Source organism: Medicago sativa, chromosome 5 (assembly GCF_051527215.1).
Source record: "Medicago sativa cultivar Bolivia chromosome 5, Bolivia_mono, whole genome shotgun sequence".
Classification (NCBI taxonomy): domain Eukaryota; kingdom Viridiplantae; phylum Streptophyta; class Magnoliopsida; order Fabales; family Fabaceae; genus Medicago; species Medicago sativa.
This window is the reverse complement of record NC_140753.1, coordinates 74,851,691-74,902,915: the sequence shown is the minus strand read 5'-3', so window position 1 is coordinate 74,902,915 and position 51,225 is coordinate 74,851,691. Positions and strand designations below refer to the sequence as shown.

General features: G+C 35.7%; 2 protein-coding genes, 1 long non-coding RNA gene and 1 pseudogene across 3 annotated transcripts; 3 read left to right on the top strand and 1 right to left on the bottom strand.

Moving 5' to 3' along the window:
* Window positions 1-24,834: 24,834 nt before the first annotated feature.
* Window positions 24,835-30,131, top strand: LOC146924995 (DNA mismatch repair protein MSH5-like). The gene is made up of 8 exons (XM_085709973.1): window positions 24,835-25,222; window positions 27,626-27,657; window positions 27,985-28,079; window positions 28,318-28,398; window positions 28,472-28,544; window positions 29,115-29,178; window positions 29,429-29,583; window positions 29,705-30,131. The coding sequence occupies exons 1-8, from the start codon at window positions 25,181-25,183 to the stop codon at window positions 29,808-29,810; spliced, it is 648 nt and encodes a 215-aa protein (XP_085566099.1). The 5' UTR covers window positions 24,835-25,180; the 3' UTR covers window positions 29,811-30,131.
* Window positions 30,132-30,333: 202 nt separating this feature from the next.
* On the top strand, window positions 30,334-32,109 carry LOC146924994 (uncharacterized). The gene is made up of 5 exons (XR_015010335.1): window positions 30,334-30,427; window positions 30,816-30,872; window positions 31,585-31,686; window positions 31,805-31,849; window positions 32,081-32,109. It is a non-coding gene; the product is annotated as an uncharacterized LOC146924994 (long non-coding RNA).
* A 10,560-nt stretch (window positions 32,110-42,669) lies between these two features.
* LOC146924993 (DNA mismatch repair protein MSH5-like) lies at window positions 42,670-45,933 on the top strand. Its single transcript, XM_085711908.1, has 9 exons — window positions 42,670-42,718; window positions 42,957-43,007; window positions 43,086-43,167; window positions 44,118-44,191; window positions 44,273-44,372; window positions 45,375-45,471; window positions 45,542-45,631; window positions 45,718-45,782; window positions 45,875-45,933. Exons 4-9 carry the CDS (start codon window positions 44,126-44,128, stop codon window positions 45,931-45,933), a joined length of 477 nt encoding a protein of 158 aa, XP_085568034.1. The 5' UTR covers window positions 42,670-42,718; window positions 42,957-43,007; window positions 43,086-43,167; window positions 44,118-44,125.
* A 2,448-nt stretch (window positions 45,934-48,381) lies between these two features.
* On the bottom strand, window positions 48,382-50,284 carry LOC146924992 (uncharacterized; annotated as a pseudogene).
* Window positions 50,285-51,225: the final 941 nt, after the last annotated feature.

Here is a 51,225-nt window from a genome sequence, read left to right as displayed (position 1 = left end):
TCTGGAAAATTTATAACTTGTGGTTGAATTGTAAAGTGTTGGTGATTATTGTACTTTCATCACTATTAATTAACAAAGCCTAGAATTTTTTACTCAATTATATTTCTTTGGCTTGACGAGTTGAGCAGAATTTGGTAGTTAATTATTTTGAACGCACACTCTCCGTGCAAGTTAGTAAAAATCTATGAAACCCAAACACAAATACGAGACAAGAGATTGACCCGTCGATACCAATAATCATTTCAAAAAATGACATAATTGAATATAATCACATATGTGGGGTTGGACACCCTTCTATCAGAAGTATTAGTACTACATGTGCTGAATGTAATCACTTGTTAATTAGTAATTTCAAAAAATACATCGTCGAGAATGGGATTTGAAACAACATTGACTAAATAAAAAGGACATGTACTAAATAGAAACACCGCGTATCGGTCTAACAAGCAAGCACATGCCTTTCATTATTATTACCTTAATTTGTAAACTTAGCCAATTGCTCAGTATTTCTAAATATAACCACAAGGAAAGTGCAATGTAATTTCCTAATCCTCACATTACTAGATTATCTACCTAGGTGTGAGCAACATTAAATTAATCGTGTTCAGTGTTCACCAATATTTAGATTACATTATATATGTAGTAAACAACGAGTTCACGCACTCACTCACCAGCACTAGAAAATCAACAAATTATAAGCGAGAGAGTCCAACAATGTCTTCCCTCTGCCGATTCTTCGTCGGTCTTTTTGCCCTGATTGGCGCCTTCTTTGTCATCTTATTTCTGTGTGCATTAATCATCAGTCGTACTATACAATTCCCAACTTTCCGAGTCGAATCGGCATCACTTAACCAACTAAATGTAAATGGCAGGAAACTAGAGACAGAGAAAATGAGCGCTGCATGGAACATCACAGTCTCAGTGTCCATCCCAAAGCAGTATCTAAGTGTCTCATACCAAGGAACACTCGATGCTGATATATTTTACAGAGAAGAAAATGGCGACATCACTCTCAAAACATCAACTATGGAACCTTTCAACGGCGGCAAGATTGAGATGAAGGTGAAAGTAGACTCTTATAAGCCACTTCACGTGGCGAACAGCATTTATCGTAGCCACCGGGAACATGGAAGGGTTGAATTCGGTCTCAAATTGTTCACTTCCATCCGGTTCAAGAAAGATATATTTGAAACCGACTTGATACCTGTGAAGGTTGTTTGCTACCCACTTAGCTTTGTTATTTCGCAAAATGTCTACAATATTACAACCTCAGCTGGGATTCTTATGCAAGGTGTTACATGTACAAGATCATGAATTGTGTGCAGTTTGCTTAATATATATGAATTATTTACTTATTATATAGTATATTTCAAGATTTTAGTATGTATCATGTATGTGAGAGTTCTTGTAACTCTGGAATCTGATGTAATTCCAATATTAATTGTGTATTATATTACAGTGGTCGGCCTTGTTTAAGTTTGTTTCTTTTATATGAAGGGATTAATATGAAAAAGTTTAGAATATATTACCTCTTTTCACATGAACTAAAAGTGTAAACAATTGTCTTGTGAACTTGTGTAAGTATGAATACAGCCAATTAAATTAATCCAATGACATATGCACATGCAGTTTGCCAGTTTCAATTCCTTAATTTGTAACCTGAACGAACTGCTTGTGCAGTAGCTAATATGACCAAAAGAGAATGACTATCATGACATATTGAATAAGTGTTGCAACATTTCAGTAGCAAAAAACACGCCAAAGTGTTAAAACTAAAATACACATATTAGAAGATTGAATGTGGTCTTGGGGTGAAGGTCTCTCCGAGCAAAGTGGCGGTTACGATTAATCGGTTATTATTCGGGGAGGACTCATGAATCATGATGGTCATGTGTTGATTGCTAAGTATGGTTCGAATATTTTGATCAATCCGAATTTATCAATCTAGTGGTGGAAAGGTTTATGTTGAGTGAGTATGACGACACAAGGATTGGACGGTTGATTTTGTTGTCGTGCTTTGGCGGAAAAAAATAAGCGAGGGTTGAGGCACCCGGTTTTGCTACAATAGGTGGATAGGGGATCAACCACTTCGGTTTTTTATAGATTACATTTGATTACTTTGCAAGTGTTCTATCTCGGATTTGGGGGAGTCGGAGAATGATGTGTGGGCTTGGAAGTTCTACTGGTGAAGGCGTTTGTTTGTTTGTTAGGCAAGCATAACAACTTGCAGACTTGTTGGATGCAATTCATCTGCCTTGCTTGGTGCATTCAACAGATGAGTCGTAGTGTGCTTTAACAATTGAATGCAATGACGGAGCCAGAAAAAAAATGTTCGGGTGGGCCACTAAAAGAAACTAATTTTATATACACAAAATTTATGTGTTAATAAACAATAAGCAGAAAGTTGAACATAAAAAAAAAATTAAATTACATACCTTAGAAATTCAAAATAATCATCTAGGCATTTCGAGTGACTTGAAAGTGTGATAGTACAACATAATGGAATGGAGAAAAGAGTTGGCTGCACTCTTGATGCAAGTTAGAAAAAATCTATGAAACCCAAACACAACCACTAGACGAGACATTGACACATTGATACTAATAGTAATTTCAAAAAATGACATAATTGAAGGGTTTGTTTCAGCTTTTAAAAAAAAAAGATTTTGGATTAAAAAAATCTAGAGATTTTAAAAAAAAATCTAAGTTACTTTTGTTTGTTTCGTATCATAAAAATCATATTTTTAGTATTTGAATCTCTTACACTTTTTTTTTTATTTTAGGGAGAAACTCTTACACTCGAATTCTTTATTTTTAGAAAAATATAAATTTTAAAAAAGCCACAGATAATAGCTTTTCATTTTGAGGCTAAAAATAATTTTTTTAACAAAATAGATTTTTTTGACAAATCAAAATAGATTTTTAAAAATTTAAAACAAACACTATAAAAATAAAAAGTAAATTTTTGGGGAAAAAAAATCTCAAACAAACAGGCCCATAATCACCACTGTGATTTCTGATTTACAAAATGCATATATTATTTATAATATTTCTAATATAATTTATGTTATTGCCTTTAATTTTGTTATTGTAGAAAAATATAAAAATGGTAATAGATTTTGAAATAGGTTGTTTCTCCTTGTATGAGAAGATGGCAACCGAAAATGGCAATAAAAATGGTCCCTTCAGCATTCGTTGAGAGAAGGCAATCAGTGTGCGGACTTTCTGGCCAAACTTGAAGCTTCGAATGATGACGAGTTGTCTATCCACTCTTCACCTCCAGAGGACCTGCTGCCTCTGCTTAGGACGGATGAACTAAGAATTATTTTCCTGAGGCGCTAGCCTCGTTTCTTCTTGTCTGTTTTTGGTTTTCTGTTTTTTCTATCTTTAGCCATGTAACCAAAAAAAATAGTCATTTAAAAAATGGTTCATGTATTCCTTAATCCTGGCATTTTGCTCTGCCAAAATTTAATCACTTAAAAATTGGTCACTCGGCCCAGTTAATGACTGCCACGTCACAGTAATTACAAACGTGAAATTACAAAAATACCCCTGTAATTAGATACGTGGCAGTGATTAAGTGGAGAGAGGGATGAAATTTTAAGTGATTAAATTTTGACAGGGCAAAATGTCAGGATTAAGGAATACAGGGACTAATTTTTAAATGATTAAATAAGATATTAACAAACGCGGATAAAGAAAAACCCAAGCCCACTTGAGCGATTATATAAACGGTGGAATCACCATTTACTTCGTTAGTTTCTCTCTCATTTTTACTCCGTGCTTAGCTATACTCAACTCAGTATGTGCTTGCTTCGTTAATTTCTTCTAACAAACTAATTAATTATGAAATGTTAATTAAGCTTAACGTGTTTATTTTGTAGAGAAAAAATGGAAGCTATCAACATCACCGATGAAGGATTTTCTGTTGTAATTTTTGGGTTTTATTTTATTTCAAAAGTTAATGTAATTAACTATTATTATTTAAGCACATTTACTTGTTTACTGAGCCAAAGGCAGTTATATTTTCTTTCCAACGTGCACAATTGAATAGCTATTATTAAGGCTTTATTTTTGCATGACAAAGAATTCTTTTTACTAGCTTGAAAAAAAAAAAAAAATCTTTTTACGGAAACAAATAGGGGTGAAGCCTTTGATCAGTAGCAAGAAAAACACTCCTCTCCCAAAACGATAAACAAAATTGGTTTTCTCTCCTCTCAAAAATATTGACTTTCTTGGGTTACATCTCCTGCTATCTTTGAGATAGATTCAAGCTGTTCTGTCACCTCTGATGTGATTCATATCAGGGAAGAACATGTTGTATCCTGGGAGGATATGCGCTTATGAGGCGGATAAATCCTTAAGGACAGTGGCTTTGTCACGCCTCATGTTATATAACGGTTTAGTGTTTGGCAGATTATCACTTTCATGGTTTCGTGTTTGTTCACTTCACCGTTACCGACGTCAAGTCACCGCAATCACCGCAATTTCAAGAAAGATAAGTTTACTTGTTATCCCTCTTGTTTATTCTCTTTAATATTTAATTGATGCTTTTATTTATATGATAGATTATTATTTGTAGAAATAATTTATTCCTAATTTTTACAACAATCTTAAGGATTTATCTTATGTTGTTTATTGTAATTTAAATCAGTTTGCAAAAGATGAAGAAAATGATCAGAGTGGCCAATGATCTTGAATTTGGACTCTGAGGCTCGTCGTCGTAGTGGGTGAAATTGAAGAGAATTTAACCTTGCTCGTGATGAATGTCTGTCTTCATTGATAAAGCATGATGTGGTGGAATTTTCGTAAGTTGTAAACTCTTATTCCCTTAAAATCATTGAGAAAGGGTCAGGTACACTTACTAACCTTATACCCTACAAAACATGATTTTTGTGTGTTAAATTTTTCTAAGAGTACCTTGGTCATTGGGTGTATCGCCACTAAATTTGTTAGTTATTTATTTTGATGAATTATATTTATTTGATACATATGTCAATCCTGTTTGCCAAAAATTTGTAAATATGCTCTTAGTGTACTAGTGGAACAATAGAAATGTGATTTGCTTTAAAAACTATGTGAACCTCATTGTTGTTGATACACTGATGCAGGATAGTTGTGTATTTTTTGTGGAGTTATTATTTTGTGTATGTGATTTTAATTATAAGTTAATTTCTTTAGAGCTTCAAATTCAATTGTCTATCTCTTAATGAACATGTTTTCTGTGTCTATTTAAAATTTATATTGTGCTATTGAAATGTGATATTAACATGATGTCATGAATCAGTTGGAAAGGCTTGATTAGTTCATATGATATTCATATACCACTTATTAACATGTGTATGTATGGAAGTGTATGTATGGAACTTAACTTGAAAATATGTCAACTCCTTATGATTCAAAAGTGTATTTTGATTGAACTATTTGAAACAAGGTTGAGCGATTCAAGTCCTTTTTATGCCATCTCATTATAACATTGTAAAACTTTGCATTTAGGTTGAAGTTGAACTTTCTGATAATGTTGCATCCTTTTTGTTATATCTTTAGTTTTCTTGGTTATATGTTGCTAAATGGCTAACACTTATTTAAAGGACCTGACATCTAAATTGATGTGAAAGACATAATAGAATCAAGTATGATCCATATATCAGATAGAAATGAATTGGAATGAGATATTTTATTGATAAATTTATGAAAAATATGTATGGTAGAATCATGGAATATTCAAGAGATACCATAAAATATTATATGGTATATTATGGATTATCCATTGTATTAAAATAATAATACAATGATGTTTAAGAAAATATATATATTTATTGGATTTATTTTTCCATTATGGAATTGTTGTCACTTGAAAATTATTCAAGTAGACCTGTATAATATAAATCCACAAAAAGTTATATTTTCCCAATGTGGGGGTTTGTCGCTTAGTATTTATCTAAGTAGACATGCAATATATTATGGAAATTACTTTGATAATATATGAGATATTGTTTACAAAATGGATAAACCTTTGTATCAAAATAATACAAAGATGTCAAATAGATATGAATCCAATGAGAATATATCTATAAGTAGATTTATCTTATTGATGAACATGTTGTCGTTTAATAGAGAACGACTTATATTAATTTATTGTGTAATCCGAGTTTATTTTTATAGACTTGATGAAATAAGAGGTAATTGACTTAGAGACGACTTAGTCAATATTTGTGAATTAAGCGGATCCGTATATAAAACCCCTTGGGAAGAAATTTAGGGAAATGAGACTTTGCCACTCGAATACGACAAGTAATGGGAACCCAACCTTTGTGATTGGAGATCCCATGAAGAAGGCTCAATGGGTAAAAACAAGTTACTTGTTAGTTCTGTTAGCACTAAAATAACGTTGTCTCATTCCTATAGTGTATGATAATGGATGAGATGTGCTAAATAATATAAAATTGATGGGTAAGCTTTAAAAGCTTTTAATGATTACCATAAGCCCTTATGGGTGGTGTATGATTGTAGTATACACTAGATGGAATCACCTATATGAGTGTCAAGTGGGGCCGCTTGCATGAGACCGTGGCGGGTCTCTAGAGCACTCATGAATACCAGGCACGCGCACGGCCTATTAGCGCACAACCGCGTAACAGCAAGAATTGTGGGGGTGTAATGTGATTGTGAGACCTCTTGCATACAACAAGTGTCTTGGGTTCCATAGCTTGCTAAACCAATTCACTGTGTGTTAAGTCTCATTAGTCTAGGACGGGTTCCATAGCTTGCTACACCGTTCCGATGCATTACATCTACGATGTTTACCCAGGAAAACTCTTTTTAACCTTTTTGTTTAACTTTTGAAATATGTGGGGGATTGTTGTAATTTTTGGGTTTTATTTTATTTCAAAAGTTAATGTAATTAACTATTATTATTTAAGCACATTTACTTGTTTACTGAGCCAAAGGCAGTTATATTTTCTTTCCAACGTGCACAATTGAATAGCTATTATTAAGGCTTTATTTTTGCATGACAAAGAATTCTTTTTACTAGCTTGAAAAAAAAAAAAAATCTTTTTACGGAAACAAATAGGGGTGAAGCCTTTGATCAGTAGCAAGAAAAACACTCCTCTCCCAAAACGATAAACAAAATTGGTTTTCTCTCCTCTCAAAAATATTGACTTTCTTGGGTTACATCTCCTGCTATCTTTGAGATAGATTCAAGCTGTTCTGTCACCTCTGATGTGATTCATATCAGGGAAGAACATGTTGTATCCTGGGAGGATATGCGCTTATGAGGCGGATAAATCCTTAAGGACAGTGGCTTTGTCACGCCTCATGTTATATAACGGTTTAGTGTTTGGCAGATTATCACTTTCATGGTTTCGTGTTTGTTCACTTCACCGTTACCGACGTCAAGTCACCGCAATCACCGCAATTTCAAGAAAGATAAGTTTACTTGTTATCCCTCTTGTTTATTCTCTTTAATATTTAATTGATGCTTTTATTTATATGATAGATTATTATTTGTAGAAATAATTTATTCCTAATTTTTACAACAATTTTTAATACAATGGATATATAGTTTCAATTAGGAATAAATTATTTCTACAAATAATAATCTATCATATAAATAAAAACATCAATTGAATATTAAAGAGAATAAACAAGAGGGATAACAATTAAACTTATCTTTCTTGAAATTGCGGTGATTTGACGTCGGCGAAATCGAAGTAAGCAAACACGAAACAATGAAAAGAGATAACCTGCCAAACAGTAATCCATTATATAACATGAGGCGTGACAAAGTCACTGTCCTTAAGGATTTTATCCGCCTCATAAGCGCATATCCTCCCAGGATACAACATGTTCTTCCCTGATATGAATCATATCAGAGGCGACAGAACAGCTTGAATTTGATAAACACAGGAAATGTTACCCAGGAACTCAATGGTGTTAGACTCATGGAAAAGAGGATGTTTGGACTTTGTGCATGAGTTTTCATATAAATGAAAATTGGTGCTAATTGATATTGAAAGTAAAAGAACGTGACCTCACTATAGGAAAATTGGCAATTAGAGATAGTTAGAAAAAATACAGATCAAAGCAACTAACATATATATTCTCTCTTCTTCACACAGTTGCCCACACACGTATGTATATCCCAAATACACACAAAAATTAATTCCTATTTATGTGGAAAAATTGAAACTGAAATATGGGAATATAGAGTCAAGCTAAAACGGTTTAAAGCCATAAAAATAGGAATCAATAAAAACGTTTAGGCAGCATAAGTAACCGTTTTTGTTTTAGAGAAAAATAAGGTATGACCAAGCTGTATTAATGCCACGTTCAAGAGATATAACGGAAAGACAATTACAAAGATTTTTGAATTAAAACATGGGCATAAGACCAAGTCAAAATAATAAATAATAATAATGTGATAATAATTTTCTATTAACTATATATTATAAAACTTTGGAAATATACAAAAATTACAACAATCCCCCACATATTTCAAAAGTTAAACTAAACGGTTAAAAAGAGTTTTCCTGGATAAACATCGTAGATGTAATGCATCGGAACGGTGTAGCAAGCTATGGAACCCGTCCTAGACTAATGAGACTTAACACACAGTGAATTGGTTTAGCAAGCTATGGAACCCAAAACACTTTTTATATGCTAGAGGTCTCACAATCACATTACACCCCCACAATTCTTGCTGTTACGCGGTTGTGCGCGAATAGGCCGTGCGCGTGCCTGGTATTCATGAGTGCTCTAGAGACCCGCCACGGTCTCATGCAAGCGGCCCCACTTGACACTCATATAGGTGATTCCATCTAGCGTATGCTACAACCATACACCACCCATAAGGGCTTATGGTAATCATTAAAAGCTTTAAAGCTTATCCATCAATTTTATATTATTTAGCACATCTCATCCATTATCATACACTATAGGAAAGAGACAACATTATTTTAGTGCTAACAGAACTAACAAGTAACTTGTTTTTACCCATTGAACCTTCTTCATGGGATCTCCAATCACAAAGGTTGGGTTCCCATTACTTGTCGTATTCGAGTGGCAAAGTCTCATTTCCCTAAATTTCTTCCCAAGGGGTTTTATATACGGATCCGCTAAATTCACAAATATTGACTAAGACGTCTCTAAGTCAATTAACCTCATATTTCATCAAGTTTATAAAAATAAACTTGGATTACATAATAAATTAATATAAGTCGTTCTCTATTAAACGACAACATGTTCATCAATAAGATAAATCTACTTATAAATTTATTCTCATTGGATTCTTATCTATTTGACATCTTTGTATTATTTTAATACAAAGGTTTATCCATTATGTAAACATATCTCATATATTATCAAACTAATTTCCATAATATATTTCATCAGGTCTACTTAGATAGATACTAAGCGACAACATCTTCACAAAGGGGAAAATTAAATTCACGGGTGAATTTATCAAACAGGTCTACTTGAACAATTTTCAAGTGACAAACACCCCCACATTGAGAAAAATAAGTGGATTTCTATTCAGGTCTACTTGAATGATTTTCAAGTGACAATGGTTCCACAATGAAAAATAAATCTCATAAATATATATTTTTCTCATAACAAAAATTTCATTAAACATCATTGTACTATTTTAATACAATGGATAACCCATGATATATCACTTGAATAACAACAATATATATAAGCAATGCACAATATGAATCAAATAAATTGTTAACCACCGAATTCAGGCTAAAGTTTAAATAAATAAAAATTCAAATAATAATCTAACGATGGCTATTTCCCTGTAAATCATGTTCATCAAACTTCTAATATCACTCACAAAATTTTCAGTTTTAACTAATGATCCAAATGACCGCGACATATCACACTACCAATTATTTCTCATTCAAGAATATATGCAGTTCCAAAAGAATATTAGTAGCAAAAGACTTGACCACATAATTTGGTCTAAAGCAAATCTAGAAAACTATCCACAAAATACATTTCATAGATTTCTCAATCATATATATATATCATATATATCATAAATTTTTCAAATTATAATCCTCATGCATACACACACAAAAATCATCAAAAAAGAATTCTCCCACGGTACATATCATATACACATGAGAACCAAATTAAATTAATATTTGACTAAATTAAAGTTTATCAAAAGATGACTCGGTAATTAATCCACAACAACAAAATATTTATATCTTCTAATTTCACCAAAGTTTTATCATTCCAGGAATAACACAAATTTTAATTTTCAGCTCACAAATCACTACATTTAGTATCAGTCTCTAAACGGAAGGTTTTTTTTCTTTTCTTTTTTCACACATTCACAAAAAAATTAAACTGCTTCTAGGTTATGCAATATAAATACCATATACTTGTTTATGAAAAGTATCACAATTTCACATTTTGATTTTCTTATCATTCTCAGGATGTATATGTAAGCCAATAACCATAACCAATAACCAATGCAGTATATATAACAATCAAATAGCTCATAAAAGATTGTGACATAAAGTAAAAAAAAACATTAAGCATGATTTCAAACTCATTAGCTTTATTAGTGTCCAGCTTAAATATGCAGGTAGATCATGAATTATGTATAGTGACATATAAAATATATGGCACGCCACTATACACACACAAACTTTCATCAATACTAAACATAGTTTAAATGACTTACTTGGCTTATTTAGTAGAACCAGAGGTACCACTCAGTGAGTTTAAAGCAATTAATTTTTACGTCTTTACTTTGCTATTGCTAGGCTTATGCAGCCTTTGTACCCTTTTGCCTCGTAGCCTCCAAGATGCACCAAGGACCGCGTGACACCAATAAATTTCTTAACCTTTCACCAAAACTGAATTACATTGATAGATATCGTAATTAGGCACCAAAAATCATGGAATAAAATCCTTAAGATTGTTGTAAAAATTAGGAATAAATTATTTCTACAAATAATAATCTATCATATAAATAAAAACATCAATTAAATATTAAAGAGAATAAACAAGAGGGATAACAATTAAACTTATCTTTCTTGAAATTGCGGTGATTTGACGTCGGCGAAATCGAAGTAAGCAAACACGAAACAATGAAAAGAGATAACCTGCCAAACAGTAATCCATTATATAACATGAGGCGTGACAAAGTCACTGTCCTTAAGGATTTTATCCGCCTCATAAGCGCATATCCTCCCAGGATACAACATGTGCTTCCCTGATATGAATCATATCAGAGGCGACAGAACAGCTTGAATTTGATAAACACAGGAAATGTTACCCAGGAACTCAATGGTGTTAGACTCATGGAAAAGAGGATGTTTGGACTTTGTGCATGAGTTTTCATATAAATGAAAATTGGTGCTAATTGATATTGAAAGTAAAAGAACGTGACCTCACTATAGGAAAATTGGCAATTAGAGATAGTTAGAAAAATTAGAGATCAAAGCAACTAACATATATATTCTCTCTTCTTCACACAGTTGCCCACACACGTATGTATATCCCAAATACACACAAAAATTAATTCCTATTTATGTGGAAAAATTGAAACTGAAATATGGGAATATAGAGTCAAGCTAAAACGGTTTAAAGCCATAAAAATAGGAATCAATAAAAACGTTTAGGCAGCATAAGTAACCGTTTTTGTTTTAGAGAAAAATAAGGTATGACCAAGCTGTATTAATGCCACGTTCAAGAGATATAACGGAAAGACAATTACAAAGATTTTTGAATTAAAACATGGGCATAAGACCAAGTCAAAATAATAAATAATAATAATGTGATAATAATTTTCTATTAACTATATATTATAAAACTTTTGATGAATCCAATGAGAATATATCTATAAGTAGATTTATCTTATTGATGAACATGTTGTCGTTTAATAGAGAACGACTTATATTAATTTATTGTGTAATCCGAGTTTATTTTTATAGACTTGATGAAATAAGAGGTAATTGACTTAGAGACGTCTTAGTCAATATTTGTGAATTAAGCGGATCCGTATATAAAACCCCTTGGGAAGAAATTTAGGGAAATGAGACTTTGCCACTCGAATACGACAAGTAATGGGAACCCAACCTTTGTGATTGGAGATCCCATGAAGAAGGTTCAATGGGTAAAAACAAGTTACTTGTTAGTTCTGTTAGCACTAAAATAACGTTGTCTCATTCCTATAGTGTATGATAATGGATGAGATGTGCTAAATAATATAAAATTGATGGGTAAGCTTTAAAAGCTTTTAATGATTACCATAAGCCCTTATGGGTGGTGTATGATTGTAGTATACACTAGATGGAATCACCTATATGAGTGTCAAGTGGGGCCGCTTGCATGAGACTGTGGCGGGTCTCTAGAGCACTCATGAATACCAGGCACGCGCACGGCCTATTAGCGCACAACCGCGTAACAGCAAGAATTGTGGGGGTGTAATGTGATTGTGAGACCTCTTGCATACAACAAGTGTCTTGGGTTCCATAGCTTGCTAAACCAATTCACTGTGTGTTAAGTCTCATTAGTCTAGGACGGGTTCCATAGCTTGCTACACCGTTCCGATGCATTACATCTACGATGTTTACCCAGGAAAACTCTTTTTAACCTTTTTGTTTAACTTTTGAAATATGTGGGGGATTGTTGTAATTTTTGGGTTTTATTTTATTTCAAAAGTTAATGTAATTAACTATTATTATTTAAGCACATTTACTTGTTTACTGAGCCAAATGCAGTTATATTTTCTTTCCAACGTGCACAATTGAATAGCTATTATTAAGGCTTTATTTTTGCATGACAAAGAATTCTTTTTACTAGCTTGAAAAAAAAAAAAAAAATCTTTTTACGGAAACAAATAGGGGTGAAGCCTTTGATCAGTAGCAAGAAAAACACTCCTCTCCCAAAACGATAAACAAAATTGGTTTTCTCTCCTCTCAAAAATATTGACTTTCTTGGGTTACATCTCCTGCTATCTTTGAGATAGATTCAAGCTGTTCTGTCACCTCTGATGTGATTCATATCAGGGAAGAACATGTTGTATCCTGGGAGGATATGCGCTTATGAGGCGGATAAATCCTTAAGGACAGTGGCTTTGTCACGCCTCATGTTATATAACGGTTTAGTGTTTGGCAGATTATCACTTTCATGGTTTCGTGTTTGTTCACTTCACCGTTACCGACGTCAAGTCACCGCAATCACCGCAATTTCAAGAAAGATAAGTTTACTTGTTATCCCTCTTGTTTATTCTCTTTAATATTTAATTGATGCTTTTATTTATATGATAGATTATTATTTGTAGAAATAATTTATTCCTAATTTTTACAACATTTTCTACTTCTTCTCCATTCTCTCCTTTCTCATTCTTCAAATCTGTTCTAATCAATCAAGCATTGATGGTTGTGTTCATGTAAGTTTCATTTACTATTTTTTCTTACGAGTAGTTAAAGAACGAAAATCATTCTCAGATCTGTTTTTGTTTTTGTAGGAATATGAATTCAACGAAGGCCATTGCAATTTCTGTTATTTTAAGCATGCTTGTTGGAAAAGAACTTCTTGAAATTGACTATGGAGCTATGTTGTTCAAAATCTTCTTCGTTTTACTCTACAAGGAGTTCAAGGGAGTTTTCTTCACGTCTTTCAAGAAATTGCTCAATCATTTGTTCTCCTTCTACTTTAGACTCTGATTTTTCGTTGTGAGTTGCTAGGATTTTGGTGCTTTTCCTCGACGGGATTCATGTTAATCAAATACTAAGATGATACATTGATTTACCAAAAAAGTGATTTCACTGTTTGTGCCAAAAAAATACATCATAATCAGGCCCATAATCACCACTGTGATTTCTGATTTACACAAAATGCATATATTATTTATAATATTTCTAATATAATTTATGTTAGGGTTAATTATGTTTCTAGTCCCTATAAAATAGCGACCTTGTAAGTTTAGTCCCTACTTAATTTTAATAGCATTTTTAGTCCCTAATTTTGTTTTTCTGCACTGAGTATTAGTCCCTACTCAATTCAAATTTGTTTAATTTATGCTTAAACTCTTAAATTTTTGAACAATTTTTTGCAAACATGTTTAGAACATTACTAAAAGTTCGTCCGCAAAAAATTATCGCAAAATTTGATTTCTACATCCAGATTTTATTACTTTTTATCTTTAACTTTTGTCGTTTTAAAAAATTCATATTTAATTCATTTCATGTCAGAAAATTCTAAATTTTAGTAAACGAACCTTTCATAGTGTTCTAATCTTGTCTCAAAAAAATCGTTCAAAAATTTAAGAGTTTAAGGATAATTAATCAAACTTTGTTTTAGCAGGGACTAAAATTATAAGTAATTTTTTTTTATAGGGACTAAAAATGCTATTAAAATTAAGTAGGGACTAAACTTACAAGATCGCTATTTTATAGGGACTAGAAACATAATTAACCCTAATATTGCCTTTAATTTTGTTATTATAGAAAAATATAAAAATGGTAATAGATTTTGAAATAGGTTATTTCTCCTTGTATGAGAAGGTGGCAACTGAAAATGGCAATAAAAATGGCGCGTGGTTGGAATGTGGAACCACGCGCTCTCTGTCTATTACTAGCTTCTTCTTCTGCGAGTTCACTTACTCACTCATAGTCACCCACCAGTTCTAGCAAAACAAAGAATTATAAGCGAGAGTCCAATCCAACAATGTGTCACCTTTGCAAAAGCTTCGCCGCTATAATAGCTCTGATTGTCATCATCTTTGTTCTGCTTGCACTTGCACACGCCACCAATCGTGGTAAACAGTTCCCGAGTTTCCGAGTCGAGTCAGCATCACTCAACCAACTAACCATAAATGGCAGTAGGATATTAGAGACCGAGAAAATGAGTGCCTCATTGAACATAACACTCTCAGTCTCCGACCCATACCAGTATCTAAGTATCTCATACCAAGAAACACTCAATGCAGATGTATTTTACAGAGATGAATATGGTGACGTCACTCTCAATACATCAACTATTCAACCTTTCAACGGCAGCATGACTGAGCTGAAGCTGAAAGTAGACTCGTATGAGCCACTTCACTTGGTCGAGAGCATTGTTCGGAGCCGCCGTGAACATGGAAGGGTTGAATTCGGGCTCAAAGTGTTCACTTCCATCCGGCGGTTCAAGAAGCATATCTTTGTTTCCAATCGGAAACATTTGAAGTATGTTTGCTACCCACTAAGCTTTGGAATTTCGAAAAATGTCTACAATTCAACCCCAGTTGCTCTACTTCAAGGTGTAACATGCACCAGAACTTAATTATTTATATGTATATTTTCAAGACTTAGTACCTGGCTTTGTGATCTTTAATTGTAGGAGTTCTTGTAACTCTAGGACGCAGACAGCTATGTGATTTAATTCCAATGTTAATTGTGTATTAGATCATTGTGGCTGCCCATGTTTAAGTTTGTTCCTCCAATATTAATTAAGTTTGTTTAAGTTCTTGTAACTCTGGGAAAAACTATGATATAATTTCACAAAAGTTTGCAGTACAGCATTTACCTTTTTTTCACATGAACCAAAAGTGTAAAATTCCTTAATTTGTAACCTGAGCGCAGCATGTGATGTAAATACTAGTAGTAGCTAGGCTAACGTGTTTTGCAATTACTATCATCATTAATTGGAGATGTCCATGACATTGAATAAGTGTTAACATTTCAGTAAAAAAACACGACAAAGTTACGTTGAAAAGTTAAAATACACAAATTTGAAGATTGAATGTGGTCTTTGGGGTGAAGGTGGCAGTGACGGTTATGATCCGAGGAGGATTGGCAATGGTCAAAATGTTGAGTGCTATGTATGGTTCGGATATTTTATATTTTGATCAATCCGAATCTATCAATCTTGTGGTGGAAATGTTTGTGTGGAGTGAGTTCGACGGGACAAGGATTGGGCGATTGGTTCGTTGGTGCTTTGGTAGAAAAAGTTAGCCGATGGTGGAGACACCCCGGTTTGGTCTTTCCTAGATTAGTGTCGATTATTTGCCGAGTGTGCTATCTTGAATACGGGGGCGTGGGTGAATAATGTTTGGCTTGGAAGTTCCGTTGGAGCGTTTGTTTGTTTGTTTGTTTGTTTGTTTGGAAGGGAGAACAACTAGCAAACTTGGGTGCAATTCAACCGTCTTGCTTGGTGCATCCAAGGGATACTTGAAAAAACTTATTTTTATGGTGAGGTCTAGAGTGGGCCACCTTTTTAATTGATCAACAATGGATCAATCCTTAAAAATTATTGGAAATTTTAACAACTAACGATACTCTTTAAAAAAAAAAAAATAGATCACGATCATCTTCGTCTTCATGAATAAGGTGGAGATTTGATTGATGATTTGATGTCAATTCAATATGATAATATTTTTTTATTATATTTATCGAATCGATATCTATTAAGTCACTATTTTAATCATATATTTTTTTCGTTTCTAATGTCTATTTCTAAGAAATAATGTTTGTTAGTGTTTTAAGCATTTTTGATATGGCATTAACCAGTTCGGTCTTTCTTAGATTACTTTCAATTACTTTGCAAGGAGTGTGCTATCTCGGATATGGGGAGTGTTCCATTGGAGAAGACATTTGTATGTTTGTTTTGGAGGAAGGACAACTTGCAAACTTGTTAGGTGCAACTCAACCGCCTTGATTGGTTAACAGATGAGTGGTTGTGTACTTTAACAATGGGATGTAACTACACGGATCTCTTGATGTATCTTTTCTTATGCAAAAAAAGAACCCAACCTCTTTTCTTATGCAAGGAATTTTGAATTGTGCATAAATTAAAAAATGATGATCAATAATGGGTATGAAGAAATTTGATGAAGTCTCTCCTTTCTCCTTTTGGTAGAGTAATGATAGTCTTAGACTTAGTTTTCTTCTATATTTTCCTTAATGCTTCTATGTACTAAGAATATCAAATTTAATTGAATTCACATCTATCAATTCTACATTTCATTTCATAGATAACTTGCAATTATATCCAATTATTACACTATTAATTTTGCAAACCCTTACATAAATATGCTTGTATTCGGCTATATTTACTGAATCAGTATATCTATTAAATCACTATTTTCAATCATATAAAAATGACTATTAACGTCTAAGAGACATCGTCGTTGGTGTTTTAAGCATTTTTGAAGTTTGTCCATGGCACACATGTTCCATATTAGAATTTATCTTTTTTTATTATTGTTATATTTTGAGGCATTTGTTCAAGTAAATTACATGTTGTCAAAAAATAAGTAAATTATAGAAAAATATTAATTACATAAGTAGATGTAAGGGAAAAAAAACTAATTTCGTTAAGTAGGTTAAATAATAATTTTAATGTGAAAATTATGTTTAGAGTCAAAAACTACAAATCACATCAAACTTGAATCAAATATCAATTCAAAATACAAAATCAATTTTTAATTGACATCACAAACAAATGTTAAAATCAATTTTTTGTGTTTAGAGTCACTTTTGATTCTCCTTGTCCTAAAACCATACGAAATAAGCATATGTCTAGAAATACGGTGATCACTCATAGACGCACATCAATCAAATTTAACGCTCCATGTTGTAGCTTCTACCTTGACGTGCATTTGGACGTGCCATCAGGGGCGGAGCCACTTAAGGCTGAGGGTGTGCACCTGCACACCCTGGAATTTCCAAATTTACCCCTACTATCATGCTTTACTTCCATTTGCACACCCTGAATTTTGATTGTTGCACCAATCCAACGGCTTTCTCATTTTAAGGCTGACGCATAACAAGTTTTAGTAGTTGCAGTACTTGCCTTTTACATATTAAAACTGACATTTGCTAGCTATATATGTGTTTAGTACTCCTATGTATTTTTTCTGGTTATTTATCATTTTGTTTGGTTGCTTTTTATTTTCAACTAAATGTTGCATAAGTGAAGAGGCCAAGTCTCCATCCCAAGACCTGAGCTTCTACTAAAATAAGTATTGCCACTACACCAAACTAAAACTTGCTTAGATACCTCGCAAACAATTAATATAACATAGAGTATGCTTAAACTTTTTGTGAGGCATGAGTTATCCTTTGAAAAATTGTGAGTATCCTCTCAACACTAATGAAAATTAGCAGCATATAAATCACAAATATGTAAAGTAATTTTAATTCACTTTACATGTATATTTTAAATTTGGAAATCCAAACATTATGTTTTTATCATACAAATTATATAATTATTAATGGAGTTGAAATTTTTTGCACCCCTTGAGTCAGGGTCCTGGTTACGCCACTGCGTGCCATCATGGCAATTTCAAACACAAACTAAATATAATGGTGGGTATTGACATGATGCTTCATTTCGAGTAATTGGCTTATCCATGGAAGTCATACTAGAATGAAACAACTGAATGTTCGAGTGTATGTAAAAATTGTCTTGCTTATCATACAGTGTAGTAAGAGATTTTATAAAAAGACGATTATAAACATCATGACAACAATATAGGACTTCCATAAAAAGAACTGGTCTAAACTCCAAAACTTTTGCACAATTTAGAGAATTTTCCTGAATGGATCCAATGTTCAAAACAATAAAATGCCATAACAAATTATAATTAAACCATCATTGAAGATCATAATAATGTTTTCAATGTTCAATGAAGATCATAATGTTCTGAAAAATAGATAACTTGTTGGTTGAATTGTAAAGTTCCATGACTAGTGTAGTAAGAAATAGTAGAAAATTATATGGTCTTGGTAACAAGTGTTCTAAAGACATTCTTCAATTAAAAAATTATTTATTGAAAATGTCTAATATTTTAATTTTTTGATGCATTAAATGTACAAATTTCTATAATAAAAATATACTTTTCTTAAGAGAACCAAATTGTTGCCACAAATCATAATCTGGCTGTTAATTAGTTTGATGTGCCTACCAAGGAAGTGCTCTCCTATGTTTGATCACATAATTGATGACCAAGTAAGCACGTGCCCTTCATTATTATTGCCTTCTTCATTTGTAAACTGAGCCAATAGCTCAGTGTTTCTAAATATAACCACAAGGAAAGTGCGATGTAATTTCCTTCATCCGTCATATTACTACACCTAACTAGCTGAACAACATTAATTGAATTCTTTCCCTTCACAAAAAAAAAAATAATTGAATTCTTGATATGCCTTTTTTTCATCATATATATGCTCATACTCAATTGACTGTCCTGGTTTTGAATGGCTCCTAATATGCATATAGTTTTTCATTTTATGAAAGAATAAAAAAAATGTTCATCCATTGATTTAAAAATGTACTGGTTGAATGAAATATTGACATGTCTTTTTTATACCCAAAAATATTGATAGGTCTTAGAGAATACATTTTGTGTTCAATGGATTGAAAAATTCATTGAGATCATTTAGAGTCATTGTTTTCAATATATTAGTATAATGTATCCTAATATTTTAAGGAAAATACTAACTTGTGTGTTTATGACATCATGAGTAGCTATTTAATATATTTCTTTGCCTTGTTCAGAATTTGCTAGTAAGTGCTTAATTAAATACCTAATATTATTTTTTTTCAAAATGCTCAAACTAGCGAGCACATGTCCATCACTATCAGATGTCTTCATTTGTAAACTCATGCATTTTACTCACATTTCTAAATATAAGCAAAAGCAAAACGAGACTTAATTTCCAAGCTCTTACATTTCTACCCTTTGTGTAGCTAAACACCTTGATCATTTATGCTCTCTCTCTCTCTATATATAATAGTAGCAAAATAGAAACCAAACAACAACATCATGAACTCCTCCAATCCAACTATGCCTTCACGAGAATCACGACGTGAATGCTCCTTCACTGATCTTGCAATCTTCCTTTTCATCACCCTTTGTTTCATCTATTTCATGGTTTGGATGTTAGTCGCCACCCTAGCAGAATACCCAAATGTCCGTGTGGACTCAGGCTCACTCAGCTCCTTCAAAGTAAGCAACACCACAAAACTCTCAGCCGAATGGAACATAAAACTCACTGTTTCAAACCCTAACCACCATCTGAGAATTTCCTACCATCACGATGCATTTCATGGCAAGATATTTTACAGGGATCAGCAAGGACGTCCTGACAACGATATCACTCTCGAAACGTCAACTTTGCAATCATTTTTCAACGGCAACAACAACATGGTCCAGATTAAATTGAAGGTAGACACGTATGTGGGATCCTACGTGGCGGAGAAAATTGATCTGAGCCGTCGCAATCATGGAATGGTTGAATTTGGACTCGTTGTTTCGACTTCGATGAGATTCAAAAGTTATTTCTTCGTCTTTTCGGGCTCCGAGTCTTCAAATGTTTGCTATCCGCTCAGGTTTGAAATTTCTCAAAATGTCTACAATGCAACCCCTGGTATTCTATTGCAAGGTGTAACCTGCTACTAGGATTAAGTATAATTGAGATGGAGTATCCCACTTAGTTATAGGAATGTGTTTGCATTTAGCTAGGGATCTCAATTTATAAACTATTAATTAATATTTACATTTAAATATTTCAAAGTCTTGGGAAGTTAGGATGTGGGATTTCTTGTTAGTTGTAACTCTGGGACAATTATCTGCAGGTGTTGTTCCAGTATCAAGTGTGTGTGTGTGCTTATCATAAATTCATGTAATGCTCTATTATTGACCAACTTTATTTTTATATTGTCATCAAATCATAATTTTGCAAATTTTATAACATGTTATGATAATAAAAGTGTGAAGAAACATTTGATTTGATTTTATATTCCTTTCTAAAAATCAAACCAAAATCACTCTAGTGGTTAGTGGTATTTACATTTTTGTTTGGATAAAGTTGTGACTTCTCTTCTATTTTTTTTATAACATATAGTTATGAGTTTTCTTTCTCGATCTCAAGTTAGTATGTGAAAACCTGAGTAAAACATTAGTTTGAGATTGTAAGACTGTATTCACTTAATTTACGATTTTTTTGGACAAAATTAGGTATCATGTTGGTCAATAAAAAACAGAGTAAAAAGTTAATTATGTTAATAAAGTCAGGGTGTTAAATTTTGATATGCACATATATATATAGAGAGAGAGCAATAAATTGTTAAATTGAAGTAGAAGACAACTCAATTTTACTCTAGAACATATAAATACGTTAGTTGACATTTTTTTTTTAATAAAGTGGGTGACATTTTTAGGGACTATAATGATATTTAGTTTACAATACTATAGATATAGAAGAGGCTTTCTGTTCTCCTCCCTTCCGGCCTGGCTCCTCCGGTTCCTCCTTGTTTCTCCTTTGTCCTTGCAGGTGTTCCGGTGGAGTGGCTCTTCTGTTTTTGGCGGCTTTTATTTTTGGTGTTTTTGGGGTTTTTTTTTGTGTTTTTCTGGTGTGCCATTGGTCTGCCCCTGCTCTTGTTCTGGGGCTTTTGGGGTTTTCCTGGGGGTCGGCGCTCTTAGAGGGCCCTTGAGCTCCCTTTGGTGTATTTGTACAGTTTCTCTTTTCTGTTTATCTATTTATATAATTATCTTTGCCATTCAAAAAAAAAAAAAAAAGATATAGAAGAGGCTTGTTAAAAAAAAAATACTATAGAAGAGTTTAAAATTAAGTAAATAATATTAGAGATACATTTATCGTAGATTTATAAAGAAAAACAAGCTTAGCAATTTATACTATAGAAAACTATATTGATGCAATATTAAATTTTGGATACGTGAGTGTTTGGTTTGATGTTTAAGGTTGAAAACTTGCGCCCATATATGACTTTACTTGATTTCAAATAAGCTACAATCTCGAGCTTCCACATTAACTTAGGTTTTCATTGTAATTTTGTCTATTATGATGTCATACCAAACATTCAAATAGTCTAAGTAGTTACACGTATACACTTTAAGTTTTGAGAAGTGAAAATCATGTTACAACTATCAATTGAGTTATACTTGCGAGATAGCACATATCTTAAAAGTTACCACTGTTAGCCTGATTTTGTGATTGGATCTTTTTTTGTATAAACTATGATTGGGCTTTATGAGACAAGTCCATTCCCCTTAGGCTACTTTTTTTGCTAAATTCTTGCTATTTTTTTTCTAAATTCTCGTGTAGAGAATGAGAGAAAATTGCACAAACTTGATTAACTTGTTTTATTATTTTTGTTAATTCGTTAAATTTTTCTTAACGAACCTATATTGTTTTTCCTAATTTCTTGTAACACTATATTTCTTGTTTATAGGTCTGTCAAAAAATGCTACTCTAGTTGTAGGGAATTTGTTAGATTATGAATGCCCTAAAAATAAGAATGTCATTAAAGGTCTTAATCTTTCAAGTCATTCTCTTATTCGAGTTGAACCTAATTTAGTTGAAGAATGTGAAGAAAGGTATGCTAGTTTTGTCTCTTCTCAGAGTCTTCTTATCACCATGTTACTTTCTAATTCAAATTTCTATATGCATGAATCACTTGCTTTCTCTGTTTTAAATTTCTTATGTGCAATGTCTATTGTCTATGGGTAAAATTATCATTGACACTAATAACCTCAGCATTTTCTCACAAGCAACCCATATTACGATTCTCATGTTGTTATGTTGTTAGTAAATATTGTCATAATCGGGCCCCTATATATATATATATATATATATATATATATATATATATATATATATATATATATATATATATATATATATATATATATATATATATATATATATATATATATATATATATGCCATCGTGTCTCGCCAAATGATGCAATGCGACGTGAGCTTGTTAAACTTAATGTTACCAATAAATTTTCTTGGTTCAAGCTACTAGGTGTGTATCCATCTTTTCTTTAGAAAGGTGCCATTCTATTTGATAATGCTAATATATGGAACACTCATCAAAGAATTTTGTTGTTTTGTTAACTTATGATTGCTTCAATATATCTCACAATGTATCTATCTCCTATTCCAAACTCAAGTTAAACTATTTCTCTTGTTGCCATAAATCACCATGACTAGCTATTAATTTGCATTGATGAGAAATGGCTATCTTTGAACACATGATGACCAAACCTAGCTGGCAAGTACATATCCATCATTTTCAATTAGGCCTTCATTTGTAAACCTGGACATATTGCTATGCATATCTAAATATAAACCAAAAGAAAATGCGAGGAAATTTCTCTAACATCACACTAGTACACTATCTACCTACCTAGCTAAACACCATTTAATTTATCATGTCACACTAATATCAGTTATTAAATGTTGTAGCAAAATAGAAACAAACATTCATTCAAGCTTAATTATCAGCACTAACTAGAGCACCACTTCCTCCAATCCAACAATGAATTCCTTCTACTTCTTGGCTGCTCTGGCCGCCCTAGGGTTCATCTATTTCGTGGCTGCACTCATCGTTGGTGAGAATGCACATTACCCAAATTTTCAAGTCGGCTCGGCCTCAATCAATTCGCTAACCATAAACAACGCCACAAAACTCACTGCCGAATTGAACATCACACTCTCTGTGTCAAACCCCAACCACTTTCTGCGAATATCATACCACCACGACGAATTCCATGTCAAGGTGTTTTACACTGACCAGGAACACGTCATTCTTGACAACACATCAACTCTGCGGCAATCTAATTTCAACGGCAGCAGTGTCATTGAGATGAAACTGAAGGTAGACACGTATTCAGGTTCCTATGTGGCGGATGGCATTGATCAGAGCTGCCGTAAACATGGAATGGTCGAATTCGGTCTCACAATGCTGACTTCGATTATGTTCAAAAATAAATTATTCTTCCTTTATAGCTGGGAGACCGTGAAGGTTGTTTGCAACCCTATCAGGTTTGCGATTTCGCCAAACGTATACAACACAACCCCTGGAATAGTATCGCAACCTTTAACATGTACCTGCGGCCCTCCACAAATTAGTAGTACTATTAATTAGTTATAGGAATGTGTGTGCAGTTGGCTTGTGTTCTTACTCTATGAATTATAATATATTTCAAGACTTAGTATGTTCTTTGACAATGTGATCTTCTTTATGTTTATAATATTTTATTTTATGTTTCAGCTTCTTTTTTTTTTTTTTTGAAGGATATGTTTCAGCTTCTTATCGACAAAATTAGTGTTATTTAAATAAAAAGTTCATATCCCTAAAATTGGTTGGGAATGATTGATCTTTGTTGGCAATGTTAATGTAGTATTTGTTTAAACATTTAAAAAGTGAGAGAGCAACCAAGTCACTGCCTTCCTCACAAATATAATTTTGCATTCTGAAAAAATAGCATATAATAGTCCTTAATTCATCATGTTTCTAAAAATAAAACGGGAATTTTCTTTCTTCATGTGTTTTTAAAAATCCCATAGTTTTATTTTTTAAACAAAATTATCCTTTCCTGAACAAAATCTGTTGTGTAGTTTCTACCTAAGTAGTAAAAGTATAAACTCAGAAGTGTAGATCCGGCCAGATATATACGATACACTGTTAATTAATTGTAAATTATTTGTTTTACATAAAATTAATTGTAAATTAATAGCTCCCATTTCAATGAGATTTTAATTGTGAGTTGTTAAGTGTCACTACAATTGCCTCATAAAGAAAAGTTTGCCACTTCAAGTGTGTGAATGTGATGCTAATAAGTACTACTAGTAATAACATGGTTTTGCACTTTATTAGATGCCATTATTTTGAATATTTTTTGAGAAGTTGTGTAGAACTTTGTGTGTTCAAAAGAAAACAAAGTTAATTTCCGAAAAAAGAAAATAGACAAAGCTATGGTATCTCATGGAAAATTATGCCTCTGTTTGGTTTTGCGTCTACTATTTTCACCTTAACCCGAATTTAGGACAGTAGAAGCTCCGTTTTGTAGATTCTTGTAAACCTCGACAAAATTAACACCTGACGTTGGTCGAGCCTCCAAACGCCAAACCAAAACAGACTTTTTTTTTGGTCGAGCCTCTAACCCGATAGTTTGATTGTGTTGGGCCTATATGACACAAGCCCATGATTTTTGAAGCTTCAAACGACGTCGTATCAGATTCAGATTCAGATTTTCCATCGCTTTCCAGTATAAGTTTCCCTCATTTCGATTTTCCCCCGCTCAAATCTCGTTACTTTCTTTCTCTTTCTCGCATTTTCGTTTTTCACTTTCACTTCAAATTTTCTCGCTCCTTCGTTTTCTTGCTGCGCTCAGAAACAAGATCGATCGCTGAAAATGGAGGATATGGATGATGAGATGATCGATGAGGTTCCTCAGGTTCGTTCATCTCTCGCGCTACTTTTTCTTCTAAATTTTCTTACTGCCTAGAAAATGAGAGAAAATTCCACAAACTGATTAACTCGTTTTACTTTTTTCTTAACAATCACATTACGGAACAACACGCACTGTGTTTTAGATCAATGAGGTTGAAATTTGAATCGGTGCAAATGATCCCTGATATTAACGAGATTATTGTGTTTTTATGCAGAATCAGGAAAAATTAACCGTTAATTTGTAGATAATAACGCTCTATAACCGTTTAAATTGATGAAATGAAGTTGAAACTGGAATTGACGGTGTTTGAACATACTATTTGTGATTATTCTATATTCGCTATGTTCATATCTCCAAATAACTAACACTTCGCTATTTGATGATGATGATTTTTATTATAATGATATATCTAACCATATTAGTGACTACTTTAGCTAGATTTATCATAATAATGTATTTCAAGCAGTAATAAGTTTCGACTTCTGATGTAAGGTGTGTTCAGTGTTTAACATGTGTAAGTGTGCGACACCGACACATGTGTGTGTTCAGTGTTTAACATTTGTAAGTGTGCGACACCGACACATGTGATTATGTTCAATTAATTTGTTTATTTAAAAAATTTACCAGTGTCCATGTCAATGTCGTGTTTGGTGTATGTTTCAGTGCTTCATAGATAATAAGTCACAGTAGTTAGTCGTTTATGTTGGAGTTGTGGCCTCTTGTGCTTCCGAATTAACAGTAACTACTAACTAGAATTTATAAATTAAGGAAGAATTCGTTTCAATTTCGTGACGTGATTTCTTTAGTGCAAAAAATTTCATAACATGTTTTATATAAGCAGTAAGCTGACAAGTATATATTCCCAAGGTCTTTGTTAAGTACAAAAATGTAATTTAAGTTTGGGGTTTGCTACAATAGACCCACTTTATTTCATGAAGGTCTATTTTAGCAAGGTGCACCTTTTCACTTGGACATAAATGGCCATGCTTTTGTTTTTTGAGAGATAGAAAAGGAAGGGACAAAGATGTAATTCAGCTTTAGTCTTTAATGTTTTTTTTTTGTTTTTTGACTGAAATCATTTATGGTTTTTATCTCCTTTTTTATGTTCTTCTCTCTCTCTTACGGTCTCTCTCTCTCTCTCTCTCTCTCTCAGAGTTGTAGATTACCTTCTTCTATTCTTCTTCCAAGTTTTGTGAATTGCCATCGCCACCTTCAAAACAAGTTTCCCTAATCACAAAGTTCATGGCAGAAACAAAATTCATTGAAACCGAATTGAATCCATGATAAAAAATAAAAATTTCAATACTTTTAACTAACATTGATCCAATTTTTTGAATCAAACTCTCAAGTAAAAAAATAAGGGAAACAATAAGTAAAGAATAAAAAAACAAGAATTTTTGTTCTTATTTCAATCTGAGTTACAGGATCCCATATGGGTTTAAGGTTGTTTGAAGAGATATAATCAATGGTGGGTTTCAACCGGAATTCATTTTCATCATCGGAAGTTCAACGTTGTTGTTGTTTTTTCGTTGCGGCACTAAAAGGAGATTAAGGAACTTATAGGTGTAAAGGCACTACTGATAGGTACCATTTTGATTGCTAAGTTTGAGTGTGGGCCTATGATTTGTCTTCCTGCTGTCCACTCCTAATCCCCCCAGAACATAATAGGAGCATATAGACAATGTCATACAAGCTCAATAGCTCATACCAAATCCAAATACAGAGAATGGCGAGAGAAGAAGAATAGCAAAAGAATGGCGAGAGAAGAAGAATAGCAAAAGAGAAGGAAGAAAGAGAAAGATGGACTGTGTAGATCTCGTAAAACTAAAATGAAAATCTAACATTTAATTGGAAATTACATTTGTATCCTTTAGTATTAATTTTCTCAAAAAACAAAAACATGGACATTTATGTCCAAGGGAAAAGGTGCACCTTGCTAAAATAGACCTTCATGAAATGAGGTGGGTCTATTGTAGCAAACCCCTTTAAGTTTTATATAAGAAGTTATCTGTATATGTTTAATTTTTGAAGTTAGCATATGAAAAACCGAAACTTCTGATGGAAGGCATGTTAAGTGTCCAACATCGGCACGACATCGACACACATGCTTATGTAAATTGAGTTTTATATAAGAATATTTTTTTATGTTTCATTTTTTAAGTTACCATATGAAAATATAAAAATTATTTGCTTGTTTGATCCGCAAATTTTATGATGACAATGTTGTGTTGAATATTTTATTAACCTAGTGGGAAAAGGCTTTAAATTATTTTGTTTGTTAAAATATTTATTTGATTAATATCTTAACCATAAATCTTTATGTATAATTTCTTAGGGATTATGCATAAATGACTCATCAATTTTTCAGTCCTTAGTTTTTACTGGATTTTTTATTTATTTATGTAGGTTTACATGGCCTGCATACAAAATGGTCATAGGTAAGCTTCTTTTAATAGCTCAAATATCTGTTACCACTTGCCAGGAATTGCCAACTAATCTAGAATAACATGGTTTGATAAAAAAACCAAATGATAGTTTCTGTGCATTGGAAGTGAATTTGTGTGAAAAATGATGTTGCAGGAATGTAGTTCAAATTGAGTGACCAACTGTTTCAGAAACATTGATAATTAAAAATAATATATAAATATAAATTGTAATATGTCGAGCGATGGTTAGACAACTATAAATGTGAGTCACGCAAACATCTCTGCCCGAGTTTAAATCGTGTATTCTTTGTTTGATGAGTCATTAAATCTTCTTTACAGAATAGGAGTTTCTTATTATGATTCCAGCCTTCGTCAACTTAATGTGCTTGAAGCTTGGGATGATGGGGACAATGGTTTTTCGGTTATTGATCTCGGTATGCTTTTTTCCCCTCATTGCTGTTGGATTTGCGTTCAGTTTTAGTTGCTATGTTCCTCTGTGTTTCCATACTCCATCATATTTGAAGCTTAAAGCTAAGAGAATTTACGTGTTGTCGTTTCACACTTATTTCATTATTGTGCTTCATGTGCCCCTAATGATCTGTAATTAATGCTTTTCTTATCGGTTATGGTTTGTAATGTACGAATGTCTTTTGGCTTCAATGACTAGTACAGTGAAATATCAAGCAAACCCTCTGGTCATATACACAAGCACTAAATCAGAAGAATCATTTTTGGCTGCTCTGCAACAAAGTGGTAATGTGCACTTCATCTGGTTGAGTGACAAAAATATTGCCCTCGGATCATTTTATCAATTGTAGTTATGCAGATGAAGTAGCTGAGGCTCCTACAGTGAAGCTTGTGAAAAGTTCAATATTCAGCTATGAGCAAGCATGGCACAGGTATTGAAGCAGCTAAGATCTTAGAGAGAATTTTTTATTCAAGTGTTTGCAGTGTATTTGTTAATGATATGTTTAATTCTTGGATCTTGATAGACATTTTTTTGTATAGATCTTTCAGTTCTTTGTTTAAATTTTGTATTGTTATGTGGCATGGTGATGTATATAACATTTAAAATATGAATGTTGAAACTTATCATGCGCAAATGCTCACCCACATGCAAAAGCAACTATGATTATGAGCTTATATTCCATCTTGAATTATTATTTTTTGCTCGTCTTTTAAGCATTGTCTCCCTCTCTCTTTTGACCTAGAAAAGTTATGTTTTCCGATTTTCAGCTTCACTAAGGATAAAGCAAAAGTCTTTACAAAATCTGACTTCTTTTGTACTTGTTCTAATTAACATGCCTAATTTTTTATTGTGATTTGGAATGAGCCTATTCTATGAGAACTTATTTGGTGGATTGTCAATCCAATCATTCAAATAAAAAGAGAAACAAAAATGGAGTGCTGAAATTTCAGCAATCATTTGCTTCTTCATCTTTCACCTCTTCCCCCTCCTGCTTTTACAGATTAATTTACCTTCGGGTGGCGGGAATGGACGATGGATTAGACGTCAAGGAAAGGATTTACTTTGTGAGTTTGAAATTACTACTACTGTAATTTATCATCTTTGTCTCAATATATCTTGATAGTCGATCTTCAAAGCGTCTTAAGATTGTTACTTATAAATGCACATGCTTATATTAATAATGGAAACATATATTCTTTTACTATCTGTTACTTGTATTAAGTCTGGTATGTGAATCATTGTTCCGGTCCTTCCATATATCAATGCAATACTCGTAACAGAATTGCATGTATTTCTGCCCTGTTACAATTGCAGTTGAGTTCCATGATGGACATGGGAAGTGAAGTACAAGTTCGTGCTAGTGGTGGCCTTCTTGCAATATTAGAGAATGAAAGGATTGTAGATACTCTTGAGCAAAAAGAATCTGGAAATACATCAATTACAATAGATTCTTTAGCAGAAATTTCACTGTATCCTTACAATCATTTTACTCATCCTTAAATGCTATCCATATTTTATTCTCCAACTCTGCTATTTGAAAGGAGATAATGTTGAGTTCAACCCGTGTCTTTCTTTAAAGTGGAGATACAGAAATAACTTTATCAAACTTGACGCAGCAGCTCATGAAGCATTACAAATATTCCAGATAGACAAGCACCCAAGCCACATGGGAATTGGTAGAGCAAAAGAAGGGTAGTTGCGGACTAAATCTTATATATATTATACTTTAAAAATGAGTTAACTATCTGAGATAATTTTTCTTAATTGCAGGTTTTCTGTATTTGGAATGCTGAATAAGGTTTGTTGGAGTTGTTTAATTCAATTTAGCGAGTGCCAGTTTCACGCAACACACAAATAATTGTTTATCCTGAATGCAGTGTGTCACTCCAATGGGTAGACGTCTTTTAAGGTGATAAGTAACGACTATTAAACTTGTGAGACTGAATTCGTACACATCTTAAACATCAAAACTTGCAGTAATGTTTTTGTCTTATTCCCATTTCAGACGGTGGTTCTTGAGGCCCATACTTGATCTTGAAGTTCTAAACTACCTTTTGAATTCTGTATCCTTTTATAGTTTATCACATATGGCCTTTTTTGCTTTACAAATCTGCTGAATCAAAAGTTTCAGGTTGGAATAAAGTGAGAAAACACAAGTTTATTGTACATTTGTAGGTAACCTAGCTATTTAGTAAAAAAGAACTAATTTTCTTTGATGAGAAATAGATATCTTTCTTTCAAAGCTCAGAAGAACTTGTTGCTTCTTTACGTGAAACCCTGAAATCTTTGAAGGATATTCCCCACTTGCTGAAGGTATGACAATCTCTCCCCTCCCCCCCAATTTCTCAAATATGCTGTTGTCCCTCTAGTAAGCTCTCTTTTATAGATCCTGATTTTTTATGACCAACTGATTATTGAAAAACAGTACGAGTATGCTCCTGATTTTTATGGTAATTATTGGATTTTTTTAAGAAAAAAAAAACAAATATATTGAGCATTATCAATATCATGTTGAAACTGATGTTTTAAGTTTTAACTATTACATGCTGCATTGATATGTGAAGATAGGCTGGTCCGTTTTAGTATAATTAAGAATATGATGTTTCTCTGTTCAGCATAAGTTTATTTATCTGTATATATTTTTTAAACATATTTCTCTGTATACTTATACCTCCAAATATTTAATTTTCAATTGATCAAGAAATTTGACTCTCCAAGCTCCATATGCACTAGCACTGATTGGGCAGCACTTCTGAAGGTAATTTTCTCTTTAATGACTTCATTTGATTTGCAATCATTGTTTTTTTTTCCTTGTGTTGTTTGAATCCATGCTTGCTTCTACATGTAAAAGGTTTATTGAGTTAATATTTATGTGACCCCAATTCACTTAATAAAAAGGCATAAACTTGTAAGCACCTTTGTTTGTATCTTGTCGCTGGTTGCCTGGAACCAAAAAGTTGTAATCCCCCCCCCCCCCCCCCCTCCTCCTTGTCTTGTGGTTAATGATCAGTCAATTATTAAATGAATAATATTTTAAACTATTTGGCTGGCTTCAATTTTTACTTCATGTGATTTATAAACAAACATATAAATATGTCAATTATTTAAATTAAATGTCAATTTTTATAAAGAAAAAATGGATGGAATATATTTTTCATGGTTTTCCTGGATTATTCATAATTTTTGTCATGATTTGAGTATATTCGGCATTGGTATGCAGTAACATTGCATTAAAAGGAAACCAAATATATTAGGTTAGCTTTCCATATTGGGCACTGCTTTAGTTAATGAGTCCATTTTGACACGCTAGTTTCGTATATTTTAGAGGATGCCTTTACTCTTAGGATGAACAATATATATATATATATCCTGTGCAGTTCAAACTGCTAAGAGTCACTGAATTTTGCAGTGAATATCACATTTTGGTTGCTACAGCACAGTTTTTATATTCTTTTCTTTGATCGTCTTAGAGTATCAGTGCACTGCTGCATGTAAACAAGATATTTGAAGTTGGAATTTCCGAAGGTCTTCAAGAAGAATTGAAGTACTTGAACTTGGATATTGTTGAGATGGTACACATATCCATTCTCTTCAAGTGCACTTGTATTTCTTTTTTATATTTTTTGAGGGAAGTGCACTTGTATAGTTTCTAGCTTAAATGATTGTTTTTAATGTTCAACAATACTGCAGGCAAGTTCATGCATAACAACGGAGCTTGCATATGTCTATGAGCTGGTACATTTTATTTTCTTATCTCCTATTAGTTAGCAGAACGAGATGCAAAAACTAAATTGTGTATGATGATGCTTTGGTTTGGTGATTAAATGCATCTGATTAAAAAGAAAAACATCTTAAATGTCGACACAATCTAGAGTAGAAACTTATTTGATTTTTTGTGTGAGTATGAGTGACATTTGTTAGTTTTCCTTCAATTGGCTTCCTGTTATAACTGACTATCTTTTACAGATAATTGGGGTTATTGATGTAAACAGAACTTGTTGTGAATTCGGACAAAATCACACCAATGAATAACAAAGATGTGTGGAGCAAAGGAAGTGGTAATCAATAGATAAAGTGTCTCCAAGCAACAACAACAAAAACAGATCTAAATCTAAGTGTAGAGCAACACCACAAGCATAATCAAAGCAATAAAGATAAGCAATGAAAGAAAGGAACAAACACACCAAGATGGTAACCCAGTTCGGTCCAATATGACCTACTCTGGGGGAGAGAGCAGCCCTCCAATCCACTAAGATGAAAGTGATACAAATGGGTTACAAGAAATTAGCTTAAAAGCTCACAAAAGAACAAGACCTAATTTCTACCCATTTTCATGTCACCCACACTCACAATGAATCCTAAGAGAAAACACAAAAGGAAGCTTTTGATCCTTCCAATGGTGAAATCTCACTACCCAAGGTGTTTACAATGTTTCCCAACCCAAGAGATCCTCACTACAAAGACACTCAACCCTAAAGTTACCTCCTTTGTAATCCAAGTTTCTCTCTCTTCAAGCTCTCCTTCAAAATCTGCAAAGAAACACTTATATAGCAGTCTTCAGCTGTCAAAATCGTGTCACGTTTGTCCAAATCGTGACACGTTTGATACGTACGACCCAAGGTACGACCAACCTTATCCTGAAAACGTGCCCAGCAAGCCGAAAATCGTGTCACGTTTTCCCAAAATCGTGCCACGATTATACACCAGCAAAACATGCTTTCGGCATAGCCAAAATCGTGACACGTTGATGAAATCGTGTCACGATTTCTCTGTTTCTCACAACCACAAATTTGAAGCCAAAACAACATTCTCCACCTTGACTTCTAATTTGGTGATGATGTCAGTTTAACCATCAACCACCATGCTGCTCTCTCCAAAAGGGAATTACTCTTCAACAAACTTGATCAAGTCCAAGCAATGCTTGAACCTTGATCTAGGCAATGACTTGGTAAACACATCCGCCGGATTCTCTTCCGATGCCACTTTTTCCACCACAATCTCTTTTGATTCAATCATGTCTCTAACAAAGTGCAAGCGAATGTCAATGTGCTTTGTCCTCTCATGATACACTTGATGATTCGCCAAGTGAATGGCGCTTTGGCTATCACAATGTATCTTCACACATTCTTGAGTAATTCCTAACTCACCAATCATCCCTTTCAACCATATGGCCTCTTTCACCCCTTCAACAAGGGCAATGTACTCCGCTTGAGTGGTAGATAATGCCACCACGGATTGTTGATTTGCCTTCCAACTAATAGCCGTGCCATAAAGAGTAAACACAAAACCCGATAGAGATTTTCTTGTGTCCACATTGCCCGCATAGTCCGCATCAACATACCCCTCCAAAGCATCTTCATCTTGAGCTGCTCTTGTGTATTTCAAACCGCACTTCAAAGACCCGTTTAAATACCTCAACACCCACTTCAAAGCTTGCCAATGCACAATACCCGGATTTGCCATAAACCGACTCACAATGCTAACCGCATAAGCTAAGTCCGGCCTACTACAAACCATTCCATACATGATGCTTCCAACCCCACTTGCATAGGGAGTACTTTCCATCGCTTGCTTCTCATCCTCGGATTGAGGACATTGTTTTATGGACAACTTTGTGTGGTGACCCAAGGGAGTGCTCACGGTTTTAGAGTTTGTCATTCTAAAACGCTCCACCACCTTCTTCAAATAACTAAGTTGAGATAAGAAAAGTTCACCTTTGTCACGATTCCTCAAGATATCAATTCCAAGAACTCTCTTTGCCGGACCAAGATCTTTCATCTCAAATTCACCATTTAACTTTTCTTTGAGCTTCACAATCTCATCCTTGCTAGAGCTTGCCATCAAGATATCATCCACATATAGAAGAAGGTAGAGAATGACTTTCTCACCCCTCTTCAACATGTACACACAAGAATCATACCCGCTTCTCACAAAGCCGGTCTTCAAAAGAAATTCATCAAACCGACGATACCATTGCCTTGGGCTTTGCTTCAACCCATACAAAGATTTCTTCAAAAGACATACCTTAGACTTGTCCTCCACAAAACCTTCCGGTTGCTCCATGTAGATTGTCTCTTCAAGGTCACCATGTAAGAAAGCGGTCTTTACATCCATTTGTTCCAACTCAAGATTGAATTGATTCACAATAGCCATAAGTATCCTTATGGAACAATGTTTCACCACCGGTGAGAAGATCTCATTGTAGTCGATCCCCTCCACTTGAGTAAAACCCTTGGCCACAAGTCTTGCTTTGTACCTAGGACCTTCAACTCCCGGAATACCTTCCTTTTTCTTGAAGATCCACTTGCATCCAACTACCCTTTGGTGTTTAGGTAGCTTCACAAGTTTCCAAGTTTGGTTCTTTTCCAATGAATCCATCTCTTCATTCACCGCCTTCAACCAATACTTGCTTTCTTTGCTCTCAAATGCCTCCTTGAAGTTTCTAGGCTCCGAGTCTTGCACATCTTCAGCCGCATTTAGAGCAAAACACACCAAGTCCGCATAACCATATCTTCTAGGTGCCGTAATGGTCCTCCTTTCTCTATCTCTAGCCAAAAGATAATCGGGATCCACTACCGGTTGAGTTCCACTTGTATCCGATGTTGAAGCTTCATCTTCCACATCATCTTTCTCTTCATTTGGAAGCTCCACCTCAAACTGAGTTTCCTCCACCATTGTTTCCGGTTCTAAAGTCTCTAGGTCTTTACACTTCATCCCCATACGGGTCTCATCAAAGGTAACATCCCTACTAATCAAGACTTTTGATCCTCCACTAGAGTCCAATTTCCACAACTTGTAACCCTTCACACCTTCCGGATAACCAATGAAGACACATTTCAAAGCTCTAGGCTCAAGCTTGTCTTGCTTGATATGCGCATATGCCAAAGCTCCGAAAACCTTCAAAGAGGAGTAATCTGCCGGTTTCCCACTCCATACTTCCATAGGTGTCTTGAAGTCTATTCCCGTTGATGGACATCTATTGATCAAATAAGCAGCAGTTGTCACTGCTTCACCCCAGAAACTCTTAGGTAACCCAGCTCCTAGAAGCATACACCTCACCCGCTCCAAAAGGGTCCTATTCATCCGTTCAGCAAGACCATTTTGTTGCGGTGTTCTCGGTACGGTTCTATGCCTCTTGATTCCTTTTAACCTGCAAAACTCATTAAATTGCTCTGAAACAAACTCCAGGCCATTGTCAGTTCTCAAACCTTTTAGTTTAGTTCCCATTTGATTTTCTATGAGAGTGTGCCATTCCTTAAACTTCTCAAAGGTGTCACTTTTGTTTTTCAAAACAAAGACCCACACTCTCCTAGAATAATCATCAATGATGGAAAGAAAATAGGAACCCCCTCCATGAGTAAGAGTCTTGGAAGGACCCCAAAGGTCCGAATGCACATACTCAAAAGGTCTACTAGAATGATGCATACCACTACCAAACTTCACTCTATGTTGCTTGCCTAGTATGCAATGCTCACAAAATTCTAGCTTGTCCAATTTATCTTTTCCTAGCAAACCTTGTTTAGCTAGTTCAACTAAACCTCTTTCACTAACATGCCCCAATCTCAAATGCCACAATTCAGAATTATTATGAGGTACAACACTAGCTACCGATGCATTACCAATTACTATGGAACCATCTAAAATGTATAAACCATTCATTTTAGACCCTTTAACCGTAATCAATGCACCATGCGAAATTTTACAAACCCCATGCTCAATTCTAGTGCTATAACCTAGACTATCAAACATGCTAAGGGAAATTAAATTTCGCTTAAGTTCGGGAACAAACCTCACATCCTTTAAAAGGAATTCACGGCCATCAAACATCTTTAGACGAACGGTGCCCATGCCTTGGACTTTGCACGCTTTGTTATTTCCGAGTCGAACAACTCCTCCTTCTTTTAGAGCCAAAGTCTCAAAATATTCCTTCCTAGGACACATGTGATAAGAGCATCCCGAGTCCAAAACCCAACTCTTCTCCGGTTCCCAACTTGTGACCACTAGTGCACCCGCACTCTCATAACCATCTTCATCGGACGCCACCGCAACTTGAACGGAAGAACTACCATTGCCCCCTTTATCCGGGCAATCCTTCTTGTAGTGACCTTGCTTATGACAAAGAAAGCATTTATACTTTGATTTGTCAAAGCCCTTGGACTTAGACTTGGACCTCGACTTCCCCTTGCCTTTTCCTCTTTGCTCACTTCTCCCTCTTGTAACATTCAAGCCTTCACCACCATCATCAATCTTCAAGTCCTTGAACTTGGTCAATTCCTTGGTTCTCAAAGCCGATTGGACCTCCTCCAAAGTAGTGGTGCCCTCCTTACCATAAAGGATGGTATCCTTGAAATGCTCAAAAGACTTTGGTAATGAACAAAGTAACAACAAAGCCTTATCCTCATCTTCCATATTAACTTCAATGTTGGCCAAATCATCAAGAATTTTGTTAAATTCCGCCAATTGCTCCGAGATTGTTTTAGACTCCACCATCCTAAATGAATAGAGTTGTTGTTTCAAGAGTTGCCTATGAGCCAACGATTTCGTCATGTATAATGACTCCAACTTAGCCCACATCGACGCCGCGGTAGTCTCCCTCGCGACATCCCTTAAAACCTTATCTCCGAGACATAAAACAATGGCACTCTTTGCCTTGTCTATCATCTCACGCTTCTCCGCTTGTGTCAAATGTGCCGGCATCGCCGCTTCACCCTTCAATGCTTCTACACACTTTTGTTGTGTCAAAACCGCTTGCATCTTAACCTTCCACAACCCGAAATCATTACTTCCGGTGAACTTCTCGATGTCCCACTTTGAACCCATGATACCAACTTTACCAATTCACGCCTATGCCCCACGGTGGGCGCCAATTGTTGTGAATTCGGACAAAATCACACCAATGAATAACAAAGATGTGTGGAGCAAAGGAAGTGGTAATCAATAGATAAAGTGTCTCCAAGCAACAACAACAAAAACAGATCTAAATCTAAGTGTAGAGCAACACCACAAGCATAATCAAAGCAATAAAGATAAGCAATGAAAGAAAGGAACAAACACACCAAGATGGTAACCCAGTTCGGTCCAATATGACCTACTCTGGGGGAGAGAGCAGCCCTCCAATCCACTAAGATGAAAGTGATACAAATGGGTTACAAGAAATTAGCTTAAAAGCTCACAAAAGAACAAGACCTAATTTCTACCCATTTTCATGTCACCCACACTCACAATGAATCCTAAGAGAAAACACAAAAGGAAGCTTTTGATCCTTCCAATGGTGAAATCTCACTACCCAAGGTGTTTACAATGTTTCCCAACCCAAGAGATCCTCACTACAAAGACACTCAACCCTAAAGTTACCTCCTTTGTAATCCAAGTTTCTCTCTCTTCAAGCTCTCCTTCAAAATCTGCAAAGAAACACTTATATAGCAGTCTTCAGCTGTCAAAATCGTGTCACGTTTGTCCAAATCGTGACACGTTTGATACGTACGACCCAAGGTACGACCAACCTTATCCTGAAAACGTGCCCAGCAAGCCGAAAATCGTGTCACGTTTTCCCAAAATCGTGCCACGATTATACACCAGCAAAACATGCTTTCGGCATAGCCAAAATCGTGACACGTTGATGAAATCGTGTCACGATTTCTCTGTTTCTCACAACCACAAATTTGAAGCCAAAACAACATTCTCCACCTTGACTTCTAATTTGGTGATGATGTCAGTTTAACCATCAACCACCATGCTGCTCTCTCCAAAAGGGAATTACTCTTCAACAAACTTGATCAAGTCCAAGCAATGCTTGAACCTTGATCTAGGCAATGACTTGGTAAACACATCCGCCGGATTCTCTTCCGATGCCACTTTTTCCACCACAATCTCTTTTGATTCAATCATGTCTCTAACAAAGTGCAAGCGAATGTCAATGTGCTTTGTCCTCTCATGATACACTTGATGATTCGCCAAGTGAATGGCGCTTTGGCTATCACAATGTATCTTCACACATTCTTGAGTAATTCCTAACTCACCAATCATCCCTTTCAACCATATGGCCTCTTTCACCCCTTCAACAAGGGCAATGTACTCCGCTTGAGTGGTAGATAATGCCACCACGGATTGTTGATTTGCCTTCCAACTAATAGCCGTGCCATAAAGAGTAAACACAAAACCCGATAGAGATTTTCTTGTGTCCACATTGCCCGCATAGTCCGCATCAACATACCCCTCCAAAGCATCTTCATCTTGAGCTGCTCTTGTGTATTTCAAACCGCACTTCAAAGACCCGTTTAAATACCTCAACACCCACTTCAAAGCTTGCCAATGCACAATACCCGGATTTGCCATAAACCGACTCACAATGCTAACCGCATAAGCTAAGTCCGGCCTACTACAAACCATTCCATACATGATGCTTCCAACCCCACTTGCATAGGGAGTACTTTCCATCGCTTGCTTCTCATCCTCGGATTGAGGACATTGTTTTATGGACAACTTTGTGTGGTGACCCAAGGGAGTGCTCACGGTTTTAGAGTTTGTCATTCTAAAACGCTCCACCACCTTCTTCAAATAACTAAGTTGAGATAAGAAAAGTTCACCTTTGTCACGATTCCTCAAGATATCAATTCCAAGAACTCTCTTTGCCGGACCAAGATCTTTCATCTCAAATTCACCATTTAACTTTTCTTTGAGCTTCACAATCTCATCCTTGCTAGAGCTTGCCATCAAGATATCATCCACATATAGAAGAAGGTAGAGAATGACTTTCTCACCCCTCTTCAACATGTACACACAAGAATCATACCCGCTTCTCACAAAGCCGGTCTTCAAAAGAAATTCATCAAACCGACGATACCATTGCCTTGGGCTTTGCTTCAACCCATACAAAGATTTCTTCAAAAGACATACCTTAGACTTGTCCTCCACAAAACCTTCCGGTTGCTCCATGTAGATTGTCTCTTCAAGGTCACCATGTAAGAAAGCGGTCTTTACATCCATTTGTTCCAACTCAAGATTGAATTGATTCACAATAGCCATAAGTATCCTTATGGAACAATGTTTCACCACCGGTGAGAAGATCTCATTGTAGTCGATCCCCTCCACTTGAGTAAAACCCTTGGCCACAAGTCTTGCTTTGTACCTAGGACCTTCAACTCCCGGAATACCTTCCTTTTTCTTGAAGATCCACTTGCATCCAACTACCCTTTGGTGTTTAGGTAGCTTCACAAGTTTCCAAGTTTGGTTCTTTTCCAATGAATCCATCTCTTCATTCACCGCCTTCAACCAATACTTGCTTTCTTTGCTCTCAAATGCCTCCTTGAAGTTTCTAGGCTCCGAGTCTTGCACATCTTCAGCCGCATTTAGAGCAAAACACACCAAGTCCGCATAACCATATCTTCTAGGTGCCGTAATGGTCCTCCTTTCTCTATCTCTAGCCAAAAGATAATCGGGATCCACTACCGGTTGAGTTCCACTTGTATCCGATGTTGAAGCTTCATCTTCCACATCATCTTTCTCTTCATTTGGAAGCTCCACCTCAAACTGAGTTTCCTCCACCATTGTTTCCGGTTCTAAAGTCTCTAGGTCTTTACACTTCATCCCCATACGGGTCTCATCAAAGGTAACATCCCTACTAATCAAGACTTTTGATCCTCCACTAGAGTCCAATTTCCACAACTTGTAACCCTTCACACCTTCCGGATAACCAATGAAGACACATTTCAAAGCTCTAGGCTCAAGCTTGTCTTGCTTGATATGCGCATATGCCAAAGCTCCGAAAACCTTCAAAGAGGAGTAATCTGCCGGTTTCCCACTCCATACTTCCATAGGTGTCTTGAAGTCTATTCCCGTTGATGGACATCTATTGATCAAATAAGCAGCAGTTGTCACTGCTTCACCCCAGAAACTCTTAGGTAACCCAGCTCCTAGAAGCATACACCTCACCCGCTCCAAAAGGGTCCTATTCATCCGTTCAGCAAGACCATTTTGTTGCGGTGTTCTCGGTACGGTTCTATGCCTCTTGATTCCTTTTAACCTGCAAAACTCATTAAATTGCTCTGAAACAAACTCCAGGCCATTGTCAGTTCTCAAACCTTTTAGTTTAGTTCCCATTTGATTTTCTATGAGAGTGTGCCATTCCTTAAACTTCTCAAAGGTGTCACTTTTGTTTTTCAAAACAAAGACCCACACTCTCCTAGAATAATCATCAATGATGGAAAGAAAATAGGAACCCCCTCCATGAGTAAGAGTCTTGGAAGGACCCCAAAGGTCCGAATGCACATACTCAAAAGGTCTACTAGAATGATGCATACCACTACCAAACTTCACTCTATGTTGCTTGCCTAGTATGCAATGCTCACAAAATTCTAGCTTGTCCAATTTATCTTTTCCTAGCAAACCTTGTTTAGCTAGTTCAACTAAACCTCTTTCACTAACATGCCCCAATCTCAAATGCCACAATTCAGAATTATTATGAGGTACAACACTAGCTACCGATGCATTACCAATTACTATGGAACCATCTAAAATGTATAAACCATTCATTTTAGACCCTTTAACCGTAATCAATGCACCATGCGAAATTTTACAAACCCCATGCTCAATTCTAGTGCTATAACCTAGACTATCAAACATGCTAAGGGAAATTAAATTTCGCTTAAGTTCGGGAACAAACCTCACATCCTTTAAAAGGAATTCACGGCCATCAAACATCTTTAGACGAACGGTGCCCATGCCTTGGACTTTGCACGCTTTGTTATTTCCGAGTCGAACAACTCCTCCTTCTTTTAGAGCCAAAGTCTCAAAATATTCCTTCCTAGGACACATGTGATAAGAGCATCCCGAGTCCAAAACCCAACTCTTCTCCGGTTCCCAACTTGTGACCACTAGTGCACCCGCACTCTCATAACCATCTTCATCGGACGCCACCGCAACTTGAACGGAAGAACTACCATTGCCCCCTTTATCCGGGCAATCCTTCTTGTAGTGACCTTGCTTATGACAAAGAAAGCATTTATACTTTGATTTGTCAAAGCCCTTGGACTTAGACTTGGACCTCGACTTCCCCTTGCCTTTTCCTCTTTGCTCACTTCTCCCTCTTGTAACATTCAAGCCTTCACCACCATCATCAATCTTCAAGTCCTTGAACTTGGTCAATTCCTTGGTTCTCAAAGCCGATTGGACCTCCTCCAAAGTAGTGGTGCCCTCCTTACCATAAAGGATGGTATCCTTGAAATGCTCAAAAGACTTTGGTAATGAACAAAGTAACAACAAAGCCTTATCCTCATCTTCCATATTAACTTCAATGTTGGCCAAATCATCAAGAATTTTGTTAAATTCCGCCAATTGCTCCGAGATTGTTTTAGACTCCACCATCCTAAATGAATAGAGTTGTTGTTTCAAGAGTTGCCTATGAGCCAACGATTTCGTCATGTATAATGACTCCAACTTAGCCCACATCGACGCCGCGGTAGTCTCCCTCGCGACATCCCTTAAAACCTTATCTCCGAGACATAAAACAATGGCACTCTTTGCCTTGTCTATCATCTCACGCTTCTCCGCTTGTGTCAAATGTGCCGGCATCGCCGCTTCACCCTTCAATGCTTCTACACACTTTTGTTGTGTCAAAACCGCTTGCATCTTAACCTTCCACAACCCGAAATCATTACTTCCGGTGAACTTCTCGATGTCCCACTTTGAACCCATGATACCAACTTTACCAATTCACGCCTATGCCCCACGGTGGGCGCCAATTGTTGTGAATTCGGACAAAATCACACCAATGAATAACAAAGATGTGTGGAGCAAAGGAAGTGGTAATCAATAGATAAAGTGTCTCCAAGCAACAACAACAAAAACAGATCTAAATCTAAGTGTAGAGCAACACCACAAGCATAATCAAAGCAATAAAGATAAGCAATGAAAGAAAGGAACAAACACACCAAGATGGTAACCCAGTTCGGTCCAATATGACCTACTCTGGGGGAGAGAGCAGCCCTCCAATCCACTAAGATGAAAGTGATACAAATGGGTTACAAGAAATTAGCTTAAAAGCTCACAAAAGAACAAGACCTAATTTCTACCCATTTTCATGTCACCCACACTCACAATGAATCCTAAGAGAAAACACAAAAGGAAGCTTTTGATCCTTCCAATGGTGAAATCTCACTACCCAAGGTGTTTACAATGTTTCCCAACCCAAGAGATCCTCACTACAAAGACACTCAACCCTAAAGTTACCTCCTTTGTAATCCAAGTTTCTCTCTCTTCAAGCTCTCCTTCAAAATCTGCAAAGAAACACTTATATAGCAGTCTTCAGCTGTCAAAATCGTGTCACGTTTGTCCAAATCGTGACACGTTTGATACGTACGACCCAAGGTACGACCAACCTTATCCTGAAAACGTGCCCAGCAAGCCGAAAATCGTGTCACGTTTTCCCAAAATCGTGCCACGATTATACACCAGCAAAACATGCTTTCGGCATAGCCAAAATCGTGACACGTTGATGAAATCGTGTCACGATTTCTCTGTTTCTCACAACCACAAATTTGAAGCCAAAACAACAGAACTAAAGAGAAGGGATATCCGACAGTGGTGAAAGAAGGTTTCTGTGATGAGGTTAAACCCTGGCTCCTCATTCTTTTCTTCCCCTTAGCATATGCATTTTTCAAATTGGAAAATCATGTATTATTCAAATTGTCCGTCAAGTATTTGTGTAGTTGTTCAATAGATGAATTAGTCCGTAGCTGTTTAAGTTTAATCTACTGCATAAGTTTTCTTCCTTCGCAAGGTAAAATTTGGTTTTACTGTGGCTGATATTTTACTTTTGGACTTTTGATAAATTGGTTATTCTAAGTTGGATGAGCTAAGGCAAATATATGAGGAATTGCCAGAATTCCTGGAAGAGGTAGCTTTGATGAAAACTCAATTCTAATTCAGTAAAACAAATATGCTGTGTGTATTCATCGTGATACATTTTTTGCAGGTTTCATCGTTGGAACTTTCACAACTCCCTGATCTATGCAAGAACAAGCTTGTTCCCTGTATTGTTTATATACAGCAAATAGGTAATTCTGACTCTGAATAATATTTGTATCCAGAAAACTTGTAACTAGTTGATAATAACCCAATATTATTATTATTAATATTATTATGGAATGCACTATTTCTTTGGTGATTGCTATCTTAACATGTTTTCCTTGCAATAATATTTGTTGGACTGATGTGCCAACTGCCCAAGCTTGTTTAAGTTGAAGCTAAATAAGAGTTGGAGTCTGACGCCCTTGGCCCAAATCACTATGTGCCATCAGGCTTTAACATTCGAGTTTTGTGTTCAAATCCCTCCACAGCCTTCCATGGTTTAGGAGAACAGTTAACTCAATTGAGTGTCTGGATTCTTAGTTCACCAATCACAGTATCTTGATAAAAATAAAACAAGTCTTTTTGTTGTTATATAAGCTTGTAAGGAAGTATAATAGTTTAGTTTTTATTATACAAGTTACTTATTCTGAGTTCCGAGTTTTGACAACTAATTTACGTTTAATTTTCCAAATGTTGCTTTTAGATATTACGTGTCTTTGTTTGATGCTAAATTAAATCTTTTCTGCGCTAGAACTGTTCCTCTGACTGATTGAAATTTAGTGTAGAACTATTCCTCATGTCTGGGTTTCTGGATCAGTTATTAATGGAAGATGGTGGATGACAAAAATTTGCCGTTGAACTATCGTGAAAGCATTTTTAACTAGACATGCAAAATCTACAACTTGTATTAAGAACTAGAAACCTAATTAAAAGGTTATCTATCAAATCAAGAAGGTCAAAGAACAAAAAAAGTTAATACACTAATTTGCTCTGTTAATTTATTTATAAATATTTTCTAACTAAAATGCCTTTTTTTTTTAAAAAAAAAATCCCTGGACTGCCATGGCACCATGATTGTTGCACAGGCTTGCCGACATGGCGACTGTTTAACAGCACTTGAGATTTTATCATTGCATATTGTTTTTGTTTTCTGTAGGATATTTAATGTGCATCTTTGAAGAAAAACTTGAAGAAGCCACTCTCGAGAAACTTATAGAATGGGAATACACTGTATGTTGGTGTCTGCATTTTGTTCATGTAATTTATTCTAATCGATATATTCTATTTTGATGGTAATCATTTCAAATATAGTTTGGTGATGCAGATGGAGAGACAAAAAGATACTTTTATTGTACGCCAAAGACACGGGAATTGGACAATCTTCTAGGAGATATCTATCATAAAATTCTAGGTGTTTAATCATTTTTTATATTTCCCCGATATCTTTTCACTTTTCGGGGGTTCTATTGAGGGAAATTCAAAAAACGGTGCCTCCAATCTCATGCTGCAACTTTAGAAAGTGATCCTAGAAGCTATGTCTTGCCAACAACTCCACATTTTTTAACTGAAGATTGGGAGTTGCATATGGTTCCCTTAGAAGTATTGGATGTATGCAGGCTGCCTAATAGAACTTCACAATTTTTAATTGGAGAGATGATTTTCATACAACCAAATTTGGACAACTTCTGTGACAATTTTTTACATGGTTAACGCAATTCAAATGTGTTTAATTATCTTCAGTAGATGGTTAATTGATATGCCAAGTGTTGAAACTCGTTAATCATCAACATAACTTCATTAACCACAAATTTGATGGTTAATCATAATTTTCAGATGTTTGGACACCTTAAAATTGTGATTAATCACATTCAAATTCATGGTTAATGAAGTTACGCCGATGGTCAATTAGTTTTGAAGCCTGGTATACCTATTAATCATCTACTACACGTAATTAACCACTTTAAAAGTAGTCGCAAAAGTTTTCAAATATTAATTGTTTGAATGACAGACACTACTGTTTAATTAAGTGGTCCAGTTTTACGGATCACGAGAACACACATGAGGATAGTGATGGCCTTCCCTGCATTCAACCTTGGGAACAAAGAGGATCTGCCTGTCTCTGTGTGTGGGTTTTTTTTTTTTTTGGGGGGGGGGAGGGGGGGGGGGGGGGGGGGGGGGGTCAATTTATCCTACTATTTCCTTGTTTTGCATCTTCTGTTGGTCAGTAACAGAGGAAATGCCCTCTGGTTGTAAGGAGTTAGCTCCAAACCTTGACGAAATTCATTCAGAAAAACAGATTTGTATATTTATATACAAAGATACATTACAGAGAATATTGAGTTTTCTTTTAGAGTTGCAATACTTGGTCTCTAGTGCAAATCTTTACTATTATTTCTGAATTCTGTCGTTTAAGATATGGAGAGGGCGATCACCAGAGATTTGTTTTCGCATGTATCATTGTTCTCGACCCATTTGACAAAGGTGGCAACTTTTGCGGCTGAACTGGACTGGTAATATTAACTTTTGTTATTAATAACATGTGCTTTCCCAGACATTTCATCATTGATAATTTCTTTCCAGTTTTTTGTCGATGGCTTTGGTTGCTCGACAGAACAACTATGTCAGACCTGTATTGACCGAAGAAAACTTGCTCGATATAAAAAATGGAAGGTTCGACGCATCTGGTTCATAAAAATCCTCTTGAAAATGGATAACTATTGAAATGATTAATGATAAAAAGTTGTTTTTGCTTGTAGGCATGTTTTACAGGAAATGACTGTAGACACGTTTATTCCTAACGATACTATGATTTTTCATGATGGTAAATAGATGTAGATATTCATAACTGGTATTAGCTAAATTATGTCCTATAATTTTACTGTTTAATCCTTGTTCAATTATTCTTTTTATCAGGAAGAGTTAACATCATTACTGGTCCTAACTTTTCTGGGAAGAGTATCTATATAAAATAGGTGTTTAGTTATTATTCTTTATGTTCCTAGAATATGTATTCTCTTCTCTATGGCATTTGTATTTATTGTTTCGAATAGCAATAATGTTGAAGAGGCTGGCCATCTTCTTTTAAACCTCTATTTCTAATGTTCAAATAATATGTTTCAGAACTATTGTTTTTAGCGTTACGTGTATCAATGCTGGTTGTTATTATTCATCTGATCTGACAACTCTAAAAGCTACAATTGTAAACAGAGGTTATGAATCTTGGAACATAAAAGTCCATTGCAGTCCGAAATTACAGATCCTATCTCATAGTATGATAGATAAATCCCAGAAGAATTATTGGTTCCTATATAACAATTTAACAAGTGATAAATACAAATGAAAGAATTTTTTACTGGTTTGCAGGTCACACATCTCTCTGTTTTATCATAAGTGTTATGTATTTTTACCTATGATTTTGAAACATCATTACACCAATTGGGCGCAGTCCTTCGGATCATTTGGTTGAACACAGAATTAATTCTCCATGTATTTTTTGGATAGTTGATCCTTACCATATGATGCTATGGTCCTTGCCCCTGATTATATATGATAAAAAAAAAACAATAACCAAGTGTTTTCCTTTGCCAGGTGGCTATTATTGTTTTCCTGGCCCACATTGGTAGTTTTGTGCCAGCTGATGCAGCAACTGTTGGGCTGACAGATAGGTATGGCTTTCTTGTATCCCAAGTCTTTTATGAGATAGGAGTTCACCTTTGTATTTCTAGCAATTACAATCTATCTTTTAGAAGAAGAAAAAACAACTCAATTATAATGTTAACAGATTTTTTTGGGGATCAAAACTGCAGAATATTTTGCGCGACAGGAAGCAGGCTTTCGACTCAGACCGGGCATTTTGTTGTAATCCTACGCAAAACAATCTTTGTATCCCTTCAGGAGCTCCACAATTCGATCTTTGCACTCTTTGGGAATTTTGGCACAGATATAGGTTGGTCTCTTGACAGAGCCATCCCCCAAATCTACTTCTTCAAGAGGGTCTTGCACCTTCATCTTAACAGTAGAGCCCATGGGATCTTCTTCGAAACCCAAAGGTTCATCATCATAGATACAATCCAATTTATGATCATCGACGAGGTCCTTAGCAGAATCTTCTACTAGGGTTTCAGTCACCTCTTCCTGCAGCATTTTGGCCTCTCTGGCCGTATTTAATTGGGTTTTGGCCACATAGGCCGTAATTTTGTCCCAAAAATTGGGCTTAATCATGGATCACTTTTCGATATCCCACCCAGTTGGTGAGATTGCATACTCAGCCGATCCTGAAGTGAGGTCCCCAGTAACCTTCTTGTATGCTGAAGCTCTTGTTCTAAGCACATCTCCTTCCTCTAGAGGAGTTTCCTTATGATTCACCATTATGTAATCATGATCCACAAGTTCTCTTTCCCAAACAAAACCCACCTCCGGATCAAGTTTCATGGAACACATTTCACCTTCGGAGACTGTATATTTGGGTCCCAAAGAGAGGACTAGAGGGATATTTGCTAGTTGTTTGTCGAAATTTTTCTTAGTGATGTTGTTCACTTCAGCCAGGAAATAATGCTGATCTGCTTCGACATTCTCTACCAAACCATCTTCTCGCCATATGGCAATCCTTCGATGTACAGTAGAGGTCCATTCCCTACCTAACAACACATTGAAGTTAGCCTTAGATGGGACTACCATGAACATAGTTGTTCTTTTGACACTTTCCACCATCAAATCCACTTCGACAACCCCAAGGGAATTGCCAATTGTTCCCTCGTAATTAGTGAGGACTATGTTATGTGGTTTCAAATCAGAATCAACAAGTCCAATTTTCCCTAAGAAAGATTGGGGTATCAAGTTGACGGTGGCACCTCCATCTACCAACACTTTATTGACCCCTACACCATTTATTTTAGCTTGAATAAACAAAGGTTTAAGATGATAGGTCATTGAGACATTTGGTTTTTCGAACACTGCATGCTGGTTCTCGACACAACCATTGTCCATAACATAATAGCATAATGGTTTGTGGATGGCCATTTCTTCAGTAAAATCGCTCTCCACTTCATTCACTTTGGAGGGCACATCATATTCAACTGGTAGCACCGACACAACGTTACACACTATGTCAAGACTTGGGTCGGATTCAGAGAAATTCGAAGTCATTTCCTCATCCTCCTTTGGGAGGTCTTCCTTCAAAGTTGGCAAAAGGGGAAATATCCTTTCAGTGGCTGGCCTTTTGACCATCTCGAAAACAGTTTCATGCTTCTTTTTTCCTTTGTCAATATTAGTGATATCCTTCAAGGCACCTGCCTTTTTCTGGCGTTGGTATCTTCGCCATTGTGTTTTTGTCATAGGGTTTTTACCCTTGTAATTGTTTTTATAGGCATACTGATTGGGATTTGATGCCTCTTTCTGATGAGGTATTGTGGCTACCCTCTTTACCCATTTAGTTGGTGGTGTTGAATAGCCAGATTTCTTGCCCCAGAGAAAACCCAAGTGTCTGTAGGAGCCTTTGCAGAAGGATTGAAAGTCTTCCTATGATTCTTGCATGGATTCTGCTCTAAGGTTTTCATCTTATAAGGAATCCCTCGTTTGTTGAAACCGAATTTTGGTCGGTTATCAACCCATCCTCCTTTGCGCTTGGCCTGTGGTCGAAATCCTTCAACAGATTTTGCAGCCTCTTTGTCGAAGACTGCGCTACACCTGGGGCAAAGCATGGCATTGGTGTTGGATATCTTACACCTGTTGAGGAAATCAACCAGATCTTCCTCATCTTTAGGATATGCCACTCTTATTTTTTCAGGAAACTAGTCTTCAGTAATCGTTGCATTTCCGTACTGATGGTCCTCAGCAACCATCTCCACGTCATCTTGTGGGTTTTCTTTGGACACAGTCATCGAGGGAGAGGGTTCAATCTCGAAATCCTTAGAAATATCTACCATGTTTATGGCAACAACATCAGCGTACATGGAGTCAGCCTTTTTCGAGGAATCTGCATCTACTTGCGTCGGCTGTTTGGCCTTGTCCCTGAATTTCAGCCTCCCCTCGTCGAGAGCCTTCTGCACAAAATCCCTGAAACGAGTGCAACGAGATAAGTTATGACCCAAGAAACCATGGAACTTACAAAATCCTCTCTTTTTCCTCTGTTCTAAAGGAGGTAGTTTCATGTTTTTTTGGCACTAAAATTATGCCATCAGTAACTAAGAGATCAAAGATCTCCTCATATTTAGAAACATCGAAAGTGTACGTTTTAGGAGGATTCTTGTCATTTTTAGGCTCCTCAGGATTTTTTCCATTTGATGGCCTTAGCAGTTTGCATGTATAAGGTGGCCCATCTTTTAATTCTGCTAAATTTATTTCGTTATCTACGACAGCGTCTGACCCCCAGTCAAATTCAGGGTCACTGTCTCCTGCATCTAAATAGGCAACTTTTTCCTTTTTGGGAAATCTGTTCGTCCGGGCTTTCTCAGCCTTAAGTCTTTCAACTTGTCGAACTTTGTCTGCTAATTGTGCCATATCTCGAAGGTATTGAGTGTCTAACTTCTTCCGAACAGAGTAGTCAAGACCACCAGCGGCCATTTTGACCAATTCATGTTCTGGCATTGAAGTAAAGCACCTAGCCTTAAGAAGACGAAATCTATTTAGATAATCGTCGATTGGCTCGTGCGTTTTTCGTCAAACGTTGGCTAGTTCCTTCAAACTAATTTTAGACTGACCCATGTAGAATTGCTCATGGAAAGCTTTTTCCAATTGATTCCAACTAAAGATGGAATGTGGAGGCAAAATTGTAAACCAAGTGAAGGCATTCTTTGTTAGAGAACTTGGAAAATATTTTAGTTTCAAATTCTCATTGTTTGCCATTTCACCCGCCTCCATAAGGTATCGGGCAATGTGTTCGACTGTCGATTCATTGGTCTCCCCAGCAAATTTAGTAAATTTGGGGACCTTCCAATTCCTTGGTAATTAAGTTTCTAGAACATATTCAGACAAAGCCGACACAAAATAGGGCCTATGTAAACCCATATTAAAACCGTTCTGGGCTAACAAAGCCTCGACAACATTAGCTATGTTGTTATGGCCCTCGTAATTGTTTCGACGGGCTTGCATGACCACTTGGTCTGCGTCTTGGTGCCTATTGACCACTACTGGTACTCTCTCTGGTTCCTCCTGAACCGGCTATTGTAACCTTGGTGGTTGTGTTTGAGTTTCAGGCACTTGATTATTCTGACTAACTGTAGGATTTTCTATCGACCCAACATTCGGGTTTCGATTCACAGGCCTATGTGCGGCAGGAGCGCCAAAGAAATCGGCTATCCGTTCCATCTGGGCAGACAGTGCTTGGTAACTGTTATTAGTATCTCGAATCAAAGGATTAATTACTACACCCATCTGCTGCGTCACCAGATTAGCCATTTCATGATTTGCTTCATCCATCTGTTGCCTTCAGGCCATCATGGACGCATTGGTTAAAGATTGTTGGGGTGTTGCGATCTGAACGCTCACCCCAGGAGTGAACGGTTGGGGCATCGGTACGTTTAAACTTTCGGAGAACAAGGATGGGTTCGTATGTAGGCCTTGCATCAAGGAAGTTGGCATGCCGTATTGCATAGTTCGACGGCTTGTGCCAAGATTAAAAAACCCTTGATTCGATGTATTGGGGATGGCCTGCGCGGCCAATGTAAATGCTGGAACGGCCTGAGTAGTTCGTGCGGCCGATGTGACCGCTGGAATGGCCTGACTCGTTTGCGTGGCCATCGTCGATTCGACCGGTTCTATCACGGTCGTCATGGTACTAGTTGGGATTGCTTGCGTAGCACCAGATGATGTAGGTGGGTTGGTTGTTGTTGTTCCTGATGAACTAGCGGCGTTCGATGTCGCTGTATCTGGGATGGGGGGAGGACGCGCCATTTCAGGAAGTTGTTTTTTACTTCTTAATAGCATGCACAACGCAAACCAACAACATTGATCAAATGAATCATAATAGGAAATTTTTAACAAAGAAGCACAAAAAGGTCCCACCGGGCGTGCCAATTTGTTTACACTGATTTTTGGTAAACAATCGCTGGTTTAAAAATAGTTACTTGCAAGATCAACCAGTAAATCTTAAGAGCATATTTGTGCTTTGTTATTTCCAGGAAATTGTTATTGTTCTTTGAAGAACTTTAAGTAAATAAAACAAGTAAAGTAATCGAATTCAACCCAGTTAAACCCAATCGAAATGTGTTAAGTAAAACAACTTGAATTGCTTAAAAGAAACAAGTAAAATGTAAATACATTTAAGA

Bases quoted from the DNA above. Each gene is read 5' to 3' on its own strand.
- LOC146924995 (XM_085709973.1), top strand. From the start codon at position 25,181: ATGGAGGATATGGATGATGAGATGATCGATGAGGTTCCTCAG. The intron at 28,399-28,471 runs GTAATGTGCACT...GTAGTTATGCAG, and splicing joins GGCTGCTCTGCAACAAAGTG to ATGAAGTAGCTGAGGCTCCT. The intron at 29,179-29,428 runs GTGAGTTTGAAA...TTACAATTGCAG, and splicing joins TCAAGGAAAGGATTTACTTT to TTGAGTTCCATGATGGACAT.
- LOC146924993 (XM_085711908.1), top strand. From the start codon at position 44,126: ATGTGCATCTTTGAAGAAAAACTTGAAGAAGCCACTCTCGAGAAACTT. The intron at 45,472-45,541 runs GTAATATTAACT...ATTTCTTTCCAG, and splicing joins TTTGCGGCTGAACTGGACTG to TTTTTTGTCGATGGCTTTGG. The intron at 45,783-45,874 runs GTAAATAGATGT...TCTTTTTATCAG, and splicing joins TACTATGATTTTTCATGATG to GAAGAGTTAACATCATTACT.